The sequence below is a fragment of the Ascaphus truei genome, chromosome 6, assembly GCF_040206685.1.
Source record: "Ascaphus truei isolate aAscTru1 chromosome 6, aAscTru1.hap1, whole genome shotgun sequence".
Classification (NCBI taxonomy): domain Eukaryota; kingdom Metazoa; phylum Chordata; class Amphibia; order Anura; family Ascaphidae; genus Ascaphus; species Ascaphus truei.
In genome coordinates this window covers 35,207,868-35,268,428 of record NC_134488.1, presented here as the reverse complement: position 1 = coordinate 35,268,428, position 60,561 = coordinate 35,207,868, and the positions used below count along the sequence as shown (strand labels likewise).

The following is a 60,561-nucleotide window of genomic DNA, read 5'->3' as shown; positions in this document are numbered from 1 at the left end:
GGTGGTTCTTTGAGAGAGAATCGCACCGGCTCCCACGTCGGAAGCATCAACTTCCAAGATAAAGGGGAGGGTGGGGACGGGATGTCGCAGAATGGGGGCAGAGACAAAGGCTTTTTTAAGAGACTCAAAGGCACGACTGGCCTCCAATGGCCAAGAGGAAGGATCGGCCCCTTTTTTGGTAAGGGCCGTAATGGGTGCTACCAAAGTAGAAAAAACGGCAATAAATTTCCTATAATATTTTGCGAAACCAAGGAAACGCTGAAAAGCCTTCAAAGAATTAGGTTGTGGCCATTCGAGTATAGAATTGAGCTTCTCCAGATCCATGGTGAACCCCTGGTCCGAGACAATGTATCCCAGGAAGGTGGTTGAGGATTGATGAAAGACACTTTTCCATCTTGGCGTAGAGCTTGTTGGCCCGTAGACGAGAGAGCACCCTCTTGGTATGGAGAATGTGTTCCTCGAGGGTCTTGGAAAAGATGAGGATATCATCCAAGTCGATAATCACAAAAGAATTCAATAGATCACGAAAACCTCATTCATATAGTCTTGGAAGACTGCAGGGGCATTGCACAACCCAAACGGCATCACCAGGTACTCATAGTGACCACTGCGCGTGTTGAACGTGGTCTTCCACTCGTTGCCCCTGCGGATGGGAATCAGGTTATAGGCCCCCCGTAAATCAAGTTTAGAAAAAATCGTCGAACCTTGCAGCCTATCGAAAAGCTCGGGGATAAGAGGCAAAGGGTAGCGATTTTTGATGGTAATTTTATTTAGGCCACGAAAATCGAAGCACGGGCGAAGCATCCCATCCTTTTTTTTTATACAAAAAAGAATCCTGCTCCGGAGGGAGAGGTGGATTTCCGATTGAAGCCTTTTTGAAGGTTCTCTGCTATATACTCGGCCATGGCCTCCGTCTCAGGCAAAGATAATGGATAAGACCTGGCTTTAGGAAAAGGGGCACCCGGAATTAAGTCAATCGGGCAGTCGAAAGGGCGATGAGGGGGAATCTCCTCAGATTTGGACTTACTGAAGACGTCCAGGAATTCCGAATAAACGTCCGGTAGAGTGGTGTCTTGCGGGGAAAAGGTTTCCAAGACGGCCAATACCGCAGTGGACGGAGGAGGCAATTCCACATGGGGTGATCTCCATTGAACGGGGAACTCGGCAGTCCAATCGATAATGAGATTGTGAAGTTGTAGCCATGGTAAGCCCAGAATGAGTTGAACCGAAGGGGAATGGATGATATCAAAAGACATGAGTTCCAAATGTTCATCCTTCATAGAAAGTTCAATGGGAAGTGTCTCCAAGGAAATAAAGGCTGGCTGAAGAGGTCGACCATCGATAGCCTCCAACCCGACCGGAATGGGCTTCTGCCGGAGAGGAATGTTGTACTGGATAGCAAAAGCATGATTCATGAAATTCCCTCCGGATCCAGAATTGAGGAAGGCCAGAGCAGGGATTTGAACGCTGGCGTACTTAAGGAGGACAGGAAGTAAGATGCACTTGGGGAGATCATGTGCAGGAGAGGGGAAAGAAGAGATGGTACACAGTGATATCCCCTCATACCTCACTGGGTGTTGGCGTTTCCCGGCCTCAAGGGACAACGCGGCAAGATGTGCCCAGGAGATCCGCAATAGAAGCACAGGCCCTTATTCCTCCGACGTAGTCGCTCCGTAGAAGAAAGTTGATGGCTGCCCAGTTGCATGGGTTCAGGAGCGTCCAATGCTGGTAAAGCAGGAGACCTGGAAGCAGAAGGCATAGAAACAGAAATACGAGGACGTTGACGTTCAGCCCGCCTCTCCAAAAGTCGTTGATCCACCCTGATGCATAAGGCGATTAAGGCCTCCAATGAGGATGGCCTCCCACGAGCTGCCAGTTCATCCTTTAAGGATTCCGAAAGTCCCTGCCAGAAAGCCGTGGAAAGTGCCCCATCATTCCAGTCAGTCTCAGCTGCGATTGTCCGGAACTCCAGAGCATAACGTGCCACTGATCTCCGACCCTGCGAAATGTGGAACAAGGAGGAAGCAGCCATATCACTACGTCCAGGGGTATCAAAGACTAAACGAAATTCTCTTTTAAAGTTGGGGAAGCTTTAAGTGAGTTCAGGTTTTAGCTCCCAGATTGGTGAAGCCCAGGCCAGGGCGTCCCCGGTGAGAAGGGAGAAAACATAAGCTACCTTGGTTCGGTCCGTGGGGAAGGGAGAAGGTGACAGTTCGAATTGTTTCTCGCACTGATTTAAAAACCCACGGCATGCAAGCGGGTCTCCAGCGTATTTACTGGGCGTAGGGATACGCAACTCCGAAGAGCCTGTTCCTTCATGGGAGACAGTGGGAGGGATAACGGAACTGGAGACATTAACCTGGGAAATCTGAGAGGTTAAGGTAGCAACCTGTTAATTAAGAGTGGTAACCTAGTCGTCCAAAAAGGTAAAGTGTTTGGAGATAGTGGTTAGGGTATCTTCCACCTCAGGTCGGTCTGGGTCTGATGGGCTCTGCATAATGTAACGCTCGGCCTGCCCACAAGCCAGACGAGACACCGGGACTGAGGTGGAAAGGAGAAATACCACACACCTAGCAGTAAACGGGTGCATGGCCGGAGTGTGGAAGTAGCATAGCTGGTCCAGGGAACAAAAATAGAAAGAGTTCAGTACTTGCCAACTCCAGCGTAGAATGGTGAAGTCCATAAGCCAATGGTCAAGGTGTAGGGAGAGCAGCGTGGTAGAGTGTCCGTAAGCCTGGGTCGTGGAGCGGAGAGAGCAGCGTAGTAGGCGTCCGTAAGCCGAGACCAAGGGATATAGAAGACTGCAAGGTAGAGAGTCCAAAGCCAAATCCAAGGGAGTCCAGAGAGCAGCGTGGTCGAAGTCCAAAGCCAAAGGTCAAAATCCAGGGAGGTCAGCAGAGAATCAAGGGACAGGAACAGGGACTGCAACACAAGAGAGCCAAGCAGAAGCAGACAGCACCAAGGTACAGAAGCTATGCAGAGCAATGTGGTAATGGTGAGGGGAGACTAAATAGTGGGCTGGGACCTATCAGGGGAAAGGGAGGAGTGGAGGTGCGGCCCAAGGGAAGCCCTGATAGGGGAGAAGAGCCTGGGGTTGGACCTGGTGGAGCAGGGGCAGGAAAGCGCGCCGATGCGCACGCCGCACTGGAGGAGGCGGGATTAGGCTCCTGGCGCCAGAAAAGGGAAGCTTGGGTCCGCGCGCGCCCGTAAGTGTGACGCACACGACCCGGAAGTGCGAGAGCAGCCGCGGGGGAGACGCCGAGGACCGGGGAACGCCACCGGGGACCAGAGGCAGCGGGGAGAAGAGATAAGGAGGCGCTGGTGGCGGGAGTCCCCACAGCACGGGTCCTTACAGATAGTGGGTGGCAGAGCGATCCTCTGGCAGATATAATAGGGCGTCCTGGTGGCAACGTGATGGACTTATGTATTTTGGGTAAAGCGTACATGACTGGTATTCGTGGATTAGTCTGCGTTAGAAACTTTGCAGTATCTTCATTAATCCAGTTGTTATTCAGACAAAGTAATATAACAGCGTCAATCGCTTTTTTATATGAGATGGTCGGGTCTCCTGGAAGTCTCATATATTGGCTGTTGTTAGCCAGTTGTTGTTCTATCTCCTGTCTGTAATTGGCATATTGCATGACCACGATGCCTCCACCCTTGTCCGCAGCACGAATGATGATGTCCTTATTATCTCTTAGTGTTTTTAAAGCATCACGTTCCTCTCTTGTGAGGTTGCGGAAGCTAGTTTGATAACACTTGAGTCTGCTGCGTGTCTCACTCTCAAATGGATGTTACGCCGGTGCTGCCCGCAGACCAGACCCGTCCCCTGAGCTGAAGGGGGAAGTGGTAATACACGCACCCGCGGGCAAAGGGAGCGTGTCCGGAGTGTGGTATGAAGCATTGCCAGGCCAGGTGTAGTAAGGTAGACAATACTTGCCGGTACCGGTTGTAGAGATAGAGTGAAGGATACCTTGCCGAAGTCAGGGAGTGGAGAGTGGAGATAGGTCGTAGTCCAAGCCGTGTTCAAGGGGTTACCAGAGAGTGCGTTGTCCAAGGAGTGCCGAGATCGAGAGCCAGGGGGGTAGTCGTACGAGCTGCGTCAGAACCTGTGAAAACACTGAGAGAATCCAGAAGTACTTCCATACAGAGACTATGTCGAGCAAAGACTGAGAGCAGAGAGGAGCTAGATAAAGCAGGAAGGTCCAATTAGGAACGGAGGCGGGACAGGAAGAGTTACAGGGAGACACTGCAGATTGGTGCAGGCATAACAGGCCAGGTGAGTCTTGTTGGTAACGTGAGTATGCCCGTGCAGTGTGCGGGGGCGGAGCCTGAGGTCCGGGGGACGGGAATAAGAGTGTGCAGACTGAGCGTGCTCCGTAACTCGTGTATGCGCGTGAACCGAGCCAGTGGATGGTGCAGGTGTGCGTGCAGGAGGGCGTGGGCGCGCCCGGCGCTGAGCAGAGGAATCGCCAAGGGGAGTGATCCCGCAACGGCGGCAGGGGCGGGGAGCCGTGGAGGCCGGTAAGGCAGGATTGTTTTGTGTGTCCAGGGGCACCCTGCGGGGAGGGAGTGCTCTGTGTGGGGAGCGTGGAGAACGCCGATTCCTGACAGTACCCCCCTCTTCAGGAACGGTCTCAGGACGGTCCAAGAACGGTTTCTCTGGAAACTTTTTCCTGAAGGACTTAAGAAGGGCCGGGGCATGAATGTCCTTTGAAGGTACCCAGGATCTCTCTTCAGGACCAAAGCCCTTCCACTGCACCAAAAACTGGAGCTGACCCCTGGATAGGCGAGAATCCAAAAGAGAGTGAACTTCGTATTCCTCGTTATTTTGTACAGTAATGGGATCCGGTTTACGAGTCTGATCCGGAAAGAAGTGACTGGAGATGAATGGTTTTAAGAGGGACACATGAAAGACATTGGGAATCTTCATACTGGGTGGTAGTTGGAGCCGGTATGCCACGGGATTGATTTGTTCACAAATAGGGAAGGGACCCAGGAACTTAGGTGCCAGTTTAGGAGATGGTACCTTGAGGTGGATATTCTTAGAGGAGAGCCATACCAAATCCCCTGGTTTGTAACTGGGCGCCGAACGACGACGACGATCGGCCTGTAGTTTCGATCTGCGGGAGGAGTTGAGAAGGGTAGACTGAATCCTGGACCGTGCGGTTTGGAGGGAAGAAATGCGTTCATCTACGGCTGGTACTCCAGAAGGAATGTTGGGGATGGGAAGACAGGGAGGGTGGAACCCATAATTTATAAAGAAGGGCGACTCCCGGGTGGACTCGTTTTTGGCAGAATTGACGGCATACTCTGCCCAAGAGAGGAGTTGAGCCCAATCATCCTGGAAATCGGTTTATGAAACATCTCAGGTACTTCTCCAGGGATTGATTGATTCTCTCCGTTTGTCCATTGGACTGAGGATGATAGGCGGAAGAGAAAGAAGAAGAGATGCCCAATCTCTTCGTGAAAGCTCTCCAAAATTTGGATACGAACTGAGAACCTCTGTCAGAAACAATGGACGAAGGGATCCCATGAATCTGGAAAATCTGCTCCGTAAAGATATCAGCAAGGGCGGGGGAGGTGGGTAATCCTTTAAGTGGAATGAAATGGGACATCTTCGAGAACCTGTCCACGACCACCAAGATAGTGTTCATTCCTCTGGACCTGGGCAACTCCACGATAAAGTCCATCGAAATGTGGGACCAGGGGCGGTCGGGAACTGGAAGGGGTAACAGAAAACCCTGAGACTTTTGACGGAGAGTCTTGCTTTGAGCGCACGTGGGGCAGGCGCGGGTAAACTCCAGAATATCTTGAGACATCCTTGGCCACCAGAAATTCCGACGAATGAGATCAGTAGTCTTCTTAAAACCTGGATGACCTGCAGATTTAGAGGAGTGACCCCAAGACAGGACCTCTGGAACAAATTTGGAAGGTACAAAGAGTTTGTTGTCGGGAACGACCAAGTCCTTGGGAATGCGTCTCTGGGAGTGCAAAATCTTGTCAAGATTCTTGAAAGAAGACGTGGCGAGAATCCTCTCAAGCGGAAGGATAGTCTCCAAAGATTCCTCTGGCCTCTCTTCAGAAGAATGTATTCGGGAGAGTGCGTCTGCCTTTACGTTCTTGGTCCCGGGGATATAGGAAAGGTGAAAATCGAATCGAGAAAAAAAAAGAGCCCAACGAGCCTGTCGTGGACCAAGGCGTCGAGCGTTCTCTATGTAAAGAAGGTTCTTGTGGTCCGTGAGAATAGTAAACGGCTCTTTCGACCCCTCCAGCAGGTGTCTCAACTCTTGAAGAGCCATCTTCATGGCCAGAAGTTCCCTGTTACCCACGTCATAGTTCCTCTCGGCAGACGAGAATTTCTTGGAAAAATATGCACAGGGATGTAACTTATCTTGGGGCGTGGGTCTCTGAGAAAGAACGGCACCAGCGCCGCAATCAGAAGCGTCGACCTCCAGGATGAAGGGAAGTTCAATGTTGGGATGACGGAGAATAGGTGAGGATATAAAGGCTTCCTTGAGTGTTTTGAAGGCGGAGATGGCCTCGGATGACCAAGCAGAAGGATCAGCTCCTTTTTTGGTGAGCGCAGTAAGGGGTGCCACAATGGTAGAAAAACTCCGTATAAACTTACGATAATAATTAGCGAACCCTAAAAAACGTTGTATGGCCTTGAGAGAGTTGGGTCTTGGCCATTCAGTGACTGCTTGAAGTTTACCGGAGTCCTTCATAAACCCCTCATCGGAAATGATGTACCCCAGGAACGGAGTAGAGGTCTGATGAAAGGTGCACTTCTCCAGTTTGGCGTACAAATGGTGTTCACGGAGACGGGAAAGGACGTAGGAGGTGTGGCGTATATGGTCCTGGAGATCTTTGGAAAAAATCAGGATATCATCCAAGTATACAATAACAAAAATATTGAGTACCTTACGAAAGACGTCGTTGATGAAATCCTGGAAGACAGCGGGAGCATTACATAAGCCGAAAGGCATTACAAGATACTCGTAGTGTCCGCTACGCGTGTTGAAGGCCGTCTTCCATTCATCCCCCTTCCTGATGCGCACCAGGTTATAGGCACCACGTAGATCCAACTTGGAAAAAATCTTGGCCCCCTGTAATTTATCGAACAGTTCGGTAATAAGGGGAAGGGGGTAACGATTTTTAATAGTGATGTGGTTTAAACACCTGTAGTCGATGCAAGGCCTCAACGACCCGTCCTTTTTCTTGACGAAGAAAAACCCAGCCCCTGCTGGGGAATTGGAGTGATGAATAAAGCCTTTCTTGAGATTCTCCTGGATATATTCATCCATAGCGTGAGATTCTGATAATGACAAGGGGTAGGTCTTGGACTTAGGTAGGGAGTAACCAGGAATTAGATCGATCGGACAATCGTAAGTCCTGTGTGGCGGCAAGAGGTCTGACTGTACCTTATTGAAAACTTCCCGGAATTGATGGTAAACGGAAGGTAGAATAACTTCCGGAACAGAGGTATTGGCCAGCAGTTGATGAGTCTCGTCTGACCTCGGCCTCCAGGAAATGGGAGCAGAGGAAGTCCAGTCAATGAGAGGATTGTTAAGCTGTAGCCAAGGAAGACCAAGGGTGATGGGTATCCCAGGAGCGTGAATAGCATCGAGAACTAAGATCTCCTTGTGCAGATGTGAGGACAGAAGCAAGGGAGCCGTCTCTAAGGAGATGTGGGCCGGGGTAAGAGGACGTCCATCGATACCGACGAGTGCGATGGGAACCTTCTTTCTCACGAGTGGTATGCGGTTTAACCTGGCGAATTCAAGATCCACGAAGTTTCCTCCAGCTCCTGAGTCAATGAAAGCAGCGGTAGAAGTCTTGAACTTATCGCCTGAAAGGGAGACTGGAAATGTAAGTTTCTTAGGGAGTTCACCTTTAGGAAAGGGACGTGGAGACATTACACCCAGATAGAGCCCCTCTGTACTCACTGGGTGTTCCCGTTTCCCGGACGCAGTGGACACTCCCGAACCAGATGTTCCATGGATCCGCAGTAGAAACACAATCCCCCGGCGTGGCGGAACTGCCGTATCGGTGTGCGAATGCGTTGTACCCCCAATTTCATTGGCTCTGGCAACTCCAGTGCAGGACGAAGAGGTATGGTAGCACTTGGGGAAGCAGGAGTGTTGCTGGGAGTACTGGAGAACGGAACTTGAAAGTTATGGAAGCGAGTGCGCTGACGCTCTGAGCGGCGTACCTGGATACGTTGATCCACTCGGACAGCCAAATCAATGAGGACCTCCAATTGATCCGGTCTGGATTGGCGAGAGAGTTCATCCTTGATGGGATCTGCCAGGCCTTGCCAGAATACGGAGACGAGAGCCTCTTGTCCCCAGTTAGTCTCGGCTGCTAGAGTCCGGAATTCCACAGCATACTGTGTCACCATTCGCCGTCCCTGAGTGATCTGGAGGAGAAAAACAGATGCCATCTCCCGACGAGCGGGAGAATCGAATACTCGTTGAAATTCGGCTTTAAATGCCAGGTAATCTTGGGTAAGTTCAGAACGTCGCTCCCAAACCGGGGAAGCCCAAGCCAGGGCGCTGCCAGTGAGGAGGTTATAAATGTAGGCTACCCTCTTGCGATCAGTATTGTAGAGATGGGGGGCCATTTCAAACTGCACCTCACACTGGTTTAGGAAACCCCTGCAATCTTGCGGTTCACCTGCATAAGGCTTGGGGGGAGGAATCCTTACATCTGAGTTGCTAACTGCGCTTGCTTAGTGGGGGCTTACATCTGGCGGGGTCGCGGTCGGTATCCTGTCTGAGAGTACTGCGACCTGGCATGTAAGTGCCACAATTTGATCCGCCATGGCCTGGTTTTGCTGAAGCAGATTAGAGAGAAACTGTTGAAGTTCGGTCTGGTCTGCGTCTTGTGGGCTCGACATAATGTTACGCCGGTGCTGCCCGCAGACCAGACCCGTCCCCTGAGCTGAAGGGGGAAGTGGTAATACACGCACCCGCAGCAAAGGGAGCGTGTCCGAAGTGTGGTATGAAGCGTTGCCAGGCCAGGTGTATTAAGGTAGACAATACTTGCCGGTACCGGTTGTGGAGATAGAGTGAAGGATGCCTTGCCGAAGTCAGGGAGTGGAGAGTGGAGATAGGTCGTAGTCCAAGCCGTGTTCAAGGGGTTACCAGAGTGTGCGTTGTCCAAGGAGTGCCGAGATCGAGAGCCAGAGGGGGTAGTCGTACGAGCTGCGTCAGAACCTGTGAAAACACTGAGAGAATCCAGAAGTACTTCCATACAGAGACTATGTCGAGCAAAGACTGAGAGCAGAGAGGAGCTAGATAAAGCAGGAAGGTCCAATTAGGAACGGAGGCGGGACAGGAAGAGCTACAGGGAGACACTGCAGATTGGTGCAGGCATAACAGGCCAGGTGAGTCTTGTTGGTAACGTGAGTATGCCCGTGCAGTGTGCGGGGGCGGAGCCTGAGGTCCGGGGGACGGGAATAAGAGTGTGCAGACTGAGCGTGCTCCGTAACTCGTGTACGCGCGTGAACCGAGCCAGTGGATGGTGCAGGTGTGCGTGCAGGAGGGCGTGGGCGCGCCCGGCGCTGAGCAGAGGAATCGCCAAGGGGAGTGATCCCGCGACGACGGCAGGGGCGGGGAGCCGTGGAGGCCGGTAAGGCAGGATTGTTTTGTGTGTCTAGGGGCACCCTGCGGGGAGGGAGTGCTCTGGGTGGGGAGCGTGGAGAACACCGATTCCTGACAGTGGACTCATGAATGTAGAGATGTTAAAGTTGGTGGTCTGTGGATCAAATTTGCTCTTCGCCCTGAATGGACAAATAATTGAATCTGTGACAGGTACAGTAGATGTTGTTCTGTTTTAGAGAAGAAATCTTTAAGTTTGAGATGACGATGAAGTTCAATCATGTCCTGAGACATGTCTGGGAGGTGGACATGTTTAAACTTCATCATCACTTTAGCGTGTAGCTAAGTGAGCAAATTGTATCGTGCATCCAAGTACTAACAGCAAACGTAACTGTAAAGTAAACGTGTTGACTGGCAGCAGTGTGTGTCTAGTACATGTGATCACCACACTCATGCATATAATTGCATATAATAGATACAACAGTCACAACACACCATCTATAGCAAGTGTCAGTATGCAATATAGTGTGCAAATGCAAGTATACAACCGTATCCTAGGCAGAGGCTGAGGCTGAAGCATTACACCTTCCCTAGCACCGTCCCGCTTGCAGGCATCACGAACCTGCACCCCGACATACGTCTTCTTTCACTTGTACATACATTCATTTGTTATTTTGGCGTTATTGATTACTGTATTAAAGATTTGTTATTTTCTGTTTTTAACAGACTAGACGTCTGTCACCATTTTTAGCCCTTTTTGTGGGGCATTCTGTAAGGGCATTAATGTTTTACCTGGTTGAGTTTTTTTTATATATCATAACCTCTATTACACTATTGCGTGTCCCTGCGCTCTTCTCTTTTTTTCATCGAATGCATAGATCATCAGCTGCAGGACGCTAACCCATGGGAGAAAGCTAAATGATCTTGATAAAGATCCACGTTATGGATCGAAATGTCGATTTTGTCTAAAGAAATATTTTTCTTCATTTGAAATAAGAGTGCAGCTCTCTTCTCCTCTAGAGGGAGTGTTGGGGACAGAAATCTCAATGAGCCCGCAGGACTTTTGGAAATTTTATTCTTTATTGACACGGACACATCACTTTTTGTTTTGGATTATATAGATATATACAGTACACTTAGCTCCGGAAATAATTGGACACTGACACAAGTTTTGTTATTTTGGCTGTGTACCAAAATAAATTCACGTTACAGTTAAATAATGAATATGGGCTTAAAGTGCAGTCTATCAGCTTTAATTTGAGGGTATTCACATCCAAATTGGAGGAAAGGTTTAGAAATTACATCTCTTTGATATGTAGCCCCCTCTTTTTCAAGGGACCAAAAGTAATTGGACAATTGACTCAAAAGCGGTTTCATGGACAGGTGTGGGCTATTCTTTCGTTATTTCATCATCAATTAAGCACGTAAAAGGTCTGGAGTTGATTCCAGGTGTGGCATTCGCATTTGGAAGCAGTTGCTTTGAACCCACAGCATGCGGTCAAAGGAGCTCTCAATGCAAGTGAAACGGCATCCTTAGGCTGCAAAAAAAAGAAAGTCCATCAGAGAGATAGCAGGAACATTAGGAGTGGCCAAATAACAGTTTGGTACATTCTGAGAAAAAAAGAATGCACTAGTGAGCTTTGCAACACAAAAAGGACTGGACGTCCACAGAAGACAACAGTGGTGGATGATCATAGGATCCTTTCCATGGTAAAGAAAAACCCCTTCACAACATCCAGCCAAGTGAAGAACACTCTCCAGGAGGTAGGCATATCATTATCAAGTCTACCATAAAGAGAAGACTTCAAGAGAGCAAATACAGAAGGTTCACCACATGGTGCAAACCATTCATAAGCCTCAAGAATAGAAAGGCCAGATTAGACTTTGCCAAATAATATCTAAAAAAGCCAGCCCAGTTCTGGAACAGCATTCTTTGTACAGATGAAACTAAGATCAACCTGTACCAGAATGAGGGGGGAAAAAAAGTATGGAGAAGGCTTGGAACGGCTCATGATCCGAAGCATACTGATGCAGCGGCCGTTATTCGAACACATATTGAATCAGTTTTCATGTTGACCGCTGTATTCCATTCGGTATTTCCGCATTTGACCACTATTCATCACGCATTCGCGCAATTCGGCACCAGGCAGCCACACGCGGTTGATCTGTTTAATTTAATGGTTTCTTGTTTCTTTGGATGCAATTCTTCGCTTATCCGCCATGTGGCAGAAGTTAATGAATTATAATTTGGGTGCTATTCTTTGCGTATCCGCCAGGTGGCAGAAATTCATGAAATTAATGAATTGTATTGAATTGTAATGTGAATGAAACTTTGCTACTTTGTAAGGGTGCAGGTGTTTAAAACAGATAGCACCCATGTCTATACTGGTATATACTTACAGTGGCCCATTGTGAATTGACCTTGATTTTTCAAAGACATTATCAAATTAGGCGTTCTTAATAAAAAGCATTAAATACTCAATGTGTGCCTTTTTTTTTAACATTCTTTCCCTGCATAATTGCTGAGTGGACATTATGGCTACACCACAGAAATATAAAAAACCTGACTGTACTGTAGTTATGCATTTTTAATATATTCTGCAATTAAGGCTGCAGCAGATAAGATGGCGACTGTAACTGAAATATATGAATATTTAATTTCGAACTACGATTATTACAAGTTTTCACCTGACGTTCATGGGTGGAAGCGTGCGATAAGAAAAATCTTAAGTAACGATCACTGGTTTTTTCGCATTGCCCCTCCTGCCGGAGAGATTTGCGGGTATTGGGGTGTCATGCCAGAATTTCACAGTATGTTTGATCATAGCAATTTCAAAAGAAGAAAGGTCGGTTTTAACCCATATAAGATTCGTCAATCCCAATCCGGCAATCCTTTGTACCGGTCCCCGCCAGAATACCTGGAAAATTTCCAGCCTGTGCATGATTTCGCGTTCAGGTACCAGCAAGCTTGCATTTACCAGTACCAAAACGATTTCCAGGTTCATCAGCTGTTAACTACAAGTGAACCAGGCCAGCTGTCACCTGTCAACTATAATGCAGACTCTAGGAGTCACAGTGAGTCATCACCACCAGTTTGGCAAAGTTTATAATGAAGGTAAATATACAGTAATGTACTACACTGTATTACACTATACTGTACTCTACATGACAGTATTAAGTTTGGAGCTGCAGTTCAAGCTGCCGTGTGTCAAAACAAAATTATTAAGGAACAAATTAAGGACCATCTATTGGTAATAAAACAATTAATAAGTATTTTATGCAACTAATATATTTTTTGAGTCTCTCTAGGCATAAGGTATGATAAAAGTGCACCTACGCGAGACGGAGTTAAAGGTCAAGTAGTTCCTACGCAAGCACGCTCTTCATCCCAGATGAAAAGACCATTTCAAATATTTCTCACCACTAATACCGCAATTAAAGTGTCAGAGATTTCTTCCTGGATCCACGTGGCTCACATAAAACTCATTCCAGCTCCACCAAAGACCAAAGTCATCTAAAGCACAGCCGCATCAAGTTAACGTTTTGACGAGTCAAAACTCTGACCGTTAACACACGAGGAAAATAAGATACCAGGCAGAGGCCTGGTTTTGTCAGAACATTTAATTTTTTCAAAGACTCAATATTTTTATTCTTCTATAGTGTGTTTAAGTTAGAATTTTAAGATGTATGCACCATTGGGTCTGCGAAGGTATAACCCACAGAGAGATGACAAGATTGTCATGGGAATGCTCTCTACAGAACCTTGTCAGCAATACTCATCTGCCTGTGTTCCTTATACATCGCAGATATCTATCACCATGGTCAAGGTAACACTACACTAAGCACCATCTCACCCACAAACATCACAAAGACTATTGGTTCCCTGGAAGTGAGGCTTGTGAATGCTCTTGTATGTGTTTTGGCAGTACTCATCACTCTCTATGTATGTGTCATGTGCAGCACAACTTTGATCCAGAAGTGTGTTGCACCCCCACCGAGAGGAGGGGGTCACCCAGGGGTGTGCATTTATTGACCATCGCAGACATTTTTGTTCTGTTTTTCTGAGTGAATGATGTATATGATGCGTGCAGGAGTGATGATCATGCGTTCACTTCCACAGATACCAACCCCCTTCAATTCTCAGTAATAGAATGTTGTGCTAATTCTTAAAACATATGATGGTAGAGATTGATGCCATTTTCTTTAGCTAGCAGCAGAGAGGTCACTTGCCTAAAATAAGGTTTTTAGCATTTTTTGTATCCATTTTTACACACTAGCAACTCAATCATTTATGGGTCAAGTGCCTCCAACAATCAGAAACAAAAGAAAAACACCAAATATTTCAGGGCTGAAAAGTAGTTTATGGAAAGAACATTGTTGTTTTCATCCAAGATCAGAGTGGCAAGGTACCGCATAAGTTAAACAAGATAGAAATTCAAGAAAAACTTAGGAAGGAAGGTGTCACCGACTGGGACCCTTTGGGGCTTGGTGGATTGGTAGGATCACTAGGAGCGAAATTTTTGAATGCGGTATGTGTGTGCTTGTGATACTCGTTGCCATCTATGTTTGTGTCACGTTTGTCAAAGGCATGTTCCACAAATGTGCTACCCCCTCTTTCAGACATGATGCCATTGATCCAATTTACAGCTTTACAGCAGTCCCTTGAAGAAAGAAGATGCCAAGTACAGTGTACTAACTCTGGAAAATAAATTGGCCGCAACGCCATACGAGACTATGATTACATTTGGCAGGCACCCTCTTGCACTGACCTATACCCTCAAGCATTATCGGATGATGGAGCATCCCTGAGCCTCCCAACGTGTTTCTGGACTAAAATCATGCCAATAATTCTCAAAAAACAATGTTTTAAAGAATCAGAGGAGGGAGTGACGAAGTTGAGACATTAGGGGGTCTGACGTAACAGCATTAGGGTCAAAGCAGCCATTTTGTTTGACTATTTCAGTCCGCCATCTTGTCTTGTCTTTATAAGTTTTTATGTCATCTTTCTGTGTGAGGAAATCTATGTGAACTAATGTGTGAAACAGAGAATGGAATGTTTTTGCTCCTAGCTGATTTTATTGATCTTTCCTCATCCAATCAGCTCCAAATGAAAGTGTAAACAGGCCAGAAGTTATGAGAAGCCTTGTTAGCATTCTCAGATTCTTACAGTGAACATGTTTCTCATACTCATATACCAGGTGGCAGAACAGAAACATCACATTTAACCCCATAATGATTTTTAGCTTACATACATTTATCCGGTATTATTATGTATAACAAGATTTTGTCATTTTAGTTGACGCACAATTACATCATTTGTTATGTATTACACACTTACATCAGTTCTAATATTGTTATGTATTACAAAATGATGTCATATTTAGTGACGTGCAAGCCCCCCCATAAAGGGGTGGAGCTTTCGTTTTTAGGGTATAAATATATGGCATACCGTGTTATCTGGTGGAGAGATTTTTTTTTTAAGCTATCTCCACTGTGTGCACTCTGAATAAACTCATTTGATAACTGAATTTTTGTTGTAACATTTTTACAGCTTTAACACAGGGTGTCGTCATCTTTTTAGCAATTAATGTTTGTTTATTTTCTGTTAGCACCACTGCAACCTCTGGAAACATTTGTTTTCTAATTTACTTCATGGGAGCCCTATATGGTATTGATCCTATGCACTGCAATTGTATATCAGTCACAAACTTTATGTATTGTAAGATTCCATCAGGCTTAAATTACGATTTTCCAATCACTGCAATCAAAGCCGGATCAATCTCTGGCACCAGAATCCCTTGCACATCAGGAATGCCAATATGACATTTCAGGACCATCCCATCTTCTTTGATTAAAGGGAAATACCTGAAGGACAATTTTGTCAAATGAGAAACCTCTGAACGTCACTATAAGAAGTCTGTGACACTTTTTACTATAATGAGAAGTCACTGTGACACTGCCACTATAAGAAGTCTGTGGCCCAATCACTACAACGACACATGGATCTCAGAATAACAAATGGAGCAGACCAGATATTGCATATAATATAAATATATTTATTTCAAAAAAGAGAAGGGGTTAAATACATTCAATTTACAGATAAAGTCTCATTACGTCTGGTCCGTACCACGGGTCAGAATAAAGAGTAATATACACAGCGCTGAGGCACAGGACCGGGGGGAGGAGCTGAAATACACGGCCCATCTCAGCAAACACCCTCAGACGTGTGAGAGCCTGGTCTGTGTGCTGGGGAGGGAGGAAAGGAAGAGACTCAGCCCCCCCCCCCCAGCGAGGGGCAGATAATCACAGGATGCCCCATTCACCCCGGAGTCTGAGAGGAGCCTCCTCCTCACAGCCCCATATGATAAATACATTCCTAGTCTGGTGAAGGAGAATAAATTATTTCCAGTCCCTCAGAATAAAGCCTTGATTATGAGAAGCCCAGAACCTGCTCCCGTAACACCCAGCTCAGCAGACTGAGCGCCAGGAGCCTCCTCAGAAGAGTTTAGTGCACAGAGGTCCGAGCAGGGAGGCGGCCAGCACAGCCCAGGATACGGCTACAGAGGGAGAGAGAGGAGGTTATATTGTTGGAAGGAGGAACAGTGACAATGTGTCATAAAGACAGCAGGTTAGATCACGTTATATACCCAGTGATTATGTCATAAAGACAGAAAGTTACATCACACACCGAGAGTACATGAGCAGATCTGTGACTGGGAATAATCTTACCTGTGTGGGACCCAGAGCTGCTGTAACTATTATCACCTGAAAAGAAACATTAACATTTAATTAATGATTATCATGATTATAAGGAGGAAGCTGTGAGTAACTGGGTAATAGTAGGAAAAGGCTGTAAAAAAAAAATAAGAAAGCGTAAAAAAGGGAAAGAGGGAAAAGGAGTAAAATATGGGGAGAAAGGAGAGAGTGAATCCCATGTAATGACATGTAGCAGTGAGGAAAGACCCTGAGATAACATGTAACAGTGAGGAGAGACCCTGAGATAACATGTAACAGTGTGAGGAGAGACCCTGAGATAACATGTAACAGTGAGGAGAGACCCTGAGATAACATGTAACAGTGAGGAGAGACCCTGAGATAACATGTAACAGCGAGGAGAGACCCTGAGATGACATGTAACAGTGAGGAGAGACCCTGAGATAACATGTAACAGTGAGGAGAGACCCTGAGATAACATGTAACAGTGAGGAAAGACCCTGAGATAACATGTAACAGCGAGGAGAGACACTGAGATAACATGTAACAGTGAGGAGAGACCCTGGGATAACATGTAACAGTGAGGAGAGACCCAGAGATAACATGTAACAGTGAGGAGAGACCCTGAGATAACATGTAACTGTGAGGAGAGACCCTGAGATAACACGTAACAGTGAGGATATACCCTGAGATAACATGTAACAGTGAAGAGAGACCCTGAGATAACAAGTAACAGTGAGGAGAGACCCTGAGATAACATGTAACAGTGAAGAGAGAACTTGAGATAACATGTAACAGTGAGGAGAGAACCTGAGATAACATGTAACAGTGAGGAGAGACCCTGAGATAACATGTAACAGGGAGGAGAGACCCTGAGATAACATGTAACAGTGAGGAAAGACCCTGAGATAACATGTAACAGTGAGGAGAGACCCTGAGATAACATGTAGCAGTGAGGAGAGGAGAGACCCTGAGATAACATGTAACAGTGAGGAGAGATTCTGAGATAACATGTAACAGTGAGGAGAGACCCTGAGATAACATGTAACAGTGAGGAGAGAACCTGAGATAACATGTAACAGTGAGGAGAGACCTTGAGATAACATGTAACAGTGAGGAGAGACCCTGAGATAACAAGTAACAGTGAGGAGAGACCCTGAGATAACATGTAACAGTGAAGAGAGAACTTGAGATAACATGTAACAGTGAGGAGAGACCCTGAGATAACAGGTAACAGTGAGGAGAGACCCAGAGATAACATGTAACAGGGAGGAGACACCCTGAGATAACATGTAACAGTGAGGAGAGACCCTGAGATAACATGTAACAGTGAGGATATACCCTGAGATAACATGTAACAGTGAAGAGAGACCCTGAGATAACATGTAACAGTGAGGAGAGACCATGAGATAACATGTAACAGTGAGTAGAGACCCTGAGATAACATGTAACAGGGAGGAGAGACCCTGAGATAACATGTAACAGTCAGGAGAGACCCTGAGATAACATGTAACAGTGAGGAGAGACCCTGAGATAACATGTAACAGGGAGGAGAGACCCTGAGATAACATGTAACAGTGAGGAGAGACCCTGAGATAACATGTAACAGTGAGGAGAGACCCTGAGATAACATGTAGCAGTGATGAGAGGAGAGACCCTGAGATAACATGTAACAGTGAGGAGAGATTCTGAGATAACATGTAACAGTGAGGAGAGACCCTGAGATAACATGTAACAGTGAGGAGAGACCCTGAGATAACATGTAACAGTGAGGAGAGACCCTGAGATAACATATAACAGTGAGGAGAGACCCTGAGATAACATGTAACAGTGAGGAGAGACCCTGAGATAACATGTAGCAGTGAGGAGAGACCCTGAGATAACATGTAACAGTGAGGAGAGACCCTGAGATAACATGTAACAGTGAGGAGAGACCCTGACATAACATGTAGTGGTGACACAGACAGAAACTTACCTTCTAAACTCAGAGATATCCCGACTTGTGAGGTCTCTGCACCACCTGCACGGTCCACGATACACTGTGAGGAAGGACAGACAGACAGTACGTCATGTTCTGATCCGTCTCCTGACAAACCCGCTTTATACGCCCAAAGAAAGCGCTCTCATTGATATGGGGAAAGGGGCGGTGCTAATGGAAACTGTTCGCAAGCAAAGGAACAATCTGGCGTGAGCGTTAGGTAGTTTGTCCCTCACAGGACACTTCCCTCCCTATGCCTGGGTATAAACGCCTATGGATGGACTGCTTCCTCGCTCACTGTGTGTGACCATTTTGAGCCCCTCTGACACGGCGCATGTGTCAGCGCTCTGCAGTGATAATCACATGATGCGAGTCACACACATAATCACACTTTGCATTCTCATATCCGAGCTGGCTCTGCGATTTCTTGTATATTCCCCCATTTCTCCTGTTTGTACGATGAATAATCTGTGAGCTCGGAGCTCGGGGGTTAATTACACAAGGAGGAAATGTAGAGCTGGGTCATGGGGCCAACATGGGGCGCGGGGGGTTTATTGTGGGACCTTGTTTGTCTGGTCACTTTCACATCACTGAGTGCTGGAGCTGCAGGAACTTTGTACCCATGGTGGGGCAATAAAGCTGCTAGTTACCCCTCTCACTCACTTACCCCACTACAGGTGCCAGTCTTGTCACACAACCGCACGTCACAGAAGATGAACACTTTGGGTTGATCTTGAAAAGCGAATGAACTGATTTTGATTCTGGCCTCCAGAGCCGCCCCGTTCACATTTACCTCTGTGTCAACCCCCTGATTTGCCGGACAGCTGTGGATAAAAATACACATGTATGTGACATGACCACTGAGATAACCTGTAAGCACCAAACCCAGAGGGACCTTCCCCTGAGTGTGTCCGGATCAGTAATGTGTGTAACACACTGAGCCCTTTCCAGAGATTGGCGCCTGATCCCTTATCTCACAGAACGTGTCCCGGGTGACCTGATTGCAGCAGACGGCAGTATAGAGTTTTAGCCTAGTGCCCCAGGCTATGTGTTTTCCGGCCCTGGCATGAAAGTCCTGGTAATTGCAGGCAGTGTCAGGGTTAAATCCCTTCTCATGGCCAGGACGTGTGTCCGTTGGCACGCTGACAATATTGTTGCCATAGCCAGGTGCAGGCTGGATGGCAATTGGGTGCGTCATACCTGGGCGGACGTGTTAAGACATCACACGTGGTATGGTGTGACACCGGGACCTCCTCTAACATCTGTCCAGTTTGGGACAAGGTCACTAACCCCTCTCCAGGTAGATACGAAGCTTCTAACCCAGATTTAGATGAGACGATTCCAGGATGTAGCCATCAGGGGGTAAGGGGGTGGTGACTAGCCTCAAGCCCTTGGGTGGCCTAGTCAGAGTATGACAGTGATGCGAGGGAAGATATTATGTGATGGTCGTATAAGAAGTACCTCTTTTGCAAGAGATGGAATCGGGTCCTGGCCCGACAAATAACAGGTGAATGGTTCCACTTTTCTGTGTCATTAATGGAAAAGGGGGTTCCTGCAGGGGATACTACCTGCCTCCAGCAGCTGCCCTACAGGATGGGGGCGCTGCACCGAGGAAGTACCGATATGTCCTGTTGCTATTCCAACTAACACCGCGGAGGCTCAGGCTTCCTGGCCTACAGCAGGTGAGCTACCCAGCACCAGACTACACATAACATGCAGATCTCCCGTAAGGGAAGGGGGGCAAGGTGTTACAGAGTTTTACCTTAATGTATCATTAACGTGTTAACAGGTCTCTGGTTACAGAATATTTGGTGTAACAAGATCACAGCCGCGATCCATTCATCCTAAAGAGAGATCAGACTTACCCTCCGCTCACTAGCGGCACTTTGTTGGCATAGTTGGGGTCGTTGATGGGACTGGCAAAGCATTGCTCCACCCGCAGAGCAAATTTGTCTCCATCCAGAAATTGTGTAAACAAGCCCAGGTAGAGATCGGATCCCACGGTCACAGTGTCACTATCTTGTATTGGTATAGTGTATACTTGATCCTTATAAGCAGCCATGGTAACAGGAACTGAGCCCACTCCATCTGCTGTGACGTTGATGGTGCTATGAAAACAAAACAGGTCAAAAGAAAAAAAATTAAGGTTTATTTCCCAGAATCCCTAGCTGCAGCGGAAGCACGGCATGCTGGGAGGTAATAGTGAAAGGCAGGGTTGCAGACCTGTCTGAGACATGTGACTGTGCTCACAAGTGATATTTTTATTTGCTAAAGATTTATAGTACAGTAAGTTTATCTTTAAATAGCAGCGTTGAAAATTACTTCAGCCAATCCACAAACACATCCCGGCACATCTCTTACTCCAGTGGCTCCCAGTCTTTTTCAGCTGCTGCACCCCCGTTCTATATTCAGTGCACACAACAATATGACTTAGGTGTATGGGGTGGGGGGTATTGGCTGGGAGCGCAAACATTGTTAAACAATAAGAACTCCCCACTGTGGGATAAATATTCATTGGGTTATTGATGCAGGAACACTGCTTCCTTGCGGTCCTCCTTTCTGAACGCTTGCCACCCTGTGTCCTTATTTGTCTTTGCCCCTTTCTGTATCTCTGGGTTAATGGTTCTATCACACTGAGCCCCTCTTAAAGTCTCCTGGGTCTTCTTAGGTGGGCAGCCGACAAGGGTGGGAAACTCTGTCTTACGCCCAGGGATGTCCATCAGAGACTCTGCCTCCCTCACTGTTTCATTGTCTCCTATGTCTCTGTCTCCTTCCCCTCTTCTTCCTTCGCCGCTGTGCCTACTCTCACCCCCTGCTCTCACCCGCCCCCCTTGTTCGGTTCCGGCATCAAACGACGCTACGGTGGGTCATGTGTCGACACATTGCCATGGCAACACGTCATTTGACGCCGGGTTGCCTTGGCGACGCATCGCTGGAAAGTTAAGGTAAGGAAAGAAACAGAGGCCACGCACAATCCCCGGCATTTAATTTAAACGCCTGCGGGGAAGCGCGGAGACTCTGTAAACATCACCCCCCCAGAAAATCTCACGCCCACCCCAGTTTGCACAACCCTGCCCTAAGGATCCTTCACACAGGATCACTAGGCGTCTCTCTGCTCTCACCTGGACACAGCATTGGCGGAGAAGTTCAGGCTGGTCTGCATGGTCAGGTTGTATGAACAGGTGAAGTTGAAGTTGATGGGGTTCTTAGTGAGGAGGGATGAGTTCTTATTACCGATGTGAAGGGTGTTTGTGTAATTCACTTTGGAGGAATCACTCTGCAGAAAGAGAGGAATAAAGACCTGTATAAACTTACAAGGAATAAGTATAAAGAGGGGACAAGAGAGACATTCGCTCGGCTTCTGTACTTCCATGTCCCCGGCTTACAGATGGGAAGTTACTGTCTTCTATGCCGCGTCCCTGTGCGGCCGTGGCAGATCACAGCCACCAAAAACAAAGTGGCACTGGAAGATTAACTCTGCGGGGGTCGCTGCCCCTGAATGGGACCACCACAGCGTTAATCCTTCCGGGCCAGCCACCAGCGTGTAAGAGCTGCGCAGAGGAGGCCCAGAGAGAAGCCGCCTCTCTCTCTGTCTTCCGGAGAAGCTCCTACACATGCAATTTGAGCGCTTTTTTTTTTTATACATAGGTTTGAAGCAAGGGGTCTTCGGAGCTGAAACCCATTAATGACCCCGTTCAGCTGTACAATGCAATAGGCAAACGCTCCAGGAGGTCCTTGTACAAAATGGGTACTGTAGGAAGCTAAAAAATATCATTGAATAGGAGAACCAACTCACATCTCTCCCATAGGGTACAATATAAGAAATAAGTGCGTAAAGGATTCAACAATGCTCAAAAGGTACATCTCATTCCCATCAATATGTCATATATTGTCAAGAGAGGGAGCCTTAAGTCACAAAATACATTTATTTTAATAACAAAACACCGAAAGATGTTCAAAAAAAAGAATAATTGTATTCAAAAACAGTATCCCATTGCAAAGTGATCATAGGAAACTATCATAGACTAGACAAGCTGGAAAGATGTATGCAGCGGATGCACATACACTGCTCCCTGCCTGCAATAGGAAACTGCAACTCCCAGCATGCTGTGCTGGATCAGTGAGACACTTCCAGGCATCAGCCAACTAGATTGGACTCTAGGGATGCTGGGCTAAGGCGCGCGCCTGGAAAACAATTTCATCTGTCTCGCCAAGCGCCTACGAGCGTACGGGCATGGGCGCGCGCTGCGTGAGCATGGCCGGACACATTGAGATTCATTACACTCAACGCGCTAAGTGCCAAGCGCGGTCAGCAGCAGAGTGGACGGCAGCCTAAGAAGGAGATCTGGAAGAGTCCCTGGCAGGGCACGCAGGGACAGACCTGCGCTAGCCTGAGATATCTCAGGACTGACCGTTGATAACCCAGAACCAGTCTATATTCTGCCCGTGTTTGTGGACGCTGGCTGGAGGGAGAGCAGTTAACCTCACGAGGAGGCCCAGCGCAGCATCCAAGTGAGAGTCACAGGAGGAAAACACACCGGCAGAAGGGATACTCAACAGAAGCTGTATAAAGGGGTACGAAGCGTTCTGCGAAATACAGGCTTGCTACACAAATACATAATTAAGAGCTCCAACGATGTGCCGGCAACATTACACAGGCCTTGATACCCAGGATTGGGTGGCCTCAGCTACAGACACTGACATACACCCCAGCAGTGTTTGGTGGGGAGTGTAGTTTTACTATCTTATGTAAATGTATGTAGTGATCCTTCTGTTAAGGATCATAAGGCACCAGAGGGTCCATTGCTACGTACTTTATACATACTGTTAGAGTATAAACGGAAGTGAAGTCCCGTGGGGGAGAAGTATCAGCGGTGGGCAGCATGGTGCAGAAATATATAACAAGACTGCATTGTTAAATGTTAAAAAATGATTTATTTGGCCATAGGCAAGTAGATAAAAGAAGGGATAACCCCACAGACAAACTCTGACGCGTTTCACCCGTTGAAGTTGATTTAATCCGTCGCGTGGGCCTATAGTGGGCATGACCACGACAGTGCAACACAGCGATCAAAATTGCTGACGTCAATGGAAATTGATTTTTTCGGAGACCGCCATGTGACGTCAGCGGCAGGGAAGCGTTTCAGCCAATGAGGGAGAACCGCTGCCAGCCACGAACCCACCACGCCCCCGCTTGCCATCTCTTGTCTCCTACACTATAAGCAGAAATCGCTATTACTACGGCGACGGATGATGTCACGCCATTGCGTCGCCGTCGTCGGGACTATAAGCGCGGCCTTAGGAAGGAGACTCAATGTTTCGGGCAAACCACAATGCCCTCTCATATTCTGGTAAGGTAGCATATTTATATTCCTAATTTTTGTCTAATTGCTAATAATGTAATTACTATTGTGAACTATTGTCTCTTGTTTACTTACTGATATACACATTGTACAAATGCTGTTTACAGCTTGTTTAATCATATGATGTTTCCTATGATCACTATACAATTGGATACTGTTTTTGAATACAATTATTCTGTTTTTGATCATCTTTTGGTGTCTTGCCATTAATATAAATTCTTTACTGACGTAAGGCTCCGTCTGTTGACAATGTAGGAAGCTAAAAGTGACGCGCCCACCATGCTCATTTGCATGTTATTACCCAGAATGCAGTTTACCCACTGTATAACGGGACAATGGGGTTGAATGAAGCATGGTTGGGGACCTGTGGCAGACATGCAGATACACTCAGGGGTAATTTGCTTCCACAGGACAGTAGTGAGGGGCTGTGACAATACGCAGCAGAGCAGGGGACAAGTGACAGTCCTACAAGGCAACTGATAAAGAGATCAGATGTCAGCAGAGGAGAATTACTTACCGTCACCACGTTTCCGCACCATCCCTTCTGCGTTTTGACCTGAATACTCAGCACGCGCTGGCTGTTCATAATGTCAGGATAGGTGTTGGTGCACGAGTCAGATTTGTCATTCAGCTGGAAGGAACTGTAGTCGTACCCAAGGGCATCCATGACACACTTACTGACAGAGACGATCATTATAGAGGAATCACAGGTCATTGATGGAGCCAAGTCTGCAATTGCTGGTAGTAAAGAATCTCTGGTTAGAGGATCAGAGTAACAATATAAAATACCCCAGCAGGCTCACACGTCTCTCACAGTCTCACAAATATCACACAGGGTTTAAACTGCAGGTAGGGAGATAGCGAGTGAACCCACAAACCAACAAATAAAGTGTCTGTTTAAGCTCTCTCACCTCAAGGGGCGCAATCAGAAGTTCTGATTTGGGTGTGCAGTTCTTACCAGCCCTCCCCATCAATGCTGGGGCGTCATGTGACGTTGCTGCGTCACGTGATGGCACATTTTTATGGCAACCCTTTGCCATGCCATGATGCTGCATGACGGGATGGCGCGTTGTCATAGTAATGCATCGTCATGTGATGTCGCTGCATAACAGGATGGTGCGTTGTCATGGCAACAAGTCACCATGTGACGTTGCGTCACCACGATGACACTGCATCCCATGACGCCCTGACGTCAATGAGGAGGTATGCTCTTCTACAGAGGCCTTGCTCTCTCCCCCGGCAATCAGTTTAATTGCGGTGGGGAAGAGCACAAGGCCTGTGTAAGGGTGTTACCAATTCTTGGGGGGTGCAAATACAGGTTATAGAACTACTAGTTCTATACGGGGTTAACGACCTTAATGAGTCAACTGAGTGGGCTCACTCCGATATTGCGCCTCCTATGTCTTGTAACCTATAATGTCACTATAGGCAGCATAGAAGGTATAGCTCCACCCTATGTTCTAGAAGCAGTTTCTTCAGAGTTCAGATTGGGGACCTCACTGTGAGTCTAGTAAATAGGTTTGTGTGTATTAAGATGTGCCCTGTCACTGTTTGTTGTTTTCAGTTGTTAAACGGGTCCGATCTAACTACGCGCCAGTAGTAAGGGACCACGGTTGGTCTCACTAAGGATAAGGATGCAGCATGCTCTTGGTAGGCGCTCTCGGCATAGACAACTCTGGGTTATGTCTGGACCGGCCTAACCAGAAGGTTCCCTGCACATTCCTCATCGACATGGCAAAGTGTAGTCTTGGATGGATTATGGTGCTCAGGGGAATAAGGGAGATGTACAAATCATTCATGAAGACAACGCTGAAAATAGTTTCCAACTCAACAGTCCCCTTGTTTAAATGACACAACAGGTAAATATTGAGGTTTGTGCAGAGAAGATAACGCCTGCCTGGATCCCAACTTGATAAAGTGCTACGGCGTAAAAACCATAGGTGTGTTACCTCCTTTGTTACCATGAATAATTAAAATCACTCTTTGTTGGCGTTCACCTTTCTATTCGTTTTCTCCATAGGTAGTGCCCCGCACTTTCACGGTTTTCTACCTGCACCTTCCCAGCACCGTGCAAAGGCCTGAGAGACCGGGCACTGGGCTCTTCCCGCAAGGATACACACAACTTGCAGCTACTTGAATATGCCCCACTATTAATTCTGCTGCCTCAGGCACCCAGAGATAAAGATGGCCTGTATAAGGTCATAAGGAGCTGTTACTGCCCCTAAGCATGGGCTCTTCCACTTCAAAGGACAGTGCGTTAAGTGCCAGGCCTCTCCCCCTAACTGCACCTCCAGCACCGAGGCGATTAGAGCAGTGATACTCAATCCTCCTCATGGGTCAGACCGCGAGTATTAGGAATACCCAATACATGTGTAATACAGGGGAGGTAAGCTCTGACTGAGTGTGATGTATAAGGGGAGCAGATACTCACTTTTATTCTTGTTTTTGCTGTTATCACAGACACAGGTCGCCACTCCGTGGTTATCAACACAAATCTCATCACTAGAACACAGGGGAGAGCAACGCACCACATCTGTAAGAGACACACCGTGATTAGAGAAGAGAGACACCTCCAGGTACACACAGCCCTCCCCACTGCTCCCAATTATCCCCCAGGACAGACACCGCTCTGAGGTATAAAGGTCAGTCTCATTACTCAATACCCACTGTAATACTCCTCACCTGAGCAGCAGGAACTAGACGGGTCCCAGTATAATCCCGCAGGGCAGCACTCAGCGGGGGCTATAGTACACTCAGTGGTGGGGATGCAGAGTGTCACATCATCATTACAGCTACATCCATTACCATCCGCACAGGATCCACCACAGGAGGGAGAGCTGCACATAGGGGGGTCAGTGCCAGCTGCAGAGAGAGAAGCACAGGATGCTACAACATGTCACTGCACAGAGGGGGGTCAGTGCCGGCTACAGAGAGAGAAGCACAGGATGCTACAATTTGTCACTGCACAGAGGGGGTCAGTGCCGGCTCCAGAGAGAGAAGCACAGGATGCTACAACATGTCAGTGCCGGCTCCAGAGAGAGAAGCACAGGATGCTACAACATGTCACTGCACAGAGGGGGTCAGTGCCGGCTCCAGAGAGAGAAGCACAGGATGCTACAACATGTCACTGCACAGAGGGGATCAGTGCCGACTGCAGAGAGAGAAGCACAGGATGCTACAACATGTCACTGCACAGAGGGGGTCAGTGCCAGCTGCAGAGAGAGAAGCACAGAATGCTACAACATGTCACTGCACAGAGGGGGTCAGTGCCGGCTGCAGAGAGAGAAGCACAGGATGCTACAACATGTCACTGCACAGAGGGGGGTCAGTGCCGGCTGCAGAGAGAGAAGCACAGGATGCTACAACATGTCACTGCACAGAGGGGATCAGTGCCGACTGCAGAGAGAAGCACAGGATGCTACAACATGTCACTGCACAGAGGGGGTCAGTGCCTGCTGCAGAGAGAGAAGCACAGGATGCTACAACATGTCACTGCACAGAGGAGGTCAGTGCCGGCTGCAGAGAGAGAAGCACAGGATGCTACAACATGTCACTGCACAGAGGGGGTCAGTGCCGGCTGCAGAGAGAGAAGCACAGGACGCTACAACATGTCACTGCACAGAGGGGGTCAGTGCCGGCTGCAGAGTGAGAAGCACAGGATACTACAACATGTCACTGCACAGAGGGGGGTCAGTGCCGGCTGCAGAGAGAGAAGCACAGGATGCTACAACATGTCACTGCACAGAGGGGGGTCAGTGCCGGCTGCAGAGAGAGACGCACAGGATGCTACAACATGTCACTGCACAGAGGGGGTCAGTGCCGGCTGCAGAGAGAGAAGCACAGGATGCTACAACATGTCACTGCACAGAGGGGGTCAGTGCCGGCTGCAGAGAGAGAAGCACAGGATGCTACAACATGTCACTGCACAGAGGGGGGTCAGTGCCGGCTGCAGAGAGAGAAGCACAGGATGCTACAACATGTCACTGCACAGAGGGGATCAGTGCCGACTGCAGAGAGAAGCACAGGATGCTACAACATGTCACTGCACAGAGGGGGACAGTGCCTGCTGCAGAGAGAGAAGCACAGGATGCTACAACATGTCACTGCACAGAGGAGGTCAGTGCCGGCTGCAGAGAGAGAAGCACAGGATGCTACAACATGTCACTGCACAGAGGGGGTCAGTGCCGGCTGCAGAGAGAGAAGCACAGGATACTACAACATGTCACTGCACAGAGGGGTTCAGTGCCGGCTGCAGAGAGAGAAGCACAGGATGCTACAACATGTCAATGCACAGAGGGGGTCAGTGCCGGCTGCAGAGAGAGAAGCACAGGATCCTACAACATGTCACTGCACAGAGGGGGTCAGTGCCGGCTGCAGAGAGAGAAGCACAGGATGCTACAACATGTCACTGCACAGAGGGGGGCAGTGCCGGCTGCAGAGAGAGAAGCACAGGATGCTACAACATGTCACTGCACAGAGGGGGGTCAGTGGCGGCTGCAGAGAGAGAAGCACAGGATGCTACAACATGTCACTGCACAGAGGGGGTCAGTGCCGGCTGCAGAGAGAGAAGCACAGGATGCTACAACATGTCATTGCACAGAGGGGGTCAGTGCCGGCTGCAGAGAGAGAAGCTCAGGATGCTACAACATGTCACTGCACAGAGGGGGTCAGTGCCGGCTGCAGAGAGAAGCACGGGATGCTACAACATGTCACTGCACAGAGGGGGTCAGTACCGGCTGCAGAGAGAAGCACAGGATGCTACAACATGTCACTGCACAGAGGAGGGTCAGTGCCGGCTGCAGAGAGAGAAGCACAGGATGCTACAACATGTCACTGCACAGAGGGGGGTCAGTGCCGACTGCAGAGAGAGAAGCACAGGATGCTACAACATGTCACTGCACAGAGAGAAGCACAGGATGCTACAAAGTCTTCCCTCCATAGAGACATGAGTTTAAAGCTGCTCCACCACACAGACCCTTGCCATGTCTGCTATGCTGACTGGATTTGCCAGCAGTAGACCGTGCTTCTGAGCGGGACAATCTGTATGGGTGTGAGCTTGCGTTCGATTCCAGGCTCGGCCACTTACAGTGAGCCTGTGTAATATCAGGCAGATCCCTTTACCTCCCTGTGCCCCGGCTCTCACAGAGCAGTAATGATACCACTGTGCCTTCTCCTGCTCTGTGAAACACCACAAATATGCTTTCAGGATTCCCCCCCAGAGGTGGCTGCATGGATGCCCCAAATAATAGGGGTTAAAATGCTTTGGAAGTAAAAAGATGTTTTATAAATTCAATGTATTATTACTGTATATTATTATTATTATGTCGGCAGCTGTAATTAATGGCCGGTTCCAATACTGCTTTTTGAGGGTCTCATTCTCTATGGAAGATATACGGTAGGTTGGTGAAACTGTAGTTACACACGTGTGTGTGTGTGTGTGTGTGTGTGTGTGTGTGTGTGTGTGTGTGTGTGTGTGTGTGTGTGTGTGTATATACATATATATATATTTATATATGTGGTCCCTACTAAAGCACTTCAACATGAAAATTAATATATAAAAACAGGGTCTAACTATAACCTTGGTGCCCTGCTGGGCAGTACAGTTAGGGTTGCCAGGTGGTTTCACCGAAAATACTGGACACAATGCTGAAAGATTTGATGCTCTCAAGACACACAAATGCTCAAGACACATACACACCTCTGCTCCATGCTGTTTCCTACTCTCCTTGACCCCACCTTCAGGCTCCTTACACCAGTAGCCAATCAGAATGCAGGAAGCTGCCCAACCCCCTAGCAAAAGCCCTGCTCTCTCCCTGCTCTGGGAAATCCCATAGCCCCCCAAGCCGGTCAGGTCACTATGTCCAGAGAGGTAATACCAGACAGATACATGTCAAGTATCACCTCAAACTCAAACTGCACTCCTGGCAACCCTAAGTACAGTATATGCACGATAATAGGTATACGCACTCCTCTTAAATGTTAGTCTTTAATTTAGTCTTTCATTTAGCCGACGTTTTGGTTCCCACTGTGAGTGGATATCTATCTATGAATTGAAAAAATCTTTATTAAAGTGTAGTTAAGGTTTGTAGGCAAACCCTTCAAGAGTCTGGACATTTCTAAGTTAAGGTGACACGCAACCTTAACTCTCCCCATCTTACCCATGCTTTGCTGGTGTCATCATACATGACATCACATATGATACTGTATGATCCCAACCTATCACAGAATGTGGAATGTGGCCCCAAAGAACCAGGCTTTTCTGGCCCATTGCTCCTCCAGCCTGCTCCCCTTGTGGGGTTATTTTCCTCTCTCTTTTATCCCTGTCCTTTTTTGCGCTTAGCTCATCGCTTCAAATAATTATGTGGGATTCTTCCTTCTTTTTTGATCCAGTGTAGGATCAAGGACTCCATGGCAGCAATTGAATAGGGAAAGCTTTATGATAAGTGTGTGTGTGTGTGTGTGTGTATGTGTGTGTGTGTGTGTGTGTGTGTGTGTGTGTGTGTGTGTGTGTGTGTGTGTGTGTGTGTGTGTGTGTGTGTGTGTGTGTGTGTGTGTGTGTGTGTGTGTGTGTGTGTGTGTGTGTGTGTGTGTATCTGTGTGTGTGTCATTTCTACCCCTCAGCCACTAACTCCAAATCTCACACAAATCTATTCTTTCCTCTGAGTTGCAAAACCTCCCATGTTAAACTATAGGCTACAAACTTTTAACACACCTACTTCTGCCTCCCTTGTACTGTAACTCGAAAACAACTCAACGGATTGTGCTCAAACTTTCCACTAACCTTCACCTTACAATGCAACACGTCGGTGAGCTGAATTCCACCTGCACCCAAACCAGGAAAATAAAACCTTGCAGACAAACTGAATCCTGATAGGTGGATGGAGCCATGATCAGTGTTCGAATACATCCCTGCTCTTTGGGGTGTGGTGTGCACATGCATTGATACTCATCCACTCTTCCCGTTTCTTGGCACATTATCTCTGTACATTTTGCATTTAAATAACATGGCTATTTTCAGAGGTTCGGATCTTGCTCCGGGACATGTCCCACTCCCCAAACGTGACAAAACATGCTAGAGATACAGCAGCAGATTTTCCTGCACTGCTGCTGTGAAAGCCGCTGACCAGGCATTAAAGATGATGTTTCATTTGTATTGCCTTTTTGCAAAACACACATAACCTGCGGTTTCAATGTTTGGATAATAAATCAGACATTTGCAAGCAAAGAACAATATTCCAAAACGTGCATTTCATGCAAGGTCTAGAAGTGCAATGTTTGCCTCGCCATTAAACAAAGAAAACTGTAGATAGACTGTAATTGGTCTCCAGATGAATATATTTTACATGGACACATGATACATATAGCTTGGCCCCCTGCAGACGCACTTACTAGAATTCCCTCCTACTGTCTCTGTACGATCTCCCTACCTACCAATTAGACTGTAAGCTCCTCGGAGCAGGGACTCCTTCCTTAATGTTTCTTTTACAGTATGTCTGTAGCACTTATTCCCATGATCTGTTATTTATATTATTTGTTATTTATATGATATGTATTACTACTGTGAAGCGCTATGTACATTTATGGCGCTATATAAATAAAGACATACAATACATAGATTTCTCTCAAATTCTTCTTCTGAAATTATTAATAAATATAGATTTCCTCCATCACAAAGTCCTCAACCTTGAGCATTGCATTGATCCAGTTCTGCATTTCCAAACATTTATTGTGATTTAAAGGAGGTTTCTAACATTATCTTGCACTTAGTTATGTAGTTATACGTGTATAAGTGTATCTATACTATAATTCTAAGTTTTCCGTTTGTTTGTATGTCAGAAGCATCGATATCTCACAAACGGCACCACGTAGCACCAAGAAACTTCCACTATACATTCTGCTGCGGATTTGTAGGTCAACACAACTATTTTGAGCTTCCAATGTGACTCACCTCCCAAATTATGGACATTCTAATGTCTATTTAAAACCAGAGACAGCACATAAAACACAGACAAAGCTCAGTTTTAGCACATCCAGTGAAAATCATACACGGTACAGTGACATGTCAAACTAAAAGACCATTTTACTTAATAGATATTTATACATATATATTTAGGCACTGTACCGTGTATGATTTTCACTGGATGTGCTAAAACTGAGCTTTGTCTGTGTTTTATGTGCTGTCTCTGGTTTTAAATATATATTGCCATGCTCAGTAGCACTCCTCTGTGACACTCATATGCTTATATATATGTTGTGGTTATTTTGGGGGTTCAATAGGAGCTTGTTAGGTGTCCAGTATATTTTACATTCTAATGTCTAGCAAATTTCTTACAGCAGGAACAGAGGGGCGGGGGCATGGCTACTAAGGGAGGGGGCGTGTCTGCCTGCTTCGGTGCTGTGTGTGTCTGATGTGAGATGTGCGGGGGAGATGTGCCAGGGGGAGGGGAGAAAACGGAGTGAGTGGGGGGGGGAGAAAATGGAGTGAGGGGGGGAGAAAACAGAGTGAGTAAGGGGGGAGAAAACAGAGTGAGTGAGGGGGGAAGAAAACGGTGTGAGCGAGGGGGAGAAAACAAAGTGAGTGGGGGGGAATGGAGTGAGTGGGAGGAAAAAACGGAGTGAGTGGGGGGAGTATAAAACAGAGTGAGTGGGGGGGGAGAAAATGAAGTGAGTGGGGGTGGGGAGAAAACAGAGTGAGTGAGGGGGGAGAAAACGGAGTGAGTGGGGGGGTAGAAAACGGAGTGAGGGGGGGAGAAAATGGAGTGAGTGGGGTGGGGAGATAACGGAGTGAGTAGGGGGGGAGAAAACGGAGTTAGTGGGGGGGAGAAAATGGAGTGAGTGGGGGGGGGAGAAAATGGAGTGAGTGGGGTGGGGAGATAACGGAGTGAGTAGGGGGGGAGAAAACGGAGTTAGTGGGGGGGAGAAAATGGAGTGAGTGGGGGGGGGAGAAAATGGAGTGAGTGAGGGGGGAGAACACAGAGTGAGGGGGGGAGAAAATGGAGTGAGTGAGGGGGGAGAAAACTTAGTGGGGGGAGAAAACAGAATGAGTGGGGGGGAAAGAAAACAGAGTGAGTGAGGGGGAGAGAAAACGGAGTGAGGGAGGGTGGAGAAAACAGAGTGAGTGAGGGGGGAGAAAACGGAGGGAGGGAGGGAGAGAAAACAGAGTGGGGGGAGAAAACAGAGTGAGTGAGGGGGAAGAACACGGAGTGAGGGGGGGAGAAAACGGAGTGAGTGAGGGGGGAGAACACAGAGTGAGTGAGGGGGGGAGAAAACGGAGTCAGTGAGGGGGGGAGAAAATGGAGTGAGTGAGGGAGGGGGGGAGAAAACGGAGTGAGGGAGGGGGGAGAACATGGAGTGAGGGGGGGGAGAAAACAAATTGAGTGAGGGGGGGAGAAAATGGGGTGATAAGGGAGGGGGGAGAAAACAGAGTGAGTGAGGGAAACGGAGTGGGAGGGGGGGAAGCGGAGTGGGAGGGGGGAGAAAGGAGAGAAGGGGGATAGAGAGAGAGGGGGGTAAGGGAGAGAAAGGATAGAGGGGAAGGGAGAGAGAGAGGGGGATGAGGGGGCCAGAAGAGAGGGGGGAGAGAGAGAGAGCAATGGGGGGAGAGAGGGGGGAGGGAAGGTTGTAGAGGGAAAATGGAGACACAGAGGGACACACACACACAGAGACAGACAGACACACACACACACACACACACATACAGACACAGAGACATCCCCAATCCAGCCAATGACACGCCCCCCTCTCCTGCTCTAAAAAAATTGCAGGACAGCTGATCGCTCATGCTTGGAGAGCTGATGATGTCACCGTTCTCAAGCATGAGCGAGTTCAGTGGCAGCGTGGCCGCAGCCTAAAACAGCGCGGGGAGATGTGCCGGCAGCGGGGGGTGGGGAGAGGGTGGCGGGGAGATGTGCCGGGAGCGGGGGGAGATGAACAGGGGGGGATGTGGTGGCAGCAGGGGAAGATGTACCAGCGGGAGGAGGGGGACGGGGAGATACATTCCCTGGGCGAAGCCTAGTACAAAAGCTAGTATTATAATATTTTGTTTGTAGTTGTATTAAATATATATGTAATATATCCCTAAAGCACACAAATGCACCCCATCGATATATTAAAAAAATACCACTTACCATAACAACCAGCTCCTGGAAGAGAGAGAGAGAGAGAAGAATTAATACATTTGCTGCCCTGTTAATGCCTGAAATCATGTATTCTTCTGCAGAATGTTTATTCGATGACGTCTGTTTTATAAAACCAAGAACCCAGAAAGGAAAGTGTAATAGAAATCAGTGTGTGAATAAGTGTTTGCGATAGTGCTGTGCGGTTACTGAGTGTGAGCTGAGCTGGGGGTCAGAACAAATGTAATGCCTATATTTTAAAAGAGAGCTAGATCACAACCAGGGAATTACAGACCTGTAAGACGGACATCAATTGTGGGGAAACTACTTGAAGGTTTAGTACGGGATAATATTCAGGAATACTTCATGGATAACAACATTATTAGTAATAGTTGGTATGGATTTATGAAAAATAGGTTGTGCCAAACTAACCTTATTAGTTTCTTTGAGGAGGTAAGTAGGAATTTAGACCAGGGTTGTATAAGTATAACTTTTTCAGGTTTGGCTAAAGATGTGAGTAGAGTACCTCAGGGATCGGTACTGGGACCCCTGCTTTTTAACTTATTTATTAATGACCTTGAGGTTGGCATAGAGAGCAAATACTCCATCATTGCTGATGAGTCTAAATTGGGTAAGGTAATAGAATCAGAGCAGGATGTAATTTCTCCCCAGAAGGACTTGGAGAGACTGGAAGCGTGGGCAGGTAAATGGCAAGTGAGGATTAATACAGATAAATGTAAGGTTATGTGCATTTGGGAAATTTCCTAACAAGAATAAACAGGCGACTTACAAATTAAATGAGGCAAAATTAGGTAAATTCTTGATGGAGAAGGATTTAGGAGTGCAGGCTTAGGCCCGGGCCATGGAGCCTTCGCACGCACGGAGGCGTGTGGAGGCTGTGAAGTCACCCGCATGAAGCGGTTGCTTTCCCTGTCCATGGTGGACGGGCCGTGGGGGGCGTTCCAAGGGGCGTCACGGAGCTGGTTCGCCCTCATTGGGCAAACCCCTCATGTGACCTGCGTGTCGCGCAAAGAAATCAGTTTCAACTGATTTCTTGCACAACGCGTGCCCCCTCCTGCCTCCGCCCGCGTGCGCCCACGCGGTCTATGGGTGTGAGCAATGCCTTAAGGCAATCTGATCACGCCCCGCGCGGACACCTCCACCATGGACAAAGCCTTAGCAATAGTGCCCAATGTCATGCAGTAGCTGCAAAGGCAAGCAAGATCTTATCTTGCATTAAACGGGATGGCTGGAAGGGAAGTAAACATAATTATGCCCCACTATAAAGAATTAGTAAGACCACACCTTGATTATGGATCACCACTCCATAAAAAAAGACATGAAACTAGAAAGTGCAGAAAAGAGCCACCAAATGAATAAAGGGGATGGAAAATCTGATACATGAGGAGAGGCTGGCTAAATTACATTTGTTTACATTAGAAAAGAGGCGCCGAAAAACTGCAAAATAAAACGATGTTAACAATATTAAAAAGAAAAAGACCATGTACAGAAAATGGATATGGTATTACACAATATATATATTATACACACAAATGTAACCAGAATAAACAAAGCTGATAACTAATAATGCTGTCTGTTAAGTATGGAGATTGTGTATCCTTAAAATGTGATGTGGGAAAATTTGTCAATTTTTTAATTTCAATGATAATGATGTATGAAAATGTTTCCAATTATATATATATATATATATATATATATATATATATATATATATATATATATATATATATATATATATAAACATTGGAATCTAAAAGGGTATATGATAACTATATACAAATATATTTGGGGACAATACAAGGAGCTTTCAAATTAACTATTCATCCCAAGGGCAGTACCAAGGACTCAGGGGCCATCCCTAAGGTTGGAGGAAAGGAGATTTCACCAGCAACAAAGGAAAGGGTTCTTTACACTAAGAGTGGTAACAATGTGGATGGCAGATACAATACTGTGATGTTTGTGACTGTGATGGCAGATACAATAGATTTTTTTCAAAACAAGGTTGGACATGTTTTTAGAAAGGAAAGGTATACAGGGATATACCAAATACGTAAACATGGGAAGGAAGTTGATTCAGGTTGTAACCTGACTGCCATTATGTGGAGTCAGAAAGGAATTTATTTTAACCCATATGAGATATGGATCTGTCACTGGGAGTTTTCTGTTTGCCTTCCTCTGGATCAATATACTATACGTACAAATATAGGATAAAGTATCTGTTGTCTACATTTAGCATAGGTTGAACTTGATGGACGTATGTCTTTTTTCAGCCTCATCTACTATGTACTGTAACTATGTAATGTTGGCCCAATTTAGTGCAGAGTTTTAGCAGCTAGAAGCGTGTAGATCCATAGTAGGTGGTACGACCATGTAATGGACCAATATAGGAGCTCTGCCTAAGTGTGACTGTGAGGAGAAGACCTGTTAGATTTGCAAAGCTCTGCATGTCCCGTCACATCTACGAAGACCGCTCTACCATTAAAGGGTAGCACAAGCTAAGATCATGTTTATCCAATAAAAGGTCTCACTATATGTAGAAAATAAGTAATTACCTGCTTCTTTTAGCAGAACCGCCAGGAGAAACACGCAGAGGAATTTCATGTCTAGCTGTCTCTAGTTTCTTCTTCTTCACACAAGATGTTGGCGTCTCAGAGTGAGGAGCATCTTCTCCGCACGCTACTTTTAAAGATGACAGAATGCCTTGAGGGCAGGGAGGAAGGGGGTATCACCAAGGGAGGTGGGTGGAGGGTTTATTGTAACAATATGACGTTGGTGGCTGGAGGGTTAATGAGGATAGCATGATATAATTCAAGTTATGAAAAGGGTCCGAGTCTCTGATTGGGGTGCACATCCTAAACTCCTCCTGTCCCCTCTCCCAGTCTCTGAGGTATCTACCTTCACAATGATTTATTACACCAGCCCGTTAATACCTCAACTGTCTACAACAGTTCGGTGACGGAAGAATTCAACCTGCAACCAGGCTGTGACACAGTGACACTAATTTATCCGAGTATGACAAGCGGCTCTGCCTTTACCCTGCAGCTCATGCTGTGTACAGGCATGTTTAATCAGGGCTGCACTAATGATGTCTGTGCATTATATGGAGCCTGGTGCTGCCACATACATGCCCAGCTCCACATAAAGCTGCTAAGCTTTCACTCCCATGCAGTTGAATGACAGCTGAGGTCAGCTTACGCTTGGCTATGTGGATCTGGCCCACAATGTGAAAGTTTGAGTCTTACTGAGCAACTCGTATTGCAGTTACAATGGGGTGAAAGAGCTCAGCCAAGTAACACCTCTACAATGTTATAATTGGCAGGGACGCGGGAAATGAGGGGGCTCCAGCCCTGACACACTCAGTACAGGGGACCCTACATCAGGACAGTGACAGACTAACCTTTTTCCAGTGCTGACAGCAGGGAGATCGCCCCCAGGGATGTAGGACCCGGAAGGTGCTCAGGGGGGTATAGAGACATCATCCCATTTAACTCAGGGGGGTACAGAGCCATCACACCGTGTAACTTAGGAGGGCACAGAGCTAGCACCCCGTATAACTCCGGAGGGAACAGAGCCAGCGCCGCGTGTAACTCAGGAGGGTACAGAGCCAGCAACCTGTGTAACTCAGGAGGGTAAATAGCCAGCATCCTGTGTAACTCAGGAGGGTACAGAGCCAGCAACCTGTGTAACTCAGGAGGGTACAGACAGAGCCTGCACCCTGTGTAACTTAGGAGGGTACAGAGCCTGCACCCTGTGTAACTCAGGCGGGTAAATAGCCTGCATCCTGTGTAACTCAGGAGGGTACAGAGCCAGCGCCGCGTGTAACTCAGGAGGGTAAATAGCCTGCATCCTGTGTAACTCAGGAGGGTACAGAGCCAGCAACCTGTGTAACTCAGGAGGGTACAGAGCCAGCACCCTGTGTTACTCAGGAGGGTACAGAGCCAGCACCCTGTGTAACTCAGGAGGGTACAGAGCCTGCACCCTGTGTAACTCAGGAGGGTACAGACAGAGCCTGCACCCTGTGTAACTCAGGAGGGTACAGAGCCAGCAACCTGTGTAACTCAGGAGGGTACAGAGCCAGCAACCTGTGTAACTCAGGAGGGTACAGACAGAGCCAGCACCCTGTGTAACTCAGGAGGGTACAGAGCCAGCACCCTGTGTAACTCAGGAGGGTAAATAGCCTGCATCCTCTGTAACTCAGGAGGGTACAGAGCCAGCAACCTGTGTAACTCAGGAGGGTACAGAGCCAGCAACCTGTGTAACTCAGGAGGGTACATAGCCAGCAATCTGTGTAACTCAGGAGGGTACAGAGCCAGCAACCTGTGTAACTCAGGAGGGTACAGACAGAGCCAGCACCCTGTGTAACTCAGGAGGGTACAGAGCCAGCAACCTGTGTAACTCAGGAGGGTACAGAGCCTGCACCCTGTGTAACTCAGGAGGGTACAGAGCCTGCACCCTGTGTAACTCAGGAGGGTACAGAGCCAGCACCCTGTGTAAGTCAGGAGGGTACAGAGCCAGCACCCTGTGTAACTCAGGAGGGTACAGAGCCAGCACCCTGTGTAACTCAGGAGGGTACAGAGCCAGCACCCTGTGTAAGTCAGGAGGGTACAGAGCCAGCACCCTGTGTAACTCAGGAGGGTACAGAGCCAGCACCCTGTGTAATTCAGGGGGGTACAGAGCCTGCACCCTGTGTAACTCAGGAGAGTACAGAGCCTGCACCCTGTGTAACTCAGGAGGGTACAGAGCCAGCACCCTGTGTAACTCAGGAGGGTACAGACAGAGCCAGCACCCTGTGTAACTCAGGAGGGTACAGAGCCAGCACCCTGTGTAACTCAGGAGGGTACAGAGCCAGCACCCTGTGTAACTCAGGAGGGTACAGAGCCAGCACCCTGTGTAACTCAGGAGGGTACAGAGCCAGCACCCTGTGTAACTCAGGAGGGTACAGACAGAGCCAGCACCCTGTGTATCTCAGGAGGGTACAGAGCCAGCACCCTGTGTAACTCAGGAGGGTACAGAGCCAGCACCCCATGCACTGAGAGTCGTGGGGCTGAAGGATGAGCTGGACTCTGTTCTCCCTTCAGTCTCTGAATTGTAGCAGAGAGAGGAGCAAGAGAAGGACCCAACTCATCCTACAGCCGAAGAGCAGAACACCCGATCCTGGAAGGCGAGCAGCAAACTTCAGCACACGCCCTGCTGCCCTGGCCCAGGAAAGCACCTACAGCGCCGGCTCTGAGAGGGAGAGTACAGGGGGAGGTGTAGACAGATACAAAGTTTGATAGCTACAGTAGATATTACTAGGTGCATGGAAGTATTTGTGGGGTATTGCTGGTGGGTAACCTTGCTGCTGGTGGCCTGTTATTAGCACCCATCCTTACCCAGTTCTAAAGTGCGACTCTCCCCCTCATATCACAGGGTGAATTCTGGGGGCAGGAGACCTCATATTGTGCTCTGAAGTTCTTTACAGCACAAAGTGTCAGAGAATCAGCGCGTGACGCCAGCACATTATCAGCCTCCTTTTGCAGCAGAGAGCTGCTGGGGCCTGCAGACTTTCAAGTCTATTTTAGGAAGAAACTGTGCACTATGGAGGCTGCTCTTATTCTTTCTGTTTTCTAGAACCAGCCGCCTGTGTCTGGGATTTAATACACGGCCCAAAGACCTGAGTGTTTATTGTATTACGGCTTTGAGTCCCGTTCCTGGTATTGGGAGTTCCCTGGGAAGGAAGACACTGTATGTCCCATGCTGCTTTGCTGCTCATGTTTGGGCTCAAGATTTGAAATAATAACGAAATGATCTGAAATACTCAGAAGATGTAACCAGCTGATCAGAAGGGATTCGTCCCTCCTACAGTCTCTATATGTTCTCCCTACCTGCCAATTAGATTGTAAGCTCCTCGGAGCAGGGACTCCTCTTCCTTAATGTTACTCTTATGTCTGAAGCACTTATTCCCATGACCTGTTATTTATATATTATTTGTTATTTATATGATTACAGCATGTATTGCTACTGTGAAGCGCTATGTATATTTATGGCGCTATATAAATAAAGACATACAATACAATACAAAGGGTCTGCCCTGTCCAGTATGCTGGAGATGTAACAAAGAGACAGTGGTCACCCATACAACACGCCCTGTACTGTTTTCATTAATAATTAGTGTGTGTAACTGCAGAATAACTATCATGGGACAACGCACACAGTCCCTGCCGCTCTAACTCAAGGCTGGTCAGAGACGCGCAGATACCCGAGGAAGGAATGCAGCAGCGATCCCAATGATGCAGTGATCGGGTCAGAGGTATAAAGCAGTAATAATAACGTCACCACGTCTTTATATCGCTGCCTCCGAACACAGTTAATGAATGTACACAACATAAATGCTCAGGATGCAGATTGCACTACATACATGTTATATGAACGCCAGGCAGGCGAACGGATGTAAAGCACGGAGATTGTTATTGTAACTATCGCTTCGTTGTCACCACTGCGTGTGCGTCACGCGTCATTAAGGTGACAGGACGGAGAATAGCGCTGGTTACTGCGATTTATGTCTCCGTGTGACCTGTTTGGTATTTGTATACATGAAACTGCAGGCTGGAAAGGAATCTGAGACATGTATAAGTGACCTTCAGACTGTCAGCCCCTCAGGGGAGGAAACAGGAAAGCACTTTCAGTCCCGTATCCAGAGACAGGGACCCGGTGACACCCAGGGGGGCCCTCTGTCGAATTATAAGGACACTCTGGGTAATGGGTCTGCAGGATGAGGGTGTGCGTGTGTGAGACGCTCTGCAGGGTGAGGGTGTGTGAGACGCTCTGCAGGGTGAGGGTGTGTGTGTGAGACGCTCTGCAGGTTGAGGGTCTGCAGGGTGAGGGTCTGCAGGGTGAGGGTCTCCGTGTGAGACGCTCTGCAGGATGACGGTCTGTGTGTGTGTGACGCTCTGCAGGGTGAGGGTCTGTGTGTCAGATGCTCTGCAAGGCGAGGGTTTGTGTGTGTGTGTGACGCTCTGCAGGGTGTGGGTCTGTGTGTCTGTGTGAGACACTGCAGGGTGAGGGTCTGTGTGTGTGTGTTTCTGTGTGTGTGTGAGACTCTCTGCCAGGTCAGGGTGTGTGTGTGTGTGTGAGACACTCTGCCAGGTCAGGGTGTGTGTGTGTGTGTGTGAGAGACGCTCTGCGGGGTGAGGGTCTCTGTGTGAGACGCTCTGCAGGGTGAGGGTCTCTGTGTGAGACGCTCTGCAGGGTGAGGGTCTGTGTGTGAGACGCTCTGCAGAGTGAGGGTCTGTGTGTGAGATGCTCTGCAGGGTGAGGGTCTGTGTGTGAGACGCTCTGCAGGGTGAGGGTCTGTATGTCTGCGACGCTCTGCAGTGTGAGGGTCTGTGTGTGACACTCTACAGGCTAAGGGTCTGTGTCTGAGATGCTCTGCAGGTGAAGGTTTGTGTGTGTGAGATGCTGTGCAGGGTCTGTGAGTGAGATGCTCTGCAGGGTGAAGTTCTGTGAGTGAGTTGCTCTGCAGTGTGAGGGTCTGTGAGTGAGATGCTCTGCAGTGTGAGGGTCTGTATGTGTGTGTGAGATGCTCTGCAGGGTGAGAGTCTGAGAGTGAGACGCTCTGCAGGGTGAGGGTCTGTGAGTGAAATGCTCTGTAGGGTGAGGGTATGTGGGTGAGATGCTCTGCAGGGTGAGGGTATGTGGGTGAGATGTTCTGCAGGGTGAGGGTCTGTGAGTGAGATGCTCTGCAGGGTGAGGGTCTGTGTGTGAGATGCTCTGCAGGGGGAGGGTCTCTGTGTGTGAGATGCTCTGCAGGGTGAGGGTCTGTGAGTGAGATGCTCTGCAGGGTGAGGGTCTGTGAGTGAGATGCTCTGCAGTGTGAGGGTCTGTGAGAGGTGATCTGCAGTGTGAGGGTCTGTATGTGTGTGTGTGAGATACTCTGCAGGGTGAGGGTCTGTGAGTGTGACGCTCTGCAGGGTGAGTGTCTGTGAGTGAGATGCTCTGCAGGGTGAGGGTCTGCGAGTGAGATGCTCTGCAGTGTGAGGGTCTATATGTGTCGGTGAGATGCTCTGCAGTGTGAGGGTCTGTGGGTGAGATGCTCTGCAGGGTGAGGGTCTGTGGGTGAGATGCTCTGCAGAGTGAGGGTCTGTGGGTGAGATGCTCTGCATGGTGAGGGTATGTGGGTGAGATGCTCTGCAGGGTGAGGGTCTGTGAGTGAAATACCCTGCAGGGTGAGGGTATGTGGATGAGATGCTCTGCAGGGTGATGGTATGTGGGTGAGATGCTCTGCAGGGTGAGGGTCTGTGGGTCAGATGCTCTGCACGGTGAGGTTCTGTGAGTGAGATGCTCTGCAGGGTGAGGGTCTGTGAATGAGATGCTCTGCAATGTAAGGGTCTGTGAGATGCTCTGCAACTGCAGTTGAAGTAACAGAATAGATGGTATCATTTATTTGTGAGGCTTGGAGACAAGGAAAGTCCTGCCCTTATAGTCGCACCGACCTGATTGGCTGCCGAGAATGTCAATCATGCAGATTCCCTCACAATTGTTTACCCTGTGTTCCCGCCTTTGTGAGTCTGCTGATCTCTGATTGGCTGCTGGATCTCAGGAACCAGCCAATCAGGCTTCGTGTTTGTAAAATCTTGAGGCTCTCAAGACATACTGTATGTGAGGTAAATCCAGAAGAGATGACGGGGACGTGTCACCTGCCGTTAGGGGCCCTGGTGTGCACTCTTATCTTTCTGTGAGAGCTGGCAAGTCTCTGCCTCCATCTCCCCTCCCCGTGTGCCTGGGCCGCGGCGGTGCAGAGTTGCTTTGAATTCTGGTAAGTGGTTTCTCAGTGGTCGGTAGCCGTCACTCACCGCCGAGCAGTGTGATGTCGCGCCCAAGAATGCCTTAGGCCGAGTCCATAGAAGGACAGGCCGCGCTGAGCCGTGCGGACGCTCCGCGCTGAGCCCCTGCATCCTCAATGAGGATGCCTTGAGAGGGGGCTCACGCGAGCGTCCGCAGGCGTGCGGAGGCGCTGGAGTTTTCAGCCGATAGCCAAGCTGTTTTTCAGCGCACTGTCGGCTGAAAACATCCAATGAGCGCAGAGCAGCGTCACGGCGCCGTGACATTGACGTCGGTGCATCACGGGCGATTGGCCCAGCGACGTCACTGCCCCGCCTCCCTCAGTCTCCCCCCGCCTCCGATCGCGCCCGCTGGCTCGCCTGCATGGGCATGAAATCGCGCAGATTTCAGCAGGTGAGCCTCAGCGTCAGTGCGGCTCGGAACTCCTCACGCCTCTATGGCCCCAGCCTTACGAGGGCAGCAGCGTGCGGCACGCGGCAAATAGCAGAGACTGGCAGTTCCATGCTTCGCAGCAGCCCCCCCTCCCCTGCCCTCACCCTCTCCTGCCCTCACCCTCCCACAATCCCCTGCCCCCTCCCTCCCACTCTCCCCTGCCCCCTCCCTCCCACAATCCCCTGTCCCCTCCCTCCCACAATCCCCTGCCCCCTCCCACACCCCACCATCCCCTCCCACCCTCCCCTACCCCACCATCCCCTCCCACCCTCCCCTACCCCACCATCCCCTCCCACCCTCCCCTACCCCACCCCCCCCTACCCCACCATCCCCTCCCACCCTCCCCTGCCCCATCCCTCCCACTATTCCCTACCCCATCCCTCCCACCCTCCCTCCCTTGCTCCATCCCAACCACCCTCCCTCCCTTGCCCCCTCCAACCCATCCCTCCATCCCCTGCCCCCTCCAACTAATCCCTCTCTCCCCTACCCCCTCCAACTCATCCCCTCCCCTGCCCTTTCCAACCCATCCCTCCCTCCCATCCCACACTCCCCTGCCCCCTCCAACCCAACCCCCTCCCCTGCCCCCTCCAACCCATCCCACACTCCCATCCCACACTCCCCTGTCCCCTCAAACCCACCCCCTCCCCTGCCCCTTCAAACCCTTCCCACACTCCCCTGTCCCCTCCAACCCATTGCCCTCCCCTGCCCCCTCCAACCCATCCCCCTCCCCTGTCCCCTCCCACCCATCCTTCCCTTCCCTGTCCCCTCAAGCCCTCTCTCCAACCCATCCCTCGCTCCTCTGTCCCCACCAACCCTCCGTCTCCAACCCATCCCACCCTCCCCTGCCCCCTCCAACACTCCCTCTCCAACCCATCCCACCCTCCCCTTCTCTCTCCAACCAATCCCATCCTCCCCTTCTCCCTCCAACCCATCCCACCCTCCCCTACTTCCTCCAACCCATCCCACCCTCCCCTACTCCCTCCAACCCATCCCACCCTCCCCTACTCCCTCCAACCCATCCCACCCTCCCTTACTCCCTCCAACCAATCCCATCCTCCCCTACTCCCTCCAACCAATCCCACCCTCCCCTACTCCCTCCAACCAATCCCATCCTCCCCTACTCCCTCCAACCAATCCCATCCTCCCCTACTCCCTCCAACCAATCCCACCCCCCCAGCCCCTACCCCCTCCAACCCATCCCACCCTCCCCTAGCCCTTGCCCCCTCCAACCCACCCTATCCCTCCCATCCATCCCTCCCTCCCCTGCCTCCTCCAACCCACCCCACCCTCCCATCCATCCCTCCCCTGTCCCCTCCAACCTATCCATCCCTCCCCTGCCCTTTCCAACCCATCCCTCTCCTGCCCCTCCCCATCCATCCCTCCCATGCCCCTTCCAATCTATCCCACCCTCCCCACCCATCCCTCCCCTGCCCCTTCAAACCTATCCCACCTACTCCTTTGCACCTCAATGATCATCCATCCACCTTCCGACCCCCGTCCCTTCCATCGCTTTTTGAGCTGCCCTCTCCTCATACATCTTTAGCCCGGGCTCCACAGACAGCACCAGGTAGGGAACCGCCTTCAGAGTAAGATCTGTGGGTTAGTGTTTGGTATCTATACATTAGAGTGTAAGCTCTGTGTCTGTCACTGTCAGTGTGTGTCAGTTTGGGGCAGTATGATGGAGGGGGCGGTAGTGGGAGCACAGGGAGTGGTTTTGGGGCAATGCTAAGTCTACATTCCACAATGCACATCACGCCGCCCTCTGATTCCATGCTTTGCTATGGTCACCCCATAAATATAGCGACACCTTGTACAGCTGAATTGTACTTTATTGTACATGTAACCCTGTTTCCCCCACCCAATCTCATATAGGGCCTATCTTGGGGAAACCTGCTCTGGTTACTCACTATGGTGTGGTGCAAACCTGCTGGTAACAGGAGGCCCTGGGTCTCCCGTCTGATGTTATGGGAGAGATCAGGACAGGCTTCTGGGGTCTTGCCCGATCGTACTCACGGTGATAGCGCCTCCATCTCTTGCAGCCCCCAGATGTATGGGGAGAAATCTCTGCAGGAGAACTATCTCTTCTCCTCCCTGATAGATTTCAGTCTCAGGCCAGGAGAACGTAGAAACAGGTGATCTTTATTCAGTCTCTCTCTCTGAATCACAGCAGTGCACAGTTTACACTGAATCACTTCTTATCTCTCAGGTCTTCACCTTTAGGATGTCCCTGGACATTCACTGTCAGCCACCAGCCACCAGGAGCAGTCCTTGCTCTTCCCTTACCCCCTTGTGGGGTAAGGGGAATAGTCTACCACCTAGCCCCGTAGGGAAGGCCTCAGTAAGCAGAGCCCTGCAATACTGAGTTGGAGTGACCACACCTCTATCACGGTAGAGGCACAACTGACTAAATTGAGGTGTGCAACTCCTTAAGTCAGTTTCAGTAAGAACCAGCCCCCTGTCCCTGATTGGACAGCAGGCTTGATTGCCTACCTTCTCTGACTCACTGAGCTGCAATGTATGGGGAAAACTCATGATTACTCCTGGCAAACCTGCCCTTACCAGGGATTGTTCCAGGAGGAGGACAGAATAATAGCCCAAAACTCAGGGCTACATACATAATATACACATTACACATCTTATTGCGACACGGTGGTACAGATCTCCGGAGAAGGCGTTTGCAGGCGCCATTTTTGAACGGCTGGAATTTGTTTACTAGAAATGTTCTATAGTGACAAGTTAAGGCAGAAATATATTGGACACAAAAGCAGAAAGGACATAGAAAGGAAACACAGGAGGTGGAAAAACATAAGAAAAGGATATTACATTAAGAAAAATATGAATAATAAGAAAATATTGAAAGGGGAGTGTGTGAATGTGGAATATATTTATATATACACAAGGATAGATAGGAATAAAGATATATATGCACAAGAACATCTTATATACTGTACTATAAGACCAAGAACAGCCAAACTTGTGTAGCCAGGTCTCCCCAGCCTGTCAGCACCCCCCTCACCTTGCTGATGATCGCGGGTGCAGCCGAGTCAAATGGCGGCACCGCGCGGCGATCACAGGGGTGAGGGCGGTCAGGCCCCGGATCGGGGGTTGCCGGGGACGCGTGCGGCCGGTTGCCAAGGCCGCACGCACGTCACAGGGCTCCCGGCGCTCCCGGAGCCGGGTGAGGAGGGCGCCGCCATTGCGTATTAGCTCGCGCATGCGCAGGGATGGCCCAGAATCAGGAGAGCCCCAGATAGCTCGCGCATGCGCAGGGAGGCTGCGAGAGGTAGGGAGAAGTCGCGCGAGTGTAGGGAGAGGCCAGGGAACAGTGAGGCAGCCCCAGATAGCCTGCGGATGTGCAGGAAAGAGGATAGAAAGCCCGCGAAGCCCTAGCCTACCAGGGAAGGCTCTGAGCAGGGACTACGAGTCCTGTGTGCCTCTGCACGCACCACGTGATGCCAGGGAGCCAATAGGGCTTAGGATGACTTGACAGAGGAGAAGAGATACATTGTTTGGGCTGCAGCTACGCAGTTAGTTGGAGTTCGGGAGTTGTGAGGGAAGCAAGGATGCGGGGAGTGAGTGCAGCTCCTGCATCCAGATAGGTACCCACATCCCAGGTAGGCCCCAACTCCCCACCAGTTTAGGGGGTAATTATAAGGGACAGCCCCAGTTAGGGACTCTGCCCTTAGTGTAAGTGCTGCCTTGTCAGAGTCACGGCTGTTAGTGCTGTGAGGTCTGACAGGCAGGCACCGTGTTGTGCAGCCGGTTGCTGTACGTATCAAGTACTAGGTCCCAGTCACCTTGAGGTAGCGCTAGGGGTAGGATGCCTGAAGGGATAGCCTGTTAACGAGGTCAGGAATTCTGGAGAGGATCTGCACTAGGCTAACCAACAGTAGGTAGACGCCTGGGGGCAGTGCGTTACTGCAAGTACTAGGTACTAGTTAGCTAGAGTCAGGACCGGGAGAGCTAGGGGGACAGGATAGGCCAGTTAACCCCTTAGGTCCCAGGTAGGTCCTCACTCCCCAGTTAGTGGTGCTCCAGGGACAGGCCCTAGGTGAGGGACCGTGTCATGTTAGAGTGCCAGTGTTAGATAGGGACCCAGCGGACGCTGCGCTTCCTGCCAGGAGACGTGGGCTTAAGTCTGTGCCCAGAGAGAGACTATCTTCAGGGTGGGATCGCCCCTGGCGGACCCCAAGCAAGGAACCACTGGATCAGATGGGATCCAGGTCGACAGATCCTTTGAGAAGTAGTTGCAGGCCCGAGTGCAGGAGCGCTCGGCAGGTAACCCCTTTTGTCAACAAGTGCACCAACAGTTCCATTAGTTAGTGACTGCGCAGTCACCCATATTCTCACCTAAAGAGTGCGGGACACATTGTGCGGGGATTAATGGACACGGGGTGGGATCACCCGGTGTAGGGGGAAGCGTCCTGCGAGACGCAAGAGTCAGTGTCCCCTCTAGAGAGGGACACCCGTTATTATGTTGATGTTATATGGTTCATGTGAGCACAAGTAAAAAGGTATTGGTTATCATACATATGGTGTACTGATTATTTGCATGTGGTTCCTATGTTAGGGTTATTCTACATACCCATAGAATCCTACATAGGTGGAGGCGCTGAAACAAAGAAACGTTCCAGAGGATTAACCCCAGGCTCTCACTAGCGGAGGCTCAGCCTCCTGTGAGCCTGACAGGTATACGCACCACACCTGGTAACATTATATGTTCTACGCATCCACACTATATATGCGATTGGGTGGGGTGGAATACCCGTTACACTTGGAAGGATTGCTTTATGTATCAAATTAAGGTGACTGTCATGGTTTGTATCTTCTCGAAGGGGGCGCTGCTAGGAACGTTAGGTTCAACGTGGGACCACATCTACTATATATTTTGAAAACCTGTTTGTCTGTTCGCTATGCATTTTGACACCTCTTAAAAGAGCAATCCATGCTGGGGAATTTATTTATTTAATATAGAATTGAAGCAGGGGGTCTCCGGAGCTTAACCTCATTAATTTCAGCTCCCCAGCTTTCCGGAGATACTCACCTCTGAAGTAGGTGCCGGTAGCTGCCCCGGCTCAGCAAGCAGGGCTTTTAAAGTTTAAAGCTCCCACGTCACATGGGCCAAAAGCAAGCCGCACCGATGACATCGTGACTTTCTACTCGCCCGCAGGGTGGGAAATCTTTGAAGAAACGATATATTGTGAACCTTGGTAGCAGAGGAGAGCGGCTACTGGAGCCTACTTTGGAGGGAAGCAGGGGTGCCCGGAGCTGAAATGAACGAGGTTCACCACTGGAGACTCCCTGCATAAATGCTAATGGTACTTCTTATATATATATGCACTATATTTTTCATAATGTTTGTCTGTGTCTTATTATGTTTGTCTGTGTGTCTCATTATGTTTGTCTGTGTGTCTCATTATGTTTGTCTGTGTGTCTCATTATGTTTGTCTGTGTGTCTCATTATGTTTGTCTGTGTGTCTCATTATGTTTGTCTGTGTCTCATTATGTTTGTCTGTGTGTCTCATTATGTTTGTCTGTGTGTCTCATTATGTTTGTCTGTGTCTCATTATGTTTGTCTGTGTGTCTCATTATGTTTGTCTGTGTCTCATTATGTTTGTCTGTGTCTCATTATGTTTGTCTGTGTGTCTCATTAGGCATGACCAAACTAAGACCTTAGCCAACCAAACTTGGAAAGATTTCTTTATGTATTAAAGTTCAAGCTGCCGTTTTAAAATATATATATATATTTTCCCATTCAATATGTGCATCAATACAATCTGCACACTGACAAGTGATTAGCGAAGTTGCAGATCAATCTGTTCTCCTGTAATTACTCGCTTGCTCGGGGTTATTTATTTCAGTTCTTGCACAGCATTGTGGGTAATATAGTTCTGGAATATGAGTGACTGGGCAGTTACTAGATACAATTGGTTCACTGCTAGAGAGAGGGCGGGGCTCAAGAGCCAGAGCCTATCAGAAGGGGAAGGGGGCTGTCACTTTGGAAATGCTTCCTACATTTGAAACATTAAAAATGTCTTTAAAACATTCTTCTTTTTTTTTCTTTTTTTTTTGTAAATGCTACAATATTTTCTCATAGTACAGAACTGATTTATTAAAAAAACATGTAGGATATTGCTTGAACTGCTGCTTTAAAATAAGATGACTGTCAGGGTTTGGATCCTCTCGAACACTCCCAAGGGGGTGCATTATATGAGTTACTAGCTGATATACCCGGCGTTGCCTGGGATGTAATTTTGGGGGGGCGGGCGACAGGGTTGGGCTAGGTGGGTGACTCACCTTGACAGCTAGGTGGGTGACTCAGTTGACTGAGTGTGTGGGTGGATGGGTGACTGAGTGGGTGGGTGGGTCAGTGACTGAGTGGGTGGGTGGGTCGGTGACTGAGTGGGTGGGTGACTTTGGGTCGGTTTGACTTTGGGTCGCTTGGGTGACTTTGGGTCGCTTTGACTTTGGGTCGCTGGGTGGGTGGGTGACTTTGGGTCGCTGGGTGGGTGGGTGACTTTGGGTCACTAGGTGGGTGGGTGACTTTGGGTCGCTGGGTGGGAGGGTGACTGAGTTGACTGAGTGGGTGGGTGGGTCGGTGACTGAGTGGGTGGGTGGGTCGGTGACTGAGTGGGTGGGTGACTTTGGGTCGGTTTGACTTTGGGTCGCTGGGTGGGTGGGTGACTTTGGGTCGCTTGGTGGGTGGGTGACTTTGGGTCACTGGGTGGGTGACTGAGTTGACTGAGTGGTGGGTGGGTGGTTGACTGAGTGGGTGGGTGAGTGGGTGGGTGAGTGAGTGAGTGGGTGGGTGAGTGAGTGGGTGGGTGAGTGGGTGGGTGGGTGACTGGGTGAAAGTGGGTGACTGGGTGAAAGTGGGTGACTGGGGGAAAGTGGGTGACTGGGGGAAAGTGGGTGAGCTGCGGTCGACGGGGGAGAGTGAGGCCAAGCAACAGAGTGTGTGTGTGTGTGTGTGTGTGTGTGTGTGTGTGTGTGTGTGTGTGTGTGTGTGTGTGTGTGTGTGTGTGTGTGTGTGTGTGTGTGTGTGTGTGTGTGTGTGTGTGTGTGTGTGTGTGTGTGTGTGTGTCCTTTGGCCCGTCACTCCGCCTCAGGGGCGGGCTGGCCAAGGGACCAATGAGATTTCCCCTAGGGACACAGGACATCCAGACAGGCATACAGTGCTTTCACTAATATAGTATAAGATTACAATTTCTCTAAGTAAGATATATTCACACTCACATGTAAAATAAATCCTCGGCGACTGCGGCAGAGTCTGTGTTCGTTGCGGCACTGACAGGATCCCGTCACCGTGTCCGGTCTCCAGTCTGGGTACACAGCCAGAACGCAGACGAGACAGGCAGCTATGGCGGCCTCCGTGGATCAAAAACTCACGCAGATTAGAGCTACGCGTTTTGCTGAATCCTCAGTGTCCTCAGGCTCGAGGTCTATTGAAAAGATACCCAAATACCTGTCCTGACTGTCAGCTACACAGAAATCTATATTAACCTAATAGGTGGAAAAAGGTTGAAAATAATCACCTTTCACCTAGCCCCTATTCCACCGGCCAGTGTTATAATTGCCTAAATAAGACAAGACTTCCCTTGATAATACATCATAGAGAAGCACAGTGATAGAAAAACCGTACCCTATAAACAGTGTACTCAAATAAAGGAAAAGGGGAATTAGGATTAACACAGATAGAGCCCTGATGTAATATAATCTTAAAAGGGCTCAAAGTGATAGGTGTCAGTAAAAGTTCATCAATAATGACACGGTCAATCCAGCATTAATATGCATTCAATACAGATCCCAATAGAAACAAGTCCAGAGGTTTAGAGTAGATTACAGTATCACTAAATATACATAAGCATCTGTTAAACATTGAGATATGCTGAGGTATCAATGAGAAAAACATTTCCTCCCCTGAAGTCACGGATACCGGAGCTTGTAAACGAGCAGCAAGGCAGCACAGCGGTAAGCAGCACTACACACGAGAGTCATTAGCGGCTCAACAGCATAGTAGAGCCACGGATCCAGTTTGTCTTTTGCGTGACGCCAAAGCAGGACAGCGCAGACAGGGGGTACCCCAGGAAATAGGCGAACTACCCCGACGTACGTTTCGCCGATATGGGCTTTTTCTTAGGTGTCTAACCGGATATGTTAGGTAGCATATTTAAGCCGGATTGGCCAAACATTGCTCCAATCAGGAGGAGGTGGATGGAGAGTCTAAACAGCTAGACAGAGTTATATAGGTTAGTCTGAATAGCAGGGAGGAGACAAAAATTAGAATTAAAAACATTATATACAAATTTGCCTTTCCTTGCAACAGATACATTGTTAACAAATATGCAAACCCTTCATATTTCAACAGTAATAGATATGATAGTTATCACTAAAGCAACAATATGACAACCACTGTGTCTTAAAAGAAAAATATATAATAGAGCCACTTGGCATGCAAAACATATATAGTTTTGCCAGATATAATGGAGTTCCTAAGCAGAGTTTTAAAGCCAAACACATGGACTAAATGTCCCAAAATGTTAACAATGAACATTATAGTTTCTAAACATTTGACACAAAATCCATGTAGAGGCTTGTCCACAAAAAGTACACCATGGGAGTAGCTAAGCCCACACATATATGTGTTTTGCATGCCATCTGAAATCTGTGTGGAATAATCCAAACCTAATGTAACACCACATAATTACACATAGGCAAGATATAACGTCACATCTCACCCTGGTGATCAAAATCTATCTGACAAATATATGTATGCGCACAGCACAGTCTGAAGTATCATTGCTAAATACAGTTGTCAGAAACATGTCTACATGCCCACATAGTATAAGTACACATTGTCCAAAAAATATGCGCAACAGTCTGATAATAGCAGATAACCACAACTTCTAAGCTAAAAACATAAATGTGTCCCCAAATTTTTTTGGGGGAGTCGGATAGAGCAAGAAAAGGAAAATACCAAAGTGTGTGAAACTAGGGTGAAAAAGACAGTGAGCCAAACAGCATGATCATGCAGCTATGAAAAAATGGGATTTCAAAATAACAGTAGTCAAAACATAAAAATGCAATCTATTACAAGAAACAACCTTTTCTTGCTCTATCCTACTCCAAATTTTTTTGGGGAGAGTGGGTTAGTCCTGATACTTGCCAAGGTCTTGGGATGGGGAGGTCAGAGTAGTCAAAGTCTGTCAGACGTGGTCTGGGGTTGGAGAGTTCAGAATCGTGGAAGTCCATATAGCCATGGTTTGGGGTTTGAGAGGTCAGAATCGCTGAAATTCGTATAGCAGCCGTCTGGGTTGGAGAGGTCCACAGTCAATATCCAGAGGGATTCCAAAGTCAAGCTGGGTCGGTACACGTAGAATCAAACTGCAGGAAGAACACAGGACAAGGAGCATGGCACAACAGACGCAGGAGCTCAAGGCTACAACAAGTTATGCTCAGCAAAGCAGGAAGGGAACTGCAGGGTATTTATAGCACACAGGAACCAGTATCAATGGAGGCGGAACGGAGGCGCGGCCTCCGCGGAGGCAAGGATTGGCTGCAGGAAACAAGTGGGCTAGATGAGTACTTGCCACGCTGATGGAGAGCGTTGCATGGAGTCACGTGTGCGCGCCACACGCGAGAGTAGCGCAGCGCGTCCAAGGGGGTGGAGCTAAGCTCCGTGGCACACTAGAAGAGCGCGCACTCTGTAAGCAGAGCGGGGGGTGTGGACGCGCTGGTGCCAGAGAGGAAGTCTGTGAGATGACAAGTAAGGAGGGAACACATCGCAAAGGACGGCCTCAGGACGATTCCCATAAGGCTTGTGCGGGAACCTGACGTGGAACTGCTTTAAAAAACCGGGAGCATGAATCTGACGAAGCAGTATCCATGAGCGTTCCTCCGGTCCAAAGCCTTTCCAGTGTACGAGGAATTGGACACCTCCTCTGGAGTATTTAGAATCGATTATGGATTGAATTTCTAATTCTTCTTGACCCTGTACGATGACAGGTGGAGGTTTGGGTGAGATGTCAGGAAACTGAGAACTTGAACAGGTTTTAGCAAAGAAACGTGAAAAACTGTCGGGATTCTCATAGATTGAGGCAGTTGTAAGCGGTACGCCACAGGATTGACCTGTTAGAGAATGGTGAATGGACCCAGGAATCTTGGAGCCAATTTCAGTGTAGGTGTCTTCAACCTTATGTTCTTAGAAGTAAGCCACACTTTGTCTCCTGGCCTAAATTTGGGTGCCTCACGGCGATGGCGATCCGCCTGTGTCTTTTGTCTGAGTTCTGCTTCCTGTAGAGTCTTTTGAATCTTCCTCCAAGAATTTTGGAGCGAGTTCACTCTGGAATCTGTCGATGGAACTCCGGAAGGATTGGAAGAGATGGGAAGGCGTGCTGGATGGAACCCGTAATTTATAAAAAATGGGGATTCTTGAGTGGACTCATTTCTGAGTGAGTTATGGGCAAATTCGGCCCATGGGAGTAGTTCCACCCAGTTGTCCTGTGCATCAGAAATAAAGCATTGCAGGTATTGCTCTAATAACTGGTTTGTTCTTTCGGTTTGTCCGTTGGTTTGGGAATGATACCCAGAAGAAAAAAGAAGAGTGATCTCCAACCTTTGAGCGAAGGCCCGCCAAAATTTCGAGACGAACTGTGACCCCCGGTCGGACACTATATAGAGAGGGACTCCATGAATATGAAATATTTCTTTGATATAAATATCTGCTAAGGTGGCAGAATTCGGGAGACCTTTGAGAGGAATGAAGTGGGCCTGTTTGGAAAATCTATCAACAATAACGAGAATAGTATTCATCCCACAAGAAACAGAGAGCTCAACAATAAAGTCCATTGAGAGATGGGTCCACGGTCGGTCCGGAATGGGTAGGGGACGAAGCAGACCAGATGGCTTATTGCGAGTGGACTTATTTCGAGCACAGATGGAACATGAGTTGATGAATTCTTTGACATCCTTAAACATATTAGGCCACCAAAAGCTGCGTCTGATCAGATCGGAAATTCTCTTTGTACCCGGGTGACCGGCAGACTTAGAGGAGTGACCCCACTCAAGGATCTTCTGCTGAAATTGAGGTGCAGCATACAAACAGCTCTCCGGCACCTCCAAGGGGTAACAGGGTCTCCCTTTTACATCAAAGGGAGGCCTATTGGATTTTTACTTTAAATACCTTGACACCCCATGGTTTAAAAGTCCAATGGGATTTGAAACATTTTTTATGCTTTGCCATTCACCCCATCTCTTCCTTCCCTCCTCCTCCCCCTCCCTCCACTCCCCCCCCTTCCCTCTCTCCCCTCCCTTCTCCCCCCCTCCCTCTTCCCCTTCCCCCTCCCTCCCCTGTTCTTCCCCTACCCTCTGGTCCATATGTATATATGACATTTTCATCTTGCATTTATTATCTGCATGTATCTGTTTGTTACATGCTTTGCCTGTTATGTAGTTCAGACCAATGCTTGTGAATACAAAAGTTTGTTATATATGTTAATACAAGGAGGACACTCCTGTTCTATTCAAAGTCCGCCTCACCATAAGTATATATATAACTTGGTTAGTGTCACTATAGAAGAGACTCTTTGATAAAGCGCCTTGAGCGTTAAACATGTCAGAGTTTTTGTCAGGATTTTGTCCCTATGTTCTTTTAACCCAGTAAATCCTTGAACGTAATTACTGTGTCCCATGTTGCATTGGTGAGGCTGTGCTCCAGTTCCTGTTTGGATTCTGCTTGCTCTTTAACGAAGCATATGGGTAGCTCTGCTGGCTGATACTATACACTTCATACATTGACCTTGACCCCTTGCAGATGCACTTACCAAAACGCCTTCCTACTGTCTCTGTACATTCCTCCTACTTACCACTTAGATTGTAAGCTCTTTGGGGCAGGGACTCTTTTTCCTATTGTTTTATGTCTGAAGTGCATATTCCCATTATGTGTTATATTAATTTGTTGCGTATATCACTGCTGTGAAGCGCTATGTACATGGATGGCGCTACATAAATAGAGATATACATAAAACATTATGTTGCAAAACATGGATGAAAGTGACTGAGAAATGTAGAGTGCACGCAGAAGAGGGACACCGCAGGGGGTGGAGAGGCTGCGTTTACAGTAGGCGCTTGCGTGCAACGGAGTACACGCCTGTCGCCCGAGTGATATGTGCACTTTAGATGGAGGCGATGGGGAGGCGTGGTGGATGCATCACCAGGCTGGTTCGCCCTCATTGACTGAACCGCTCAAGTGATGCGGCTCTGACGCAAAAGTACAAAATAAATTGTCTTTTCAAAAATCTGCCACGGGGTCACTCTTCATCGTGCTTGCACGCATTATGGGCGGCACGATAAAGCTGCTGCACTTCGTTCGCGCAGCGCGCAAAATCGCACGTGCCATCGCACTCACTATAATCGCAGCCTATGATTATCAGAGAGGCAGGGAGAACAATTCTATACAATTCTGATGGTATGTAAATACCCCCAGATTAGTATTAAGTCCTCCTTTTTGTGCGTGTGCGTGTGTGTCAAAGAGCATTATCATTTTGAGATCAAATGTTCTGTTCTAGAGCGATTCTACCATATCAGATTCTGATGATTATCTTGGATATTTCAACAGTGTTAAACTGAAGGAAACTGCTGCGAATCAGTATTTCCTGACCTGTGGAAGAGACTAGAACAGGGGTGGCCAACTCCAGTCCTCAAGGGCCACCAACAGGTCAGGTTTTCAGGATATCCCTGCTTCAGCACAGATTGAGCTATCTGTGCCAAGCAGGGATAATCTGAAAACCTGTTGGTGGCCATTGAGGACTGAAATTGGCCACACCTGTTGTAGTCTAACTGGACTAACACAGCTACTTCTATTTCATTTTCTGGAGGGGGTGGGGGTGGCCGAATTTACAGACACTCCGCACTCTTCTCTGTCTTTGACTCTCTACTCAGACCACCCTCGACTGCCTCCTCTTCTTCTGCTATCTCACCTCAGGACTATGCTGACTATTTTAAGGAAAAGGTGGAATCAATATGTCAGAAAATCCCCTCTGTTGCCTCCTCTCATCCCACACCGCTTCCTAACTCTCCTCCTGCCTTCCATGACTCTTTTTCCGCTGTCTCGGAGGAGGATGTCACTGCTGATCTTCTCTTCTCCCTCTAACACCTGCCCTCTTGATCCCATTCCCTCCCATCTCCTAAAACCTCTTGCTCCTTCTATAATCCCTACACTCACACAGATTTTTAACTCTTCCTTTTACTCTGGTACCTTTCCCACCTTCAAACATGCAACAGTTATACCATTATTCAAAAACAGCAAGCTTGACCCTACCTGTCTTTCTAACTATCGACCTGTCTCCCTCCTGCCTTTTGTCTCCAAACTCCTTGAACGTCTTGTATTCTCTCGCTTGCTCCATTTTCTCAACACCTATTCTCTCCTAGACCCTCTACAATCTGGCTTCCGCACTGCTCACTCCACGGAAACAGCCCTCACTAAAATAAGTAATGACCTCAATGCTCAAAAAGTCAGAGGTCATTACACTCTACTCATATTACTCGACCTCTGCAGCATTTGACACCGTGGACCACCCTCTTCTCCTTCACATTCTCCATACTCTTGGTATTCGTAACAAAGCTCTATCCTGCATCTCCTCCTACCCCTTCCATCGTACTTCCAGTGTCTCTTTTGCAAACACCTCCTCCTCCTCTATCGATCTCTCTGTTGGGGTACCCCAGGGCTCTGTCCTAGGACCTCTTCTCTTTTCTCTGTACACACTTTCTCTAGGCGACCTAATCACATCCCTTTGGTTTAAATATCACCTCTATGCTGACGACACACAAATTTACCTTTCAACCCCTGACCTTATACCTGCTGTAAAGACCAAAGTTTCTGAATGTCTCTCTGCTATATCATCCTGGATGGCCATTCTCCGACTTAAACTTAACATGGCAAAAACAGAGCTCCTTATACTGTACTTCCTCCCAAATCTGGCCCTACTACCTCCATCCACATTACTGTTGGAAGTACCATCATTCACCCAGTAGCCCAAGCACGCTGCCTAGGGGTCACACTCGACTCCTCTCTCACATTCTCCCCTTACATTGTAAACGTATCTAAAACCTGTTGCTTTTTCCTCCATAATATTACAAAGATACGCCCTTTCCTCTGTTACTCGACTGCTAAAACTTTGACTCAGGCCCTCATTCTCTCTCATCTCGATTACTGTAACCTCCTGCTGTCCGGCTTTCCTGCCTCTCACCTGACTCCCCTACAATCTATCCTAAATGCTGCTGCCAGAATCACTCTACTCTACTCTTTCCTAAATCTGTCTCAGCATTTCCCCTGCTGGAATCACTAACCTGGCTTCCTGTCAAATCCCGTATCTCGCACTCAATTCTCCTCCTCACTTTTTAAGCTTTACACTCTTCTGCTTCTACTTACATCTCAGCCCTAATTTCTCGCTATGCACCATCCCGACTCTTGCGTTCTGCTCAAGGATGTCTTCTCTCTACCCCCTTTGTTCTCAAAGCCCATTCCCGCCTTAAACTTTTCATACTGACTGCCCCACACCTCTGGAATGCCCTTCCCCTCAATACCCAACTAGCACCCTCTCTATCCACCTTTAAGACCCACCTTAAGACACACTTGCTTAAAGAAGCATATGAGTAGCACCGTGGCTTATACTATACACGATACATAAAGCTTGCCCCCCTGCAGATGCACTTACCTGAATGCCCTCCTACTGTCTTTTTACGTTCTCCCCACCAATTAGCTTGTAAGCTCTTCGGAGCAGGAACTTCGCTATATAAATAAAGACACATACATACAGGCGTACTGCAGGATGCCCGGTGGTCGATCCCCACTGGGAGTGTTAATTAAGTAATTGATGGTGGTTTTCCTGTTAGCACCACAGTAACCACTGGAAACATTACCATTGTTCTAGCTTACTTTATAGGAATCTTCTATGGTTTTGGCAACTCTCTTCTGTTGTGGGGAGCTCTTTGTTTTCTTGTAATATACGTGTAAGTGAGGTAGCTTTAAAACATAAGTTCCTTCTGTTCCTGATTTATCAGGCAAGAATACAGTATTAATAAGTAGACCCGCAGCATCCGCAATCTTCAACTGATTGTTTTTGAAGATCTGATCAGTCTCAGTATTCAGACTTGAATAAGGACTTGGCTATCATTGCTACCAAAGCCATATCAATCTCTGGCACTAGCATTGCCTGCAAATCAATAATGCAAATATGAGATATCAGGACCATGTTCTCTTCCTTGTTTAAAGGGGACCTGAAGGCAACATTTGTAAAATCAGAATCATTTGTGTGGGTCTAATGGCCAACATGTAACATTTATTTTGGTATGGGGAACTTTACCCATTAGGTTAGTGTAACCCCCCTATGGGATTACTATGGCCTTTTATGGGTTAATGGTGCGACCCATATAGGTAGTGATACTTTTCCTATTACACAGGATTGGGGATGAGTTAGCAGATGCTAAATCCTGCCCAGTGTTGCCTTGAGACAAGCACGTCAGAAAGGATATATATAGGAAGGAGAAGGTTCTAGAGGGGAGGTCCCTGGAGGAGTGAGAGTAGAGGAGCCTCGGTGTATATAGTTAAGAAGTATGTTCCTGAGTATATAGAACAGACCTTTCCCAATTTATTATGTTCTAGTTAGGGACAGTGCCCCTTCAGATAAGGTCCCGAGAGATGGCAAAGGTGAACCCAGTGGTTCACAGAAGAGGAGGCATGCACATCACAGAAGTCCCCATAAGGAGGACCCCATTGTACCACAGGATTCGCTCTTCAGGCAGATATACACACGGCTCAGTTACAGTCTGTCTAAAAGTAGCTGTTCAGAGATAGAAGTGGGGTGTAGATCCCTGTTGCAGGGTACATGTAACCACACGCAGGTTCTCTTGATAAGGCTTATTTATTGAGCCTTTAAAAATACAGCACACAAAAACAAAACAGCTTCTTTTTCAGCATACAAAAACAAAACAGCTTCTTTTTCAGCATACAAAAACAAGACAGCTTCTTTTCAGCATGTAGAACACAGACAGTTCATCAAAACATATACTTTGAAGACAGACCTTGTAGCAGTAATCTTTACTTCAGCATTTCACTCCTATCTCTTGACCAGCTAGCCTACATGTGTGTACAGCCTGTGGGTTTTTAAACACCTTGATGAGGCAGCTGGTATCAGACTAATTAAGCAGCCCTCTCACCTGAAACTTAACCTCGTCACTGCTGCACTGCAAAACTAAAAATAGGTCTGCCAGGTATATGGCTGGTGATGTCTATTCACCCTGTCACATTCCTCCCATTAGTGTGTGGCTGGGGCCACGCACGGCTGAAGCCTGACCATCCACCCCTTCTCTAGAAAAGAAATCAGCATTTGCATTTTCTTTTCCAGGTCTGTGCTGAATCTCAAACGAGAAGGGTTGGAGGGCCATATACCACCTAGTCCATCTACCATTGGAGTCCTTCATAGTATTTAACCACTTTAATGGAGCATGGTCTGTTACCAACGTAAAATGGACTCCCGCCAGGTAAAGCCTCAAGGCCTCGATTGCCCACTTTACTGCGAGGCACTCCTTCTCAATTACTGAGTAGTTTTTTTCCCTTGGGAACAATTTCCTACTCAGAAAAAGGATCGGATGTTGCACTCCCTCAAACTGTTGTGAGAGCACTGCCCCTAGCCCTATCTCTGAGGCATCGGTTTGCACGATAAAAGGCTTATCGAAGTCTGGGACCCTCTGATAGACACCTTTTTATATCCTCAAAGGCTCTCTGGCACTCCCTTGACCATACCACTTGTGTAGGGGCACACTTTTTTGTGAGGTCGGTTAATGGGGCTGCAACTTCTGAGTAGTTGGGAATGAACCGCCGATAGTATCCTGCTAAACCTAGCAGAGAGCATACCTGCATTTTTGTTTGGGGGGTCGGAACTTCTTTCAGGGCAGCTACCTTATTGGCTAGTGGCCTTACTTTTCCACCACCCACTGCATACCCCAGGTACTTGGTTTCCGCCTTACCTAAGGCACATTTCTTAGGGTAGGCTGTGAGCCCTGCCTCTCTTAGCGACTTGAGGACCGCTTTCAGCCTATTTAGATGGGCCCGTCAGTGTTTACTATAAATGACAATATCATCCAGATAGGCCGCGGCACAAGTCCTATGAGGTCTCAGTATTTTATCCATGAGCCTCTGAAATGTGACTGGGGCTCCATGCAGTCCAAATGGCATTGTCACAAACTGCAAAACAAAAGGGGTACCAGCGCCTTGAATGCCCAAATGGATAATAGTCCTGAAAATTCCAGACAAAAGGATGAGTGTCCAAGGAGATGAATTGGCAATTCCTCAGTCTTTTAGGTAGTCAGATGTGGCTTCATCCGTGTGTAGAACGATATGAAACGAAAAAAGAGAAATATAGTGCAACACAGCTAACACACAAGTGTACAAACATAAAACAAACAAAACAATACAACACAACACAAGACTAACCATAAACACACAAAAGCAAGGC

At 48.2% G+C, this 60,561-nt stretch overlaps 1 protein-coding gene across 2 annotated transcripts; it reads right to left on the bottom strand.

Moving 5' to 3' along the window:
* Positions 1 to 15,640: 15,640 nt before the first annotated feature.
* LOC142496896 (pancreatic secretory granule membrane major glycoprotein GP2-like) lies at positions 15,641 to 36,484 on the bottom strand. Of its 2 annotated transcripts, XM_075603972.1 has the most exons (11): positions 36,349 to 36,484; positions 33,788 to 33,802; positions 26,343 to 26,522; positions 26,092 to 26,193; positions 24,178 to 24,398; positions 21,420 to 21,574; positions 20,163 to 20,405; positions 18,965 to 19,121; positions 18,295 to 18,358; positions 16,335 to 16,370; positions 15,641 to 16,162 (listed from the first exon to the last, which is right to left on the bottom strand). In XM_075603972.1, the coding sequence occupies exons 1-11, from the start codon at positions 36,395 to 36,397 to the stop codon at positions 16,101 to 16,103; spliced, it is 1,284 nt and encodes a 427-aa protein (XP_075460087.1). In that variant the 5' UTR covers positions 36,398 to 36,484; the 3' UTR covers positions 15,641 to 16,100. The 2 variants fall into 2 exon arrangements, with proteins under 2 accessions (XP_075460087.1, XP_075460088.1); XM_075603973.1 differs by lacking the exons at positions 33,788 to 33,802; positions 36,349 to 36,484 and adding an exon at positions 30,442 to 30,543.
* Positions 36,485 to 60,561: the final 24,077 nt, after the last annotated feature.

Excerpts from the sequence above, each read along its gene's own strand:
- LOC142496896 (XM_075603972.1), bottom strand. The coding sequence starts at position 36,397 with ATGAAATTCCTCTGCGTGTTTCTCCTGGCGGTTCTGCTAAAAGAAGCA. Across the intron at positions 21,575-24,177 it reads GGTGCGGAAACGTGGTGACG|AGTGATTCCTCCAAAGTGAA; the intron begins GTAAGTAATTCT and ends CTCTTTCTGCAG. Across the intron at positions 18,359-18,964 it reads AGACTGGCACCTGTAGTGGG|TGTATCGTGGACCGTGCAGG; the intron begins GTAAGTGAGTGA and ends CCTTCCTCACAG.